The sequence below is a fragment of the Rhamphochromis sp. 'chilingali' genome, assembly GCF_963969265.1.
Source record: "Rhamphochromis sp. 'chilingali' genome assembly, chromosome: 7".
Taxonomy (NCBI): domain Eukaryota; kingdom Metazoa; phylum Chordata; class Actinopteri; order Cichliformes; family Cichlidae; genus Rhamphochromis; species Rhamphochromis sp. 'chilingali'.
Genome location: NC_137934.1, coordinates 9,677,237 through 9,738,184, shown reverse-complemented (window position 1 = coordinate 9,738,184; position 60,948 = coordinate 9,677,237). Strand labels below are relative to the sequence as shown.

Genomic DNA, 60,948 nt, shown 5'->3' with positions numbered 1-60,948 from the left:
CAAGAAATTAGCTAATGGTTTTAGCTTTTTCCACCAGATCTCAAACTTATGACATCACAAGAACGTGATTGGTCAGTGGCTTTTAATCTTTTAATCTGGCTTTCAATGCTGAACCAACATTATTATGATATAGAAACAACACCAATACGGGGATATCAGATACACCGCATTTAGCTGTGCTGTCACTGTGTACAACAATCTGTGGGTTGATGGATGGGAGTATCAAATTTAACCTTTGATCAAGGAATTATATTGGCATAAATATAATTGAGTAATTTATCCAGTTTGTCTCACTGGCCAATGAACTTGCCCAACATCCTTTTTGTTTTTTCAATAAACTGGCTCAGGGTCATTGAAATACTAGTTACAGTGAAAGTGGTAAGGACATATTTAGTGGTCCTCTGCATTCACTAACTGAAAAATTCCATATTCAAAGGAAGAAAATGACATAATATCTTTGAAAGCATTCCCATTAAACACACAAAAACTTCACAGAAGTGCTTCTGCTTATATAAAAGCTTTTTCTCTCTTTGTGTGTGCTGGTCTCTGTGGAAGTAGTCTATCAAAGTAGGAGCACACTGATGGAAAGTGCCATACCTGCCCTAATCCCTTTCATAAGCTCACCAGAAGACAGGGAAGATAACAGACCAGCTGATGTGGCTATTTACTAAAAATAAATGACCAAAGCACAGAGCTGTTGTGGTCAATACATGTCTATAAATAACATGGAAAGGCCAATTATTATTTCCTCAGTCTTTCTTTCTTGTGTTTGTGTCTGTCTTGTGCGTGTATATAGCTTTCTTCATTTACTTAGAGTATAATGCATTTTGATATTCATCAAGTGGCACCAAATACAAAGAAATGCATGCTTAGATTTACAGACTCCTGTCAAATAAGGTAACACAGCCTCAATGGACTGGACTACTATTATCTTGTTACCTCACATGAGCTCATTCTGATCACAAGGGGAAAAAAAAAAAAAGTCTTATTTTTTTTAATTTTAAGAATCAACAGCTGAAATTCACAGTCAGGACTGCAGCCATGTTTTGCCCTTTATTCTACCTGGGTCAGTAAAGGCTGTGATAATCCTCTGTCCAGCTGTTTCCAGATCTGTAGGTGATGGGACCTACATTCCTTGCTCACATTACATGCTGGACTGACATGATTGTGATCTCCTTTCATTTGACCTCTTCATTATAGAAAAGGAATGTTACCATGTCTTGTGAGACCTACAACAAAAGATTTACCAGTGGTTTTGTACGAAAGGCAAAGATTGGAGGAGACATCCATTGTGACAAGATGTGAAGGTTAAAACAAACAACAAACATAGCAACGAGTCCAAATAACAAAATACGTATATATCAACCTTTTATTGGAGTGTACATTGTAAGAGTCATTATTCGTCCAGCCTTTTTGGTAAGACTTGGCATTCACAACGTCTTATTAACCGAGTTACCTACAGAAGCTAACATCAGCAAAACATGGCTAGTTTTTCTCCCAAGAAGTATCTTAGTATTTGACAAAAAAAAGAAAAAAAAAAAGAAAAAAAGAAAAAAAAAAGAAAAAAAAGAGGTCAGTTAGAAAATCAAGCAAGTGGCAATTTGTCTCTCAAAGACATAATTTGAAGGAAATATTTGTTTTCTTAAACAGCAAACAGAAGGAAAGGAATTATAGTTTGAAAAGCTTTAAATGTTTTCAATCACAGTATTTTTCAAGAAACTTCACGCACTGCGAGTGTTGTATTGGCCTTTTTTTTTTTTTTTTTTAATTATCCAGAAACGTATTAGCAAAATTACCCAGACTGGAATGCTAATATGCTTTTTTAAGGTTTAATTACTAAACATGACAACTTATGACACAGCAACAGGTTTTAGATTTTTTCCCCCCTTTCTTGGCGAGCGGTACTCCTCACCCTTACTTAGTTCGGTTCACGGTTTTCTCTGCCACGTTTATTGTTCTGGCATAAGCAGCTAGCATATGGTTAGCTAAACCATACCAATCAGTCTTCATGATGCTTCACTGATTATGTACAGGTTGGAAGTCAGGTTACTTCTATTTTTGAGGCCAAGGGTTTAATGTGTGCTATAAACATATGCTAATGGTTAATGTTTGCCAACAATAACAGAAAATATATTACTTTATGATAAATGTTAACATTTTCCATTTATGGCTGCTGTTAGAGCTAATTTTATAATACAGGGTTTACCAATACCTGTCATTTGTCACCATTGCTCACTAGTAGAAGTGACTTGCCTTCTTTATTTTCCATTATCTGTCATAATTTTGTTTAGCTTCTAAAGCCATTTTCTGCCAATGCAAAAAAAAACAAACAAAAAAAACCTTGAAATTTTGAGATATATTTAAATCAAAATTTTGACAGACCCAACTTGAAATTTTAACTTGATTTGTAATTAAGATCTAAATTTGTAGGAAATAAGCAAGCTATTCCACACATTCAGGAAAAGATGGTTTGTGCTGACGGATAATTTTAACCATATCTTGCAGAACCTTTCAGACAGAAAGCACTAAAGGAAAACTTATCAACTGCTGTTTAGCAAAAGTTGTTATACAATATCACTTTACAGACAAACAGGTTAGAAGGAATTTGCACAACTGTGGAAATTACAGTTCTCTAACAATTAAGCAGATTTTTAACTAGTTGTGACTTAAGTATTTTGTCCTATTTAACATTAAATAAAAAATGTTAAACTTGCTGATAACCGTTTTCCTTTTTTTAGTTCAGATCAAATGACAGCTTGCATCTTTAGTCTTTGTAGAGAACTGTTAACCACAGAGTTCTTTATGGAAGTAATTCCTATGTTACACCTCATGATTTACAGTTAGCTAAAATAATGATACTTGTTAGAAGAATGCCATGAATGCATTTCTTCCTATAGCAGGAAGTACATGATGTTAGCCCTGGTGTTTCTGCACAGTAACTTTGCATATGGACCCATGATAAGCATCAGGTATGAAAACTAAAATGTCTTTATTCCACAAGTTTTACATGATGAATGACCTGATTTCAACAAACAGGCATTTATTAATACTCTGCTTGCTATTGTAAAAAAACAGAACACAGATTCAGCTGAATCTTTAGTGTTGTTGGAAAAAAAAAAAGAAAAAAAAAAAAAAAACACACCCCAAAACCCTAAAAATCACAACAGATAGCCTGCCATAACACTGTGGGCTACCTCCATTCATGTACTCTATGTAGTGTTGTGTGTTTAAAAACAAATGAAATAAAAAAAGCTTCATGTTCAGGTGTATTTCTGTCTCATTACCTAAAGCGTATGTAATTTCCATAATGAAGCAGACCTGAAAAATGTCCTGTATTCATGCAGCGAGTCTCCTCTTTTTAATCTGTGCAAAAATATAACAAGACTCAAACTCTGGAGAAAATTTACAGTCCACAACAAATGAAGCTAAATATTCCAAAAATCCTCTTTGTTTTAAGAAAATATGAGTGCTAAACTAGGATCATTTGAATACGTAAAAATAAACTACAGAGCAGTAGGGTATGAAAATAGTTAATTCTTTTCCCTCCTAATGAACAACGATGATACGACTAATCAAAAGATCTGTGGCGACCTGTTTTGTAAGTTACCACCCCAAAACTACATTTAACTCTGAAATTTGAAAGACAAATTGATATAAAATTGCACGTTAAACTGACGACTGGGAACGTGTGCAATGGGAGGCAGCAGATATGAAAGATGCCTGAGTGACAGATGAGGGAGTGATGTGGGGGGGCAAGGGACACTTAAAATGAGAGATGAGACATATTGCTATCAAGAGACAGATCCAGCCAATAAGGCGTAAAGGGAGAAGATGAAGGGCCGACGACCGAAGATGACAATGACAAACATTTACAGATTAAATGAGGTATTGCACAGATTAATAAAAAGGCATGAAGGCAACAAAAAATATACAGCAAATCAATAGAACATTTACATTAATAATTTTGAAATTAACGATTTCTTTTTCCAAATACAATTTTAGTGTTGTGATCATTTGGTTGGGGAATTGAGGAATGGGGGGTTTGGGAAGGGGAGAAAAAGAAAAAAAACAAACAAACAAACACTAGTCATCCCACTCATCCTCCTCCTCAAAGTCTTCATCATCTTCATCATCATCATCCTCATCTGTAGAAAGAAAAATCATGTTATCTAGGCTGAAAGAGATGAAAAGTGCTTAATGCAGGCAATAAAACAGCAATATTTACACAGAGGCTATGTATGATGAATTATACTGTTGTTCAAAATTCTCTGAGGGTGACTTTCATGTTTTGTTTTGTTTTTAAATGAGAAAGTGAAAAACAAAAAATCATGAGGATGTTCGACTGATGAGGAAGTTGTTCCACAATTTGGTTGTACGTGTACAATGACAATAAAGGGCTACTCTATTCCATTGTATTCTTTAAATGTCATCAGATTTAGAGTAAATGACGTTCAAATGACTGCAGTTGGTGTAAACTTGGTGGTGCTGACAAGCCTCTTCAGGGAAAACGCTCCGAGATCGACGACAAGCTTTTTTTCCCCTTGTTGTATTTCAGTTTATAAAACTGTCCGATGACTGCGTAGCACAAGAATAGCTTAAGAAAGTTTCATTACTTTGCATTGACTTCATGTGAAACCGTTTTCGATATATGGAGCTGAATTTGTGTGAATGCCAACTAAAAGTGGAAAAACACTAAGAGACTCAAGGCTGCCCTACCTTGTTCCATGTAAAACAGCCAATGAAATTAACTGATAAAGATCACTTCCATTCCTTTTTTGCAGGGTGATTTACATCAGTACTTATTATAGGCTGCTAACAGTGTGTCAGGTAAGCTTGAATTTAAATGCTTTACTAATAAAATCATGTTCAATACGGGTGGAAAACTTGACCTCTGACCTTCAGGTCAAGGCCACTGAGATAGAAACTCATCTGAGATTTTTAGTAGATGCATCTAAGGTATCAGTTTGAAAATCCTACACTGCCTCATAGTCAGTCAGACAGGTTTTTTTCAGTCATCGCATTCACAAATGCCGGGGTCATACCCCATCGGCCTTTTCTGGCTGAGAGGTAAAAATTGGTAGTCAACAGGAAACAAAGATAGTCCTAGTTTTAACTACAGATATATGTTGTAGCGATAGCTGAGTAGGTGATAAAGACTGATATATTTGAAAGTACCTGAAGAGTGAATAGCCCTTTTCCTTTTCTCCATCACCTCCATGAGGGCCCCAACAATGCCTGATGATGGGGCTGGTGAGGCAGGTGCTGAGTCATTATTATCGTCCCTCTGTAAAGACAATACATAAAACGTGGTGGTTAAAGCACGCAAAGAAAGCACAGCGGATGGAGAGATGCCGTGTGGGATGGATGAATACTCACAGTTTTAAGTTGGATTCCTTGTCGGATTTGGTCCAGAAGCGCGTCTCTGCCCACGTTGGATGCTGGCCTCTCTTTCTGCTCCACCTTTTTAAGCTGGGTTCCTTCTCTGATCTGACTCAGCAGCGCCGACTTGTTTCCAGATGTCGGCAGGCTGCTGTCCCCTCCGTTAGCTTCTGTGGCGAGTGGAGGAGCTGGGGGTGGAGGGCCAGGAGGAGGTGGCGGGGGAGGAGGAGGAGGTGGTGCGCCAGCGCCGGATGAGGGGGGAGGCGGGGGTGGTGGGGGAGGTGCAACGGGAAGGGATGCGTGGACCGGTGGAGGGGGTGGCGGGAGTGGGCCGCGGCTGGGAGGAGGCGGCGGTGGAGCAGATATGCCTGGCCGTGATGGAGGGGGAGGCGGGGGTGCAGAGACGGGAGCTCTGGAGGGGGGAGGAGGTGGAGGTGCACCTCGTCCCCGTGCGGGAGGTGGTGGTGGGGGAGGGGCGGAGCCGTGATGTGGGGGTGGGGGAGGAGGGCCGCCTCTGGATGGAGGTGGAGGTGGAGGTGCTGAAGAAAAGGAGGAGAAGAAAAAGGTTAAAGCAGAAACTTGTGATTGAACCATTTGTAGTTCACACTGTATCCCCTACAGGTTATTTTTCCTTTTTATTCTCTACATATAATTTTAATGAAGGGCAGAGGAAAATCTGGACAATTCCTAAAGATTTTAAGGAATCTCAGTCAAGAAGTGCTCGTCAGGTCCTCTTGCGCAAAGCCATGCAATTACAGAGTTGAGTGAAGGAGCAGCCTTCTTGCAAATAACTGGTGGGGTTTTTTTGTTCACAAAATCTGTATTGAGAAAAAAAAATGTCCACAAACTTTCAAAGAAAGATGTTAATACTCCCAAATTGGACTTCGTATCCCCATTCCAAGTATGTGAACACCATTTAAAAACATGCTTTCCAAAGCTCAAAAAGCTAGTTTGGCTCTGCTTCACTGACGACTAAAGCCTGGTTAAACAAACGTAAATTCACGTGCAAAGTGTTTAAAACATGACGGGCCAAACATTTACAAGTGTGGCTGAAGTTCATGTGAGAGGTTAGATAGAAACAAAGTATTTAAAGTAGTGTCATTGCAGGACAATGTTTCCGTGAAACAAAGGAAACCTGTCTAACGTGACAAACAGCTGGTATGTCTCCAGAGAGTCGACAGCACATCCAACTCGAGAACAATCAGGTGCAAAACAGCAAACATCTTACTAAAAAGACTGAAGACCTGAAACAGCTCGGATTCATAGTTTGACTCTACATGCACAGTCACAGCAGGTCATGCATAGAAACCTACCACTCCACCTGGGCGGACCTGGGGATAAAACCACCACACTAGTTAGATTGTCAATTAAAGACAATCAACCCATTAAACACATTTTCAGAGGGTGAGTGTCCTGCACAAACACGCACATACATCAAATTTAACAGTATAGTTAAATTCCTATTTCTTATATCAAGATATGAAAACCCGGGCTACATATTCGTTTCTGTGGCCGTACCTTGTTTCCGCAGCTCATCTTTGACAGCATCTACACCTCCGTTCTTCTCGATGAAATCATAGATGACCTTAGAGGTCTCTTTATCCTTTAGCTGAGCCTCAGAAATGCCACACATATCAAACAGGTTTTTCAGCTCTGGGTCCAAGTTATTCAGCTGAAGAATAAACAGAGATTTAAACATGACATTTAGCCTCTGCACCTACACTTTAGGTTCAGGTTATCCCACAGATAATCAGATTATGTGCAGCTGCAAATGTACAAACAGGAATTTCAGACAAACATCAACTAGAAAAATACCTTTATCGTTCACGGAAATAAGATTATAAGGAAATATTTTCAAGAAAATATCAAAGAATATTTTGAAGTTTTAGGAGATGCACTCTGAGCCAAATCAAAAGCTGAATGTGAGGAGTAACTTTCTGTCAATGTCATGTTGTTTTGGGGAGACATTTCTAAATAAAAAGCTGAAATAAGAGTGGGCTCGAGAAAAGGCCAGAATATCAGCCGTTATGGTGCCACCTGGTGGTTTCAGTTCTGAGCTACCAAAGGTCTGTGTAGGACTTGTTACAGGAGTGGACTCTGGAAGCAGAAAATGCTCTGTTGCAAGTCGAGATCAAGTTGCAAGAGATGAAGACCTCAATATGACATTTAATCTGGCTTTCTAATAATATGACAGGTTTGACAAATTGATTCAAGCAGACTATTAAAAAAAAGACCTTCTGTTTAAGGGGAAGTTCTTTACTTTGACTTTACTAAAAGTACCTGAAGAACAGATTATAAAATATATCCCTTACCCTTTTATGAATCCTCCAATTTGTGCCTAGGTTTTAAAAGCCTGAGGATTTAAGAGGTGAGCAGGTTTTGTTTGACTGACGTCACTCATTTAAAAAAAAAAAAAAAAAAATCTCCTTGAAAGCATTAACTTATGAAACCAAAATCATCTGAAATTCATTTTTTCATTTACAGGGAGACCAAGTCTCTTTGACCTGTATAATCTCAGAGCTATCATCCAGAGTCCAACAGAGTTACTGATGAAGCTTTTTGGGAACGAGTCCATGGATTATGCAGATGTGGGTTGATTCCCTACATCACCAAAAAAAATGAATAAATAAAAAAAATCTCCTTGTGTAACACTCCGGATGGCTCAGCCACACAGCTCAGATTAATATTTGGGAGCCAGTATTAAAATTTAAACTATCTGTCAAGAAGAGGGATGCCTACTTGACATATGGATGAGCTACACACAAATGTCTAGAGGTCACATAGCTGACATGTGCAGACACGCACAACAAACATGTACATATTAGTGTTAGGTTCTGTGGATGCTGCTTACATCAAAGCCTGTGTTTGGATCCCATCCTACATGTCCAATGTGCCTGTGAGAAAAGGAGAAGAGAGAGCATGTGAGACATGATGTGTTCAGGAAGGGGGCAGAATACATAGACAGTACATGATGTTTCCTATATTCAAATAAAAAGCAGACAAAGATCCATTAGCTATTAACTGCAAAGCCAATCTGTGTTTGTCAGGTAAAAGCAAAGATATGTGTTTATTTATTCTGTAGGATGGCACTAAATGGATTAGTGCTGCCACCCCCTCACCTCTTCTTCAGATGCAGAAGTTCATCAGTGCAAATGTGTCAAACTTTTATATCAAATTTTAAGACATCTGAAACTCATAGCATAGCTTTAAATGCTACTTTTGACTTTCTCAGAGGACTACCTTCAACGTTAGCGCTGCTTAAAATTCATTTAATTATTCCTGCTGTGTCTTAAAAACCACATTATAAAATACAACATGTGTAATTTCTCCAAGTGCTGCATAATTAACTAAATGTATTATTTATAAGGGTAAATGGGTGATTGACTAATGGCTATTAAAATTTTGGAAATGGAGTAATAGTGCAGCAGTTCATGCTGGCTGTGACGTGGGATTATTAGGCTTTGTAAAGAGCAAATTGTCAAAGCGGGAACCAGGATTACAGCTGACTTTTTAAGCTTTTTGTGCTGCTGTAGCGCCACCTAGTGCTGTCAAACTCTGCAGCGCTGCTCTGATTTAATTTATGCATGACAGTCCAATTTGTTGCACTTATGTGAACTCCAGGCATTTGTGTAGGAAAAGTATGGCATTCAATTTATATGAAATTCATGGTAAGTGGTAAAAACACGACCTACAAAAAAATACAATACTGGAAAAAGCACAAAGTCCAGGGAAAACAGTTTACCAAGGAGACCAAAGGTCAGCGTTTACCTCTGACCTTAAACAAACAACCCTGGGCTCACTCACTGGAAGTTGCTCGGTGTGCCAATGTCTGCCTTTGTCAACCTCTTCTTCTTCCCCCCTTTGACTTTTTTCTCCCTCTTAGGAAAGGAAGAGTGCACAATGTTGTTCATCTGAGAATTGTTGTGATAACGCTGAACGCTGTTGATCTCTGGGTTTTTGATATCGACAGTCGCCATGGGCAATGCGGGTCCTGGAAAATGAAGAAGACAGTACTAAAGTTACAGCTCATATAAAACAACAAAGGATTTTCCTCCTACATCTAAAGAAGTGTCTTTAAACGCCTAATGCACGAACTGTCTTCAGATTAAAATGCCATAAAAGTGTTTAACAAGCCATAAAACATGACCTGTGACCCTGGCTCTATATAGAAATAGAGTTTGTGCTTTTACTTTATGTGCTTAAATCATCCTTTAATGACTATTACAGACTGTGTGGAGATCTGCACATGTTATTTAAATCTGTTGGTGAGAAAACAATGTCAGAATATTCAGTATATGATAAATAATAGCATTTTTCATACTTCCCTGGGGTATTTAAACTAAATAATCACATTAGTTAAGACAGAGAGATGAAGCTAAACATCATTAAGACTAAAGACTTTGTACATTTTTGTCTAAAACGTGTTCAAAACCTTGTTCTCTTCAGTTTTGGTCCTCATCAATTGTCTAGACAATGGGTCTCAAACACAAGGCCCGGGGGCCAGAATAGGCCTGGGGAAGACCCCAATCTGGCCCACTGGATGACTTTGGAAAATGTGAAGGAGCACATAAATTCTAGACTTTTAACTGTATTTTCACAAGTGTTACACCTTTTCCTGCTAATAAAGACATCCCTAATAGCAATTCATACAACACTGAAATAATTAAAAAACTGAGACATACTGTTTTTTTAATACAGTAAGACATCTCATTGATTAAATGTGTGGCTAATTCTCTGTACACTCACAGAAATAGGAGTTTCACTGCTTCCGCCAACATAAGATTAAAGTAGCCTGTGTTTGACCTGTGAGGTAAAATGAGTTTGACATCCTTGGTCTAGACAGTTAATAGATTTGCTCTTATTATGGATTACATAACCAGGGAGGTCCAAGAGGAGAAGGCATACACAGAACAGAGAGCAGACTTTATTTGACCACAAACAACGAAAAATGTCTGTTTACATACTAAAGTAATGAACAAGTTCATTTGTTTTTTGTTTTCCAGCTATTAAAATGAAGGAGAATGGACACAGGCAATGCAAGATTACCAATATAGTCAATAAGTCACATGGTAATTTTATCTGCAAACCAGCAGTCACACAACAAGCAAGCACTACTACTGTCTCAACCACAGTGGTTCTCAGAATGGGGATTTGGGAACCCAAAGCTAAGGCGTGTAAAAATATTTACCGATTAATGCTAATATTGTGCTGTGTAACTGAAAGCTGCAAAAAACTGTTTCCATTACTCTCCCAGGTTAAAGTAGGGACAACACACTTTCTCTGATTTGATGACACATCATGTCATCAAATCACTCACTGCTCTTAGGCTGCAATAAAACACACTTGCTGCTGTGTAGCCTGGACTGTTAATAGCTAACCTTTTCAGGGGTTCCTTAGACATCGCCTCTCCTTTAAAGGATCCTCAACCAAAGAAACCTACAATCACTGTTCCTAGCCCAGCAGTGAGCATCTCTGATCCCATCGTGCGAAACAACTCCAGCCTTTACAATAGAATTGTACAACTTTCAATTGGCACCTCAAATGAAAGACATACCTCCGACAAGCTTGCTACAAGGACTGTTGGGCGTTTTGCTGGGTGAAGGCGATGCAGACCGACTGCGTCGCCTTCTCAGGTTATCCCAAATACACCTGCTGCTTCTTGCATTGCAGGTGGTCACACTGATGTCTACAAGCACTTTGTCCACCAAGTTGCAAGCTCGGTCTTCAGAGCAGATGGAAAGTCGAGCAGTGGGGTCAGAAAGAGATGGGTACAGTTCATCCTGGGGGAGAACCAGGCAATGTAAGGAAGACAGGCAGCTACCTGGGCTCAGCCCTCCACCTCCCATAGTTGCTCCTCTTCCAGAAGCTTCACAATTAAGTTCCTCAGAAGGAGCAGAAAGAAAGGTGGTGCAGAACATCATCGTAGTTGTTGGCTTGGCATGAAAGATAAGGCGGGAACGAGGTCGGATTTAAAGGCAGCAAAAAGATCTCAGGTCTTCTTTCTCAATTTAGAAAAGAAAAAAAAAAAAAGAGGTGCAGAAATGTCTGGTGAACAATACGTCTGAGCTATCAATCAAAGACTATCCACTTGTTGCGTTGTGTCAGATGTGAATCCAGTTCAGAAGGATGTTTCTGCTTCCAAAACGATACAAGAAGATGTGATGGATCCGAGTCTTCATTTACTGAATAGATTTCCTGCATCTGATGATTATTATATGGTTCCTTCCTCAGCTGAAAAAGCTAACATCCAACAATGCATTTGGAAAGGGGGAAAGAGCCAAAACTTTGCCAGCCAGCGGCTAAAGCTTATTCATCCCCTTCGACTCCCTACTGTCAAGATTGTAATGCCCGGATTGGCTGGCTGTGATCATTTCACCACCAGTCTGTCCACTACCTCCTCCCTTTTCCTGCAAAACATATCTAATCCCAGCAAGTTATTCTGGATTTTGTGCCTCTGTTTTACGTAACCATTAAAACCCATCCATGTCATAATCCCACAATAATCTCTGGGGTTTCTAAAACATGATGAATCAGTGGAGAGAAAGAAAGAGGGAGAAGGGCAGGGCGATAGATAAAAACATGAGAGAGAAAACAGACTGATTAAATGAAGAGAGAGGGAGGGCAGATGAGGATAATTGATGAGCAGGCAAGTGCTCAACCAGGCAGCAGGAGTAGTGGAGAGGACAGCAAAAACCAGACTAGAGATGACAGTAACAGAGTGATGATGCAGTGATGGGAAAGGAGAGAAAGACAGTTAGGAATGGAGAGGAAATTCCAAAGGGATTTCCTTTGGAAATTGACTAACTTACTTATGCAAAAAGTACCTTTCCACAAAAAGAGACCATGCACGGCAAATCCAAGATAGAAATGGGATTTGGATAGGTGGATAGGTGGCTGCTTTACTGGGCACAGGTATATAGAACAAGTTGCCTTTAGAAACCAGTTTTTGAATTGTCATTTCCAACTCTGACCTTGAAAAAGCTGCATATGAATACCAACTCAAAGTCCAAAATATGAATCCTGAGCTGATTTACATGATGTTTATGTATACAATCAGAATACCATCATGCCCAATTCCATTAACCTACCCCCAATCTAAGCATCAGCCAAATACTTGTCTAAGTTAATACCTCTTTATGCTGGCACACAAACAAATATATGGGCCAAATCTTCCAGTCTAAAACTACTTCATCACTGCTGTCTCAAACTAGGCTGTGTGTCTTGTGACACATGTCCAGAACACAAGCGTCTGCACATCCACAAATGTATTCCATCTGTTTACTCAGACCATACTAAGCGGCAGAATGACGCTACACCGAGGGCATGACTCCACTACGGGGCAATGTCGTGTCATATTATGGTTTTGCTCTACATTCCAACACCGACCAGGATTAAAAATACCAAATCAGACATTTCTTAGAAGTTCTCAAGCCGTCATTCAAAGAAAATATTTATGAAACTTCCTTGAATCGCCTCACAAAATGTTGATGTTTCTCAGGCGGTTTAAAGGTAATTTAAAAGGAGTAAGACAAATAATAGGAAACAGAGCATGTAGTTTCTTTGCTGTGTTTTTGATAACACCCTGCAATGTGTTGTGTACTGTTTATACAGTAAATCATTTATTATTCATTAAAAAAACAAAACAAAAAACAAACAAAAACACCCCCAAATCAAAACAAATAGCAGACAACCATTGTTTATGAGAGAAAAAAAAGACATCCCAAAAAAACAAAACAGGCAACATCAAAAACCTTGAGATGATTCATGTCAAACACATCACTTCTTCTTGAGCTGCTCCTGGAGCTGTTTCACAACTAGTCTTTCCAGCTATAAGCAGCTTCTCTATTTACTTTGTATTTCACAAAGGGGAACAGCTCTATGCTGGCAAAATGTTCTCAGGATGCATACTGGCTGTTTTGACTGTATATTATTATCACTGTCATAATACAGCCACTCAATCTTAAAAGTAAGTATTAAGGATTACAAATGTGTTTCAAGGAACTTAGGGGTTTCGTAGAGGAGCTTTGGGTTTCTGGAATTTGTGCTTGTTGGGACTTTTGATAAAATTCTAGTGACATTTCAAGTTTTTAGTTTTCAGGTATGTTTAGTTTTTTCCGTGCCATTTTCATTAAGTTAACTGTAGTCTTGCGCTTCTGTACATCCCCTTTTAGGAAGGTCATCTGTTTGGGTAACCAGTGCATGATAAAGGTTTATTGTTTTTGTGTGGGAAGTAAGCAACTCTCCCTCATTGTCACAAGTGTTTGAGAACTAACGTAGCAAAGTATGAATCCATAGTGTCACACATTCCTCTTCACCTCTTTTTATCACAACAGAATTGGTACCAAGTGAAATCTGGTTCCCAGCTATGAGCTGGGCTAATTAAAGACACTTAAACCAAACTAAAACCAGATATCGCCCAACTATGGTTAGAAGCCATAGATCAGGAAAGGGGGAAGCTTGTTGAAAGTTTTGCCCTATGACTTGTCAACTGGCAGGTCATTCCAGCTGATAGCTTAGACCTCAGTCACATAGGCCCAGAGACCAGTTGACAACCTTCCGGCAACCTCTGGTTGCTAGGGAAAAAACCCCAGTATATCCCCTGAGTGGTTGCTGTGTGACATCGGTCGCAAAGTGATCAGTTTTCACCTTGTGACTACTGGCAACTTCCAGTAGCCACTCATCAACTGGTAAGAGAATACACATTTTTCCCAAGCAACCACCAATTGCCAGAGGGTTGCCAATCAGTCTGTAGGCCTGACGTTTTCCTTGTCTGTTTCAGACCAAGTCACCTCTTTTTGCATTTCTTGTCAGCATGAATTTCAGTAAAATAGACAGATGCTATGCTTAAGTCTTTCTATGTGACATATCCCACAGCTTATGTCTTAATAAACTATACAGGTGTATGTAGTTTGCATATGTAGTTAGCATTTTACATTTCATGTAGGCATTATCAGTTAAACTGCAATGTAGCTATGTAGTTTCCTCCACAGTATAAGAAGAAATGAACTATCGTTGAAACCATGAGCTACGCAGAAACCCTGCCAGTATGACACAGTGAGCAGAGTGTCACAAATGTTTGCCAACACCATCAGACACAAGTCTGACTCTGGCTTTACACTTCTTTTCTGATCATTTCAGAAAGAAACAGTGGAAAACATACCATTTGCAGGGTCGCGTCTCTTCTCTGTGAACACACAGACAAATTAAGTCATTACACTCCTGTGCTAAGTAGTGGGCTGTGTTAATGTGAAGCGGATGAGTGTGAGCGCGTCAGAGTACAGACGTTAAAAAGAGAAGAGAGCCGATTTGTAGGTTTCGGCGGGATTGTGCGTGTATTGCACTGAATGGAGGGTTATTCAGAAAAAAATAAATTGCCAAGCAGAGTTCAGTTAGTGTGTTTAGAAGGAGTAAATCACACATTCTTACACACACACACACACACACACGCACACCAGCTAGAGTCCACACTTAAACTATCAACAACTCAAGAGGGCTTTACAAGAGATGTTGCATCTCATATTAACAATAATACATTTAGTTTCTAGAAGTTCAAAGGTTGTTAATTAACATGGGACACACACACACACACACACACACACACACACACACACACTAATGGCTTGAGTTTTCCTGAGGTGGAAGATCAAAAAGAGGAAGCCTTGTTGATACGATTAAGCACCGAATGCAGCGGGCTGAGGGGGAAATATGAAAGAGAACGATCGATTCAAAGGTCAGGAAATGACCCGCAGAACAAGCAGAGTGGAGACGGCTCGGTTTTAATCAAGCACAAGATAATCAAAGTTAAGAACTGAGTGCCAAGTCTGAGAAGGCATCTGGATGGCTGTGGATAAGAATCTCTTCAGTTTCATGTTCAGTATGAGAGTCTGTGTGGATGACTTTGTCTTTAGGTGGAGAGTTTTAGAGTTGTTGGTGCATGAAGAAATGAACTGAAGGAAAAACTGCCTGACCCTGTTTTGTTTTAATCTGGAGCTATTCAAGTGTTACTGTAAATACTGACACAATAGTTTAGGGGTGCAATATTTAAAAACTGGTTTCTCAAACCAATCGCCATGTTCAGTAAATTACAAGAAAGCACTGGAAATGCTCTACTCCTGAGAGATGAAGCAGGAATCATTGATTGGTTCTGCACATTTCATTCTGAAACTGCAGTGCCCCCCTTGGGACAGTCAGCATATTTCTTCCCCAAAAGCCTGGGTGCAGTATTATGATGCATTTGTTTTGGTTGAAAAGTCATGTGATGGTATTTGTGTCAAAAGAAACATTTGGAAGAACCATTTGGAAGTACGTGGGGAAAACCCCTAAAAGCTTTCAATTTCTGTTAACATGTTTGAAAGTTTTTTGGCAGCACCAACTTTATGAGGTTTCTGTTAAGATGACTCTGAAGATCTGTTTTTTTTTTTTTTTTTTAAATAAGACTACGTCACAGTAGGGCAGTATTCGGATCGTACTCTCACTGAACGTGTTACCAACAGCTCTGAAAACTTTATAAGATGAGGAGAAGAGCAGATGATAACAGCAGACAGACCCAGGCAAAAAAAGACAAAGGAAAAAATTAAAAACATAAGGAACAGCTAAATGTGGCCCCAAGGCACATCTTCCATTAATTGACTACCTCTGATTAAGATTGCTTATGTATTGAAATTTAGACCTTTTTTTGCCCAGTTCTGTCATCCAACAGTTTCAAAAATGACAAGTTTAGAAATGTATTTGATCTTGTGCTCCCACTTAATGATGAATGGTGATGATTTGGCTTGAAATATAATCAGACAAACCAGATTGTTGAGCATAAGACAAAACTTTGCTAATTATGTCATTTTTCTCTCCCCCCAGCAAGTTAGATCAGTAGTTAGGACCTAAGGTGAAGCAGTGATAGCAATAAGTGGGTACCGGTTTTCCTCAGTTTTCTCCCCATTAGCTCTCCCGCAGTGTTCCGGAAACGCTTGCACTCATCTTCATTGGAAAAGTTCAGACCCACTTGGCATGTCTGTGAACACACAAAACAGAAAAGAAATTAAAAAACTGTTATGAATAGAATTTTGGTACTTCTGTATATCTATGGATAGTCTCTGGCAGCAGTCCCCAACCTTTTTTGCGCCACGGACCGGTTTATGCCCCGACAATATTTTCACGGACCGGCCTTTAAGGTGTCTCGGAAAAATACAACAAAAACTAGTACCGGTACTGAAAAAAGGAAGATTTATTCATAACACACGTGAAAAGACCCAGGAAAACCGAGTTAACGATAAAAACGATAACAAAATAACGCTGAAAAACCGATAAAAACCCTGAAAACCACACCTGAGCCTCAACTCTCGCGTCCGGTACCAAATGACTCACGGACCGCTACCGGTCCGAGGCACGGGGGTTGGGGACCGCTGATCTATGGGTTTCCAAATACACTTCCATTATGCGTATACTGCAACTGAACAACAGTGCCGTAAAGCTTACGGTCAGCTCAAGTCTAATCCACCGTGCTAACAGTTTGTATTCTCTTTAAATAAAGATGTCTTGTGACATGAAAAGCTTTAGAAGTGACACAAAGCTCAAATTTCTAGTTCCGTAACTTTAATGGTGGTGCCTTTTGGTAAGCACACCTGGAAGTTTGGTCACACATGCTTTCCATGGCAGGTTTCCATCAGAATTTCTGGACTGAATGAAGATTATGATGAAGGAAATATGCTCTGTGGTAAACTTTAACTGATGTAGACATGCTTTCAGGAACATTTGAACAAAAAATAAGGAACCAAAACATAGGCTTATGGTTTTCAATGCCACATACTGGCTACAGAAAGTACAACTTGTACCTACTAATTCCATTAAAATGTGAGACTGCATGGGTGTAATGTTTACTCAGCAGTACACAAAAACAGAGCCACACACAGCTGAACAATCCCCCCCAAAAAACAAACAAAAAACCAAAAACCCACATTAGTACATTACTGTGTTAAAGTCTTGAGCCACCCCCCTACTCTAGGTATCGCTAAAACCTTATCGATATCCTTTCTTGGTCACACACTGCAGAACAATCTAAATGCTGACTTTCTTTCAAGAGAATATTTTTCAGCAACACTAACAGTTAACACAAAAGAAATTTAAAGCAGGGGTCTAAATATTATCAACTAACCTGAGGTTGAGAAAGATAAGTAAAAAGACAAATGTAACTGCTGAGGGAAAAAACTTACATCTCCAGCAAATGTGATGAAGTATGGTTTGGGGCCACTAATGCTAAAGTTGTTGTACAGCTCCTGTTCATACATCACCTTCCCATCCTGTGGAGAAACAGAAGCACGGCTGAATACAAAATAAATAAACAAACAACTAATAAGGCAAGTAGAAAGCTGAAATTTATTATCACGATAACTCAATAAGAAGCCATCTTTTACACACGGAATTGCCCCTTGCTTCCCATATACCTACCCTGATGTCAAAGACCCTGATGAAGTAGGATCGTTGGGGGTTGTCTTTAACCAAACAGGCCACCCCGCAGCATTTCTTGTTCCAGCTGGAGCTCCTATCTGCTGTGAATACCTGGACCACACCTGAAGACAATGTCTGGAAAAAAGGACAGAGGGAGGAGGAGAGTGAGAATCGCAAATATCTGTGTTAATGTTCTATACAAAGCATGTTTTATACAGCCATGTGCCAGAGATTTACAAGCTGGATCCTAAAGGAATAAAGCAATATTAGAAATGAAATACAGATAGAGAACAGAAATACCCCACTTGCCTTAAAATAAGTAAAAAAAACAACAACAAAAAACCCTGATAGTTTCACTAGTTTTTAATGACATGTACAATATAGACTCGATGCATAATTACTCCAATTATGTATTATGAATATTGCATGCATTTCAGCATCTCCTTAATTTAAATATTCCAAAGAAATTCCAGTTATATTTACGCATAACCCATATACACGCCCAATAAAAGGCATAGAAAAAGGCAAAGAAGCCAACATTTGTTTAAGACAAAAAGGCATCATATTATGTGCAAACACACTAAAAACACACCTGTAGTGCACACAGAGACATGATCATAAGGCAGGGTTAGACACCTGCAGTTTTTACAGGTTGCTGCAGGGAGTTTCTAACACTGAGGGGGTCCACGTTCACAGCCATTAACACATACATGAAAGCAATACCATCACGACAAGAAATGCCTCATCTAAAGTGAGTTCCAGGATGTACTGGAGGTATTAAGACAACATATGGAGGAGCCCTTAGATTATTCTTTGTAATTTAGTGGGAATGAGAGGTTTTGTTAAAAAACAAACAAAAAAACCCCAAAACAGGGCAAGTAAATCACCCTTTTCTAATATACAAACATTTGTTGTGGGGATTTTTTGGGAGGGGGGCATTTTTCTGGCTTTTGTGGTTTTGTCCATATCTTCTTTCTTTTTTTTTTTTGGACAGATCCTCAAAAGTCAGTCACAGTACAAGATCAGTATCATCAGAAAAAATCCTATTCTACATGTAATACTGAAACTGGTAACAACCACACCACAAGGCTCGTCTTTGCAGTACAGCAGACGTCATCATGATGATTCTTGGAATATCTGGATGGACACCTCATTAGCTTCCACTTCCTTCTACCATTGAACTGAAACTAAAAGTTTGATTTTGCAGTCAAAATGCAAATAAATTTTCTTCTGCATATGAAAAAAAAAGCCCACTGTGCTGGGTTTAACTGCTAAAATAAAACACAGGGTACCATTGAGCATTGTTTATTGCCCTCATAATGCCAATTCTGATATCTCTGCAAGAAAAATGCTTCCAGTCAGTGACTCCACACTCTTCCTACAAGCTGAGTTTAGCTAAACAAATGGCAGTCCTGGCCTTTCAGAGGAACTGCTGCGATACTGGGACAAACTGATCTCCTATTAGGATCTGATACTGATCCCATCCTGGTTTAAAAAAAAAAAAAAAAAAATACAGATATCTGACAATCTATTCAATTCAATTCTATATTGGTCTGTCTTTCTCATGTCACAGATCGGGAGCAGTGACTGGGTCAATAGCGGGAGAGACAACTCAACATTACAATAAAGCATCAACTTAAGTGCAATTTGTGTTGGAGCCTCTCTTTCTTGCTTATTCACTCTCACTCTGGTCACTCTTAGACACTTTCAAAATCTGTTGGAAACCCCACTTTAGTATGAGAATGAGTTTGTACTACTTTTGTCTTACTTCTTACTGAAATCTCTTTTTATGCTTCTTTTCTTAATTTTGTCATGCACCAAGAAATACTTGTCAGCAAACATTTACTGTACTATCATGGCAACATAATGTGATGTCAATATGATTGACATCATTTCCCTTCACCTGTCTCCCATTAGCTCAACTAATAGACTAACAGCAGGGAAAGGTAAGGCTTTTGTTACACTCAGTTGCAACCGTATCACAGCAGTATGCAGTATTGTAGTATGACTCAATCTTAGCTGAAATGAGCAAAGTGTAAATTATGAGATGCAACATTAAATTAGGTAAATAAATTCTTAATTTATCATAGCACTTGTTTTGAGCCTGTTGTAATTTATTGTTTTAGTGATGAATGCCAATTTAGTACATTTGTATTGCTGATTGCATTCATTTGATACAGTTTAACTTAAAAAAAAATTACACATAAAAGATGATTCAAAGTTTCTTACTCAGAGTGAAGAAGACAGCTTATTATATTAAAGCTCCTCTCTAACTGGATACCTCTAGCTTAGCTTAGAAGTCTGTATTGTTCAAACTGGAAAAAGCTGCATCAGCCCATTCCTGAAGTGGCCATGATAGCCACACTAACTGCATGACTAAAACACAGCATTAAATGAGACAACAGAAAACAGGCAGTTTTTTTTTCAGCTCGTCTGCAAAAGATATTTTTATCTGCATTTATGTAATCATTACATTTCTTAACACTACAACTCTTGGTGGTTTAGATTTTGATCAGAAATAGCCAGGATTGAAAGAATCATTTAAATTCTGTTTTGTAATGCATTTTCACAGTAACAGGGCCTGTGTGGTATCCAAGGTTTGAGGCTCTATGGATTCATCCTCCCATAGAGTGCTGATTGCTCCTGACAGGGCCAAAGGCTGCAGGAAGTGGGGCTCTGAGTATGGCGTCATTAAACCCCGGCCAAAAGGACCCTACACACCAAACCATTCTCTAGTGAATTAATTCCCTCTTCTTCTCTCTTATGCACTTATCCTCAAACACTTAGTTTCTACATGTGTACTGACCTCACCATGCAATTGCCCAGGCAGCACACAATCTAATGCAATATAACTATAAACATGGGGTCGATTAAAAGGAAGAAACGAAAGCTAGTATAAGCAAGTAATGACAACAAGTAAAAGATCAAGTAACATAGTTCACTATCTGTATTAGTAACACATTACAATTTTTCTTTCTATTTTCAATTCCTCAGGAAGCAATTTATGGTTAAAGAGCACTTCCACCCTTGGTGATTGCAGGAATCAAATGCAAAAATTTAACAGAAATTTAATAGAAAAATCAGACCACTGCTGAGATGAATCAACAGGAAAAGAGAAAGCATGTGTAATGTTTCAGAATTTGGTAGTCAGCTATAGTGATAATTAGAGAGACCATGTCACAAACTATCCATATTAGTAAGATACCAACAGTGTATCAACTGTAACTGTATGACAGGTCACCTGTCGAAAGTAAATGCAGCGTATTCCTTTTAGACTGATCCGCCCTCAAAAGTGTGGAGTAATAATTACTTTGTTTTTGTGCCATGTGTGTAACACATGTACAACTACTACAAATTGATTCTGCTGCTGTGTGAGTCTGTACTAATGTAGACTAATAAAAACAACAGAAAGACTTCTAAAAAACAGCAGGAAGCAACAACACTGAGAATCTGCTCCTGTAATTATTTTGTTAAAGCTTTTTCATTATTGTCATTACTAGATCTTCTTCCAGCTGGTAAAGATATGAAGGTAAAGTACAAAAAACCCCAAACAAACAAAAAAAAAAATCAACATGGAGAGGCCTGTGTCCACACCTCAGACCACTAGGCTCATGTTTATCTGTTAAACTCTGGACATTCAATGCTATGTTTAACGGGGAGTAGGAAGAATACAAGAAATACAAAAGACAGCCAAGGAAAAGGGAAAGAAACAGATGACATAAGACGTAAAGTGAGACTAAAAAGAAGGAAAGAAGGAAAGAAGAAAAAAAAAAAATCACAAAAGGGGAAAGGTGGAGTGAAAAAGGAGTCACGTTCCCCTTCTCCAGCACAAATCACCAGAGGAGGCCGACCACGGGACTTCCTGTAGGACAGGACTGCTGATCAAGCAGTCTGTGCATGTGCACATGCACGCGCACACACACACACACACACACACACACACAGCGTGAATTGGACGCCTTCCACCTTTTGCCAAGTCAGTGTTGCTGATGGTAAAACAGCACAAGGAATACCAATGAGTAAAACTAATGAGTGAGACCACTGTGCGTGAACCTGTAGGTGTCTCTTTTTCTCAATGCATGATTTTGGAGGATGAAATGTGTTTAATACACAAGGTTATGCTTCAGGTGGTTTCACAGTTTTAAATCAGGGATTTCTACAGTTGATAATCCATATGTATGTGCACCACTTCCATTCTTATTTTGCAAGATTAACCCACTTAACACATATGGCATATTAGGGCTGGGCGATATGACCCAAAATTCATATCTCGATATTTTTTAGCTGGATGGCGATATATGATATATATCTCGATATTTTTTTAAAGCCATAAAGTAAGAACAAAAAGAGAGTTCTTAGTCAAAGCTGCGTCCCAGATGTCACACAGGCACTTTTATTAACATACAGCATGTTAATATAGAGCTAACCACGTTAGCTTGTTAGCGTGGTTAGCTTGTTAGCGTGGTTAGCTCGTTAACACGTTGACGCTGTCCAGCCCCACGCATGGGGCGATGCGCAGTAACTCGTTAACGGAGATTTGCCATGTCCATCTTGTCTCTGCCTGCAGGTGAAGCGATGGGGGAGGAGGGGGAGTTGTGTTTAGTGAAGGAAAGAGGTGAGGCCGAGTAAGGTTGCGTAAAGACAAAAGTGGACGAAAGAGAGGCAAACTTGTGGCTCCACAACTATAATTATAAGAGAACAGACTATATCGATATAAAGGATATTGTCACATCTTATATCTCGTATAAAAATATTGATTTTTAAAAAAAACAAAACTCAATATATCGTCCAGCCCTATGGCATATTACAGCTGGGCGATATAAGATTTTTTCATATCACGATATGTTTTTTTCATTTCAGGCGATAACGATATCTATCACGATATAAGCCAAATAACTATATTTGTAAGATTTAAATGTGCCGTTGCTCACAAGTAAAATGTGAAATAATCAGCAGCTTGTTTTGATTTAAATATTTATTTCCCATAATAAATTCAACAGGGTAGATGTACTTAAGGAACATGAGACTTTTTCAGATAAATAAAGGCAAATATTGCAAACTACACAAAAGGCAGCCGCTAAAGCGTTTAAGTTTCAAAATAGAACAAACAAAAAAGACTACTAAATTTTCAATTCCACTTAGAAACAAAATATTAATTCTAAAAATAAATCTTAGTTTGTTTTACAGAAGATCAAAAATGGTAAATGGCCTGTATTTATATAGCGCTTTACTAGTCCCTAAGGACCCCAAAGCTCTTTACATATCCAGTCATCCACCCATTCACACACACATTCACACACTGGTGATGGCAAGCTACATTGTAGCCACAGCCACCCTGGGGCGCACTGACAGAGGCGAGGCTGCCGGACACTGGCGCCACCAGGCCCTCTGACCACCACCAGTAGGCAACAGGTGAAGTGTCTTGCCCAAGGACACAACGACCGAGACTGTCCAAGCCGGGGCTCGAACCGGCAACCTTCCGTTTACAAGGCGAACTCCCAACTCTTGAGCCATGATCGCCCCACAAGATCAGACAAAATTGACTAACTTTTGTCAATATCAAATAAACTGAGAACTAAAAGGAAATTCTCAATCTCTCCTTGTTGTATAGCTGAGCTTTTCAAACAGTTTTAACAGTTACTTTAGTCTGACAAAAGCCGAATGACGAATTAGCGCTTCCAGTCAGAGATTGAGCATGCACCGCTTTATTGTATTTCCAGACTTGCTTTCGGCACAATTTACAGTGCGCGCTACTCTGTTTTTTGTCAGATTTGAAATAGCCGAAATACCTTCACACTACGGAACTTCTATGGCTCTTCCTTTCGACAATCTCTCCGGCATCGGAACCATCATCTGTTTTCTCTTCGGTAACCTTCGGTCATGCTCTCGGTTGACTTTTCTCTAGTCGGCACACTCATTTCCTCCATTACCCGGGCGGCACGGCGGCTGGCTGCTTCCCAAACAAATACACATGTGCGGCTTGGCACTTGTGCTGTACGTAACAAGTCACGTGACGTGACGCTGCGGCTGTGATTGGTTCGGCTCTGCGCTACTTAATTTGGATTGGCTGTTCTTTTTTTAAGAGGACAAGAGCGGTGAGGTCTATCGCAGTAGATTAATTTTTCTATCGAGAAAAAGTTATTTCGCAATACATATCGTTCTATCGCCCAGCTCTATGGCATATATTACATTTTAAACGTTCATAGAAGCAGGTAAATTCATATTTTAAAAAGGTGTTATAAGGGAAACAATCTGAGGGAAACTTTCATGCTTTAGATATATTTTATATATAAAAAGGTCTGTTAGTTTGTAACAAGGAATAGTATACAAACAAGGCTGTTACAGATACAGCAACTCTGGTAGGTAAGAGCTGTCTCGATTAGAAAGATGATGGTGCTGAAAAAGGTTAAACAACAGTTATTGTGGTTTTTACATTTTCTGATTAACAATTGTGTTGCATGAGCGCCAACCATTCGGTCAGCCACTACATCACTTGGTGGATATTCTAATTAGATTGAGACACACACAATGTCTGTCTCTTCCAGCCTCCCTCTCCCCCGAGCCTCTCTAACACACACACACACACACACACACACACACACACACACACACACACACACACACACACACACACACACACACACACACACACACACACACACACACACACACACACACTTTGTCTCTTCCAAACTCACTCTTCAATGAAAAGACGTGTAGAAACACACAAGAGCGTAGGACTGTGAGGAATGTTCCTCAGTGCACGTCTCAGTCACATGCTGTATGACACAACTGCCAGAAAGCCAGATGAAGCCTGTTACTGGGGTTTAAAACTGGTTGCATAGTTGTCAGGCACACCTTAGAAACCTGTGTCTAAGGAGGAGGCGGGACATCCAACCGTGTGACCTCATACAGGCTTGATATACTGTGTCATGGGACAGGAAGTATGGCCTTTCCAAAGCAAACATGTGTGCATACGCACACACAAGCATCTCAAACAGCATGGTTGGTTTAGTGCAGCAAAGAGGAAGACACAGTTGTATGTCAATCAAGCGCAACACCTTTACTATGCACAATTACAGGAAACAATGATTACTATGAGGAAGTAACCCAGGAACAGATTACATGCAAGTCACTAAGAAAGGGCAGTGGAGAATTTAATATCCCTGTTGTTGACCTCGCCTCCCGTAGAGCGCACAAAAACAGACCACTTTATTGAACTGGAAAACCTGGACTTTAAAACCAGCCTCCTCTGCAACGGTAATCAATAACAGGTGAAGGTGTGCCATTCTTTCATGATGAAACCACAGGGTAACATTTGCAACATAGTGGGACCAAACTGCTCCACAGCAATACAAAAAAAAAGTATAAATCAAACAGTAAAACTGAAACTCAAAATAACCTGTCATACGCTTAATTTTCAACAATTTTGTTGACCTTAATTAGGAAGTAAACTAAATACTCTTTGCCAAGATTACCCAACTCTGGAGTGTGATAAGTGGTCTAATAGATTAATTTAACAGATAGCAATATGGGTGTGACACTATCGAACATTAACTAAATGTGGGCTGTGGTAAGCCACAGACTCTTTGGAAGGCAAATATCTACTGATCTAAGCCCCCAGTTTCTTTTATGGTCAGCTGATGGCCATTCTGTTGTGTCAGCCCACAAAGAAATGAGGAATCATAATGTCAATAGAATGAGACATGCAACTTTTAGAAGACATGCAGACATTGCTGTGGAGAAGTGAAGGTGCAGCTGCATATCTGTTACTTGAGATAACACTATGATCTACTGGATGTGGGTCGCTCCAAGACATGGTGCTTAATGAGGACATAAAAATGAATCAGCTGAATGCTAAACATGTTACGTAACATTAGGCTATTTTACAACATTGAGTCGTGACACTGCACTAGTGGTCTTGACTGCAGTCCCACCGGTACATCGGGCTACTCCCACAGATTCTCGTCAGATTTTTTGTGACTGACAAGTCCTGCATTACCAGAGGGCTTCTCGGCTCGTCAGCTTTGTCAAGAGCTCAGCCAAGCCTGCTCGGCACATTCTTTTCGGGGGACACACTTCCCGAAAACAACCTAGGTTCAGCCACGTTATGTAATGCCAGTGCAAAAAAAAGAAAAATCATTCCTTTGCCCCGTTTTCCGCTGATGGGTTTAACAGCTCCAATACCCCGACTATTAACTGCACTCTGCCAGTGCTAGGCTCGATGCGGTTAGGCTAATGACAGCGGAATTTCAGGATTTCCTGAGTGATTTCAGGTGTGTCCAGCCTTCAAGATAAAAATCATACCGGCTCAGGCCAGAGGGTAAAATCAAACTTGTCGTTTCCCAAATGTCACCGTCGCAAACGGGACATTTGACACAATCGCTACACCTACTTGCCCTCTCCGGCCGCCTGGACTGTCAAAACAAACCTTACAAGTTAGAAATCCCAAATGTTTCTCAGTCAACACAAACCCTAAAATCAAAACAAAAAACTGTAGGCCATAAACGCACTGTTACACCTAACAGCTAATCTTTATTTTCCTTCTCGGGACGGGATACACGGTGCAAGTTAGCTGCATTAGCCTTTTTTTCTTAGCCCGCTATCACAGAACAAATTAATGGGAAAACTTACGATGCATTTCCTGCCGAGGTGGTTGAAAAGACATTCATTTTCCTGCGAAGTCAGTAGTGTCGAGCCGACATTTGTTTGCCGCCGTGGCGGCGGATGTCCACTCATTATTGAGGATCAGTTTATAAAGTATATACGGACTCTAACTCGTTAAGAGATCCAAAAAGATACATAAACAATCCCTCGGTCATCCGTGGCCTGGCTCCGACCCCGCACACCGGTTCACTTTATCCCAGGGGTCGGCAAGACTGCAGAAACAAAAAAATATGCCGCTCAGGAATGTATTGCGAGGTCCCCCTCCTCCACAAAATAAGGTCAAAACTAGAGCAACCGAGCGAACACGGAAAACGGCAAAAACTTTCCTGGGAAGTCCGGCCGCCAGAGAGCCCAGCGCCAGTTCCATCCAACATGGCAGTGTTAAGACTAGTCCACTATCCGGGAATGGGGTGCAGACGTATCCCAACTGTGTGCTGCATAACCACTAAAAGAAAACTTTAGAACAACAAACAGGTAAAAGTTTATTTATACATATCCAATTTTTTTTATCATTCACATTTTGGTGAGAGCCCGGTTATCAAATTCTATTTAATGAAATCACAAGTCCAAGCCGTCTACATAGAGATGGTTTAGTCCAGTCCGCCCCTGGGTTTCATGACAGGAATGCGAGTGCAGAATGGGAGGAGATAAGAAACAAGGTACAAGTTTCACAAATACAATGACATAATGCTGTTTACCAGAGGAATTATTTAGTTCAGAATTAATACAAAGGTTTACCCTACTCGTTAAACCGATACTGATAAGGATAAATAGGTTTTTATTTTTTAAAAATACATTCCGTCTAATGTATGTTTCTAAATTCTTGAAGTCAGAGAAGTAATGCATCCAGTTATTCTGGCCTTATGATGTTAAACATCCAATGGGAGATGATGACCCCCCCTTGAACGGAAACTTTTTAAAGGCAATGCACGCTGGTTTCATCACACTACAAATGACCTATAAATAACACAGGGTAAAATTAAGACTGCTCCAGTTACTATATATACCCTCAGGGGTAATGCCCAAATTGTGCTTACATATGCTGTAAACTCAAAGTCTGTTCTCTCTCTTCATCCCATGCCAAGTGACTGCCATATGGCCCTTAATGTATGGCAGAGTATGGCACAATAAAAGAAGTCACACTCCCAATAAGCAGGCGGTTTGAAACCACGGTAACTAGCTCTGAACATTGACAGCATGCATGACTTGTTCATATTTTAATAATGCACCTAAGGGGATTTGTTATACTCGTGTTCAGCCAGGCTCATAAACAGGTCTGTCTGCAGTATGGCAGTCCTAGCGAGTGGATAAAAAAAGGGGGAACTACACTGTCATGCAGGAATGCACCCCTGACGCTACTTTGCATTTCTGACGCTTGTGCGAACATCATGTATTTACTTAAACAATTCACGACAGACCTGTAGTTGTGGTCAGACGTTTTCATACACTCATTGTGGGCATGAATATCATGGTCATTTTGACCTTTTAATGATTTCTTTGAATTTTTTTCAGGGTGGAATAAATGTACAGCTTTAATTACTGATTTTCTCTGGGTCACAATTATATATACAGGCCCAAATATGTATGCTCACTTTAATCTTTTAATAATTGGTGCTGGTTCTATAATGGCTTTTAGCTTGACAAGACCAAGGACTATTAACTTCTCATTAGTGATCATGATTGTTCTACAACTTCTTTTTGAGACCCAAACTCTCATATGAGAGTAAACTGGTTAGGAAGTTCAGGAACAACCCAAGAACCATGAAATGGAAATGGCTGGAACACCAGCGTCTCTATCCACAGTAAAGCCAGTTTTACACCGTCCCATCATGCAGACCAAGAAAGAAGCTGCTCTAATACTGACATCTTCAAGCTTGACTGAAATTTGCATGCGCCCACATGGGCAAGCTAACTGCTTTCTAGAGTAAAGTTTTATGGTCACATGAGACAAATATGGAACTACTTGCTACAATGACAAGGTGTGTGTTATTGTGATATTGATACATTGCACAAAGTGGATGGAATAAAGAAGAAGGAGGACTTCTCCTTCATATCTACAGCTAGATGTTTGAAACTTGGATGCACTTAGGTATTCCAACAGGAAAATGATCTCAAACACACATCAAAACTGCTTTTGGAATGTATAAAGCAGGCTAACATTAATATTCTGGAATGGCGTTCAAAAGCTCCAACCTCAACCCTATTTAAAATTTCTCAGTTATGCTTAAAAGCCAGGTCCATATGAGAACACCAACCAATTTCAATTAACTTCCCCAGTGCTGCCAAGAAGATTGGTCAATTATCCAGCAGGAATTATCCCAGAAGCTTGGTCTAAGGAACTCGGAAAGAATAAAGTGTCTGGGATTCTTAAAGTTGCTTGAAAACGTTTCACCTCTCATCCGAGAAGCTTCTTCACTTCTAAGGTCAAATGGGGGGACAATCCCATAGGGTTTAAATCTGGGAGTCTCCACCATTTGACCTTAGAACTGAAGAAGCTTCTCGGATGAGAGGTGAAATGTCTTCAAGCAACTTAAAGAAGTCCAGTTCAGTTCCAGCTTGTTCATGGTTACCAAATCATCTGGCCAAGGTGCAACTTGTTAAGGTGCATATAAACAAAGAGTAGTGTGGGTGTATGTTTATCTTTGAGCCTGTATGTAAACCTTTATGTAAACTGTGTCAATGAGAGAAAAAAACAACCCAAAATCCAAACTTGTACACCCTATTCTCGTTCTTCTATGTAATTATTCCACCCAGGGAAAAGCCCCAAATTACTATGACATTCACGGCCATGATGAGGCAAGATTTAGGCAAGCTTCTGACTAGAGCTGTGTATATAAAACAATAGTTACATCACCACTACTGGTGATGTACACCACAAAGCCTACACTTTGAAAAGATTTTGGTTAAAATTTTCTCTGGTGTTTTCCATATAACTAATAAATAAAGTTGTTCCAATTTGCATTTTGATTCATATGCAAGTACTTCATATTCACTGGAAATAAAGATCATCCATAATCTCGCTGACTCGGATTAGAAACCCTGTTTGACTCTGATATATGCGTAGGTGGCACAGAACTTTAACTCCTATCATCTTCATACTCGTGTCCTTGTCTAATTGTTGCATTTATTTAAATCACTGCAGATGCCTTCAGCTGTAGAATAACTTAAGCAGTCTGCCTGAGTGGCATGAAATGTAACCTCACACTAAGTTCCTTAAGCATAAACCTTGACAAAACTGTATCTAACCTGGTACTCAGTTTGCAAAAGCGGCTTTTTCGTTTGGACACATTCTGCATGCCTATTCTTGTCATCAACATTACACAACACTTAGTTTTGTTCTTCTCTTCAAAGAAGAACGTTCTGGTTTTGCTCAGAGATTCCTGAACAGGAGCGTGTGTGTATGTTATTGGTTTGTGTCTGCTTGTTTTACTGCATACAAGAACATGTGATTCTTTGTGCGTACGTGTGACTGTGTGTGTGTGTGCACAGGTGAACGAGTATGCCTTTCAGATCAATCATCCTCTGCCTGGGTCAATGACAGGCTCAATTATCACTGTTGACATCTGCAGTGTAAAGCAAAAAACATAAAATCTGCCTTTGGCTTGCTGTCTGAGTTATGACAATATATTATAGAGTTAAAATAATATGTTTGGTCAATTATTTCACTTTGTAAATAAAGCAGAAGTGATAGCGTTCCAGTAAACTGCGGTAATATAGTGCCACATAGATAAGAACAGTGAAGGAGCTGTTTCTCAGCATAAAACACACCCTCAGGTATAACTGCTTTTCCTGTTTTCCCACTCTCTGGTTTCTATTTCCCACCCTTCTTTCTCAATCACTGCTCCAAAATCCTTTTTCCCCCTCTATTTTTTAAAAACGTGTCTGCAAAAGTGGCCTATCAACTGAGGGTGAGTCACATATAACACCTCTATTGCGCATTAACCAGAGACAAAGTGGGGCAGTGCTGAGTTTCCTTAGGTGTTTCTGTGGCTGTCAGTCAGGTTTTTCAAGTTAAACAAGAGACTGGTGGAAAGCAAGGAGTTTGTTTTACCCATGTAGAAGCAAATGCAGGTCAGAGCCCATGCAGGACAGGTTGAGTGTGCTCAAGCTGAGGTTTTGAGAATGAATTCATACATTGAGTAAGAGATATGTTATCTATGTGGCCACGCAGCGGACTTAAACAACCACCTTGTGTCTAGGTGTTTCGAGATGAATGATTACATTGCTATCTGGAATCACTCTGAAGATGTGTGTGATGCTTTTGCCAATATGCCAATATGGTAATCTTCAATAGTATAAAAAGCAACCACAGTCTTGCTTACTTTATTGTTAATAAAAGAGAACTCAGAGTTCTTCGGTTCCTTTTGGTTTGTGAGACTTCTGCTTTTAAACTCGTGCTTTACACGTTCAGTCAAGTGCAAAAAAATAATCTAAAATCTAAAATCTAAAGACTGAGTAAGAGATAACATAAGTCAGTATAGTCAAACATAAGGAAGTGCATTCTGCATCTATGAACACGTCAGAATGAATAGACATGCACTATCCAGTTAATTTTACAGAAACTGACAGCTAATATTGGTTGGTATGAACTTGCTCAATAAGACAATTGAATTGGGCAGATCCTGCTGCTGCTTGTGTGAGACACCTTTGGGACATTTCTGAGCAATGCAAACAGGAATGTGTGAAACACAAGCATGAGCAATGCACAAGAAATCAGGTTTATATGCGGGTTTCACGTGGACTTATATTTAAATGTGTATTTTCTCCCATCACCCCCAACCGATTGTAGCAGATGGCTCCCTTTCCTGAGCCCGGTTCTGCCAAAGGTTCCTTCCTGTTTAAAGGGAGTTTTTCCTTCCCAGTGTTGCCAAGTGCTTGCTCAAAGGGGATGGTTTGATTATTGGGCTTTCACTTTATCATTTTAATGCGACTATTGTTGTGATTTGGCGCTATTTAAATTGAATTGAATTTAAAGAGAGAAACCCTTCATTACGTAGGTGCAGTTCTACTTTATTATGCTGAAAGTGCTCTATTTTGTTTATTTTGCTTTGGGGTTTTTTTGTTGAGGGGTATTTCTAGTACTGCTAGTAAACCTTCTAGGGCTGCCCTCCCAACATTTTTTTTGACCCACTTTTTCCAGTAAGCTGGGAATCGAGGTTATGAGAGAAAGAGGGGGAGAGGACGGCATCAATATTATATTTTGGATTCTGGAGGAAGGCGTTCCCCACAGGCCTTTTTATGAATATTTAACAGAGATGGCCTTTCAACATCCCTACAGAATCTTTAAAATGCAGTTTTAGTTTGGAAATATCACAACGGGGTCAGCTAAACAAAAATATTTATTCAAACTGGCAGGTGTGTTCCGCCAAGGGCTCCGCAAATTAGGCATGGCAGCACACACAAACTCATGCATGCACACACACATATATACACACACTCTTAGAGCAGAGTTTTATGGGTCTGATATGACTCCAGGCCTATAAAAACTATTTAAATAAAACAATTATGTTAAAATGCTCACAGTTAATTGGCAGGCAGAGCTGTTATTCATCAGTACTCTGTGCTCAAAGTTAAGTGAGAACTCATATGCAAACCAAGCACTCATCATACCCATGTTTGTAGGTCCTGCAGTGACCTAATAAATGAATTATTTTCATATAAAATGTTAGAAAACTCTCAGAATTTCTTGTTTTGTCTGCAGCTAAATTGTTGTTTTTTTAACTTATTAAAAAACAACAATTTGACAATTTAATTATTACTAGATTAACAATTAAAAAAAACCCCAAAACAACAATTTTGTGTTTGGAAAATTGTTGTGGCATCTCTAGTTACCAGCCCTAACCATTAGTAAGGCCCATCTATTTTCTTCTACTTCTCCAATTCAGGGTAACGAGGGTGCCAGAGCCTATCCCTGCTGAAACAGGGCGTTAGGCAGCGTACACCCTGGATGTGTCACCAATCTATGTCAAGCATGAGTACTCGGAGAGCGTGCAGACTCCACACAGAAAGGCCCAGCCTGGCCAGTGAGTTCACACCCAAGACCTCCTTCGAGGCAACACTGTTAACCACTGCACCACCTTTTTAGTAAATATTAGAATCATTAAGAATCAGACATTTATAGTTTATTAACCAGGTGCACTGTGAGAGTTTGGGAAAACAAGCACTTTTATTACAAAATACAACTGCACAAAACATGACCAATCAAAAGAATTTACTGTGTCAGTACTTTGTGTACATACATTTCTTATACTGGGCCAAACTCTGCCCAAGAAATCCTTTAAAAACAAGCATCAAAGGAAACGCCATTCCATTCACACAGGTCTGGATGTGGGAATTAGGAAGTAATGAGTGCGTCATCTGCTGGAAGAATTTGGTAAATGCTGGTGTGGTGCCAAGCAAACAGACTAATGAGTCACTCAGAATCCAAACAATCCATTGAAGGAGAAACTTGTATGTCAGACCACAGGCAGCTTTGTTGGACTGTGTGAAAGTGATATAGAGGTGGAGCTTCTTGCAAAGCCAAAGAATCTTTAAGCAGTAGCAGCAATGTTCTAAAAAAACACTACCAAATAGTTGCTGCCATCAGGATGCTCAAGATGATGCAAACAAGCTCTCAAACTGCTTTCATCTTTAAGTAATCATAAGAAGAACTCATGCAGCTATACATTACTGGTGGACCTTGAAATTTTGGATTGCCCTTTGGTGTTCCATAGACACTGATTTAAAAGAATGACGTCATAAAGCCAGCCTGCTTTTAACAAAACGAAATCCACGTCAATGTAAAAGCAAAGACTCTTTCGCATGGCAACTTAATTGAGTAGGAAATTTAATTAAAGAATAGAAATAAATGGAAGATTGTTTATTTTGCAGCCTGCATGGACCCCACTGTCCAGAGTTCTGGCATGAAATTGGATGCACATGAGAATAAATTTTGCCTTTACAGCTTCATCACTTACAGACTGGGCAAGAAGAATGTAAACTGTTGTGTGTAAAGCCCATGTTACCTGTCTGAGACTCCATGTCTCTTCTGCTATGTATGCAAAAATCAATATGAAAAATGAAAACAAATGCGCACTTGGTAAAGCTGTAGTCTCTTCAATGTCCCACCTCTACCGTGTCTGTTTTAATCCATATAGTGAGGACTGGTGCTCATCGATAATTACTGTTAACACTGTAAGAGACAGATGAGAGCTTTTACAGCTACGCCACAAGATGGCAGCACTCAACTAGCAATTATGTTACTTAAGCTGCACATTGGTTATTGAATCATGACACAGTACATTAACCAAACATGCATGTCAGGATGCATTCCATGCTATTCTGCGTACATGCATCGTCATGGGAGGCTAACAAGTGGATGAGATACAGTGATGCAGTTGCTTTGTCTGGAAGGAAACAATGCAGCTTATGCAACTGCTCAAAGCCTTTGGTAGACATGGATCTTACGGTTTGGAGCTCCTTTAAACTGGTGGGCTGTTCTTGACAATGACCAGCTGCACATACCTTGGAATAAGGAGCTCTCCTGTAGCTGCCATTGTGTAAACCTACTGCCCACAGCATCCACTTCAAGGATGACAGTGTGAAATAAAAATAGTGGTAAGCATGTACTCTGTTGAATGCTGTTGAACCTTTCTATAGAGCAGCTGGTTTCTTATCGTGAAGAAATTCATGTAATACCATTTTCCTTGATATAATTTATCAAGGAAATTTTTATGATGTAATGGGGATGTGAAAGTGGCCTGTGGGACATAAAATAGCTTTCCTAAAAATCCTTTCTGGCCCACAGGATGGGTTTAAAGAGAGTAGAAATCACAGAAAACGAAAGTATGATATTTGACAATTTCACTGTAGGAAGCATTGTGCTGCAAGTTATTAATGGATCACTGCCTTTTACAGCCTCCTTTTCACTCCTGGCTTTTCACACCACACCAGGGGCGATATTAGCCCCTTTTTCGGGGTGCTTTAGCACCCCTAGATACCCCCCCCCCTCCCAAAATGGTTTATTCCAGCTCGCCTCTCCCCTGCTCTGGCTCTAGCGCCCTTTCTGCCAGAGCGATGGTGGCTGAGCGGTGGTATGAGTGCCTGGCTTAAAACAGGACATAGTAGCTGCATTTAACCTTCAGTTACTCTTTATATAGTTAGGTAGGAGTCAGACCATGTTTCTTTTTAGCTGAAAAACATTACACCCAGGTAACCTGCAGTGTGGGAAACGTGTTTTCCGACAATGTTTGTTACCTGCAATTCGTCCTTGTGTAGTAAAATCAGCGACATTTGACCGTCCTGTTGCTCCTATTGACATTTATAAAGCCTATTTAAAATCTAAAACTTAAAATTGTCCGTAGCCTGCTGTTGTTACCACTGTCCTGTTTGAAATGGAATGAGAGAAGCCGGTTATTTTGTCATATGTTCCGATATTAAACCCAGGAGCCACATTCAGGTAAAAGTGTAAGAAATGATCCGTCAATAAAGGATAATGTTGGATCAGTGTTTCAATATTTATATCTTTTATTTGATGTACATGTGGTTTGGTTATTTGCCTTTTGTTTGAAAGTACACTGAGAGAGGACTTATTAGTGGTCTTAATAGTATTTTTTTTTCATATTAATGTAATTTTTTCATCCAATTGAATACAATCTATTTTTGTATGATTGTTAGTCCAAAGAGAGAGAGAGGAGGAAAGAGGGGAACATGAGGAGAAAATACAAGGTCATGAAGAACCAGGTAAGGAAACAGACAGGGAATAGTGACAGGCAAAACCGAAACCGTTAAACTGCTTGAGAGAGTTGACCAGCAAAAGTGATTTGCCAATCTCAAGGTGAGGTGACATAGGTTAAAATAAAAGAAAAAAATCTGCAGAGCCATAGTAGTATCTTTAGTAAAGATCTTTTCATACATTGTATACATTGTACCATAGGCAAAGTTGCCTCCATTTTATAGTGTTTTTATCAATATTTTGTACATTTGTACATTTCAAGGACTCTGTTTTTGGAGTGTATTTTTATGTATCTGTATTATATTATGCATACATATTAAAAGTGAATCTCTGTCGAGTAAATGCACTCAGTTTACTTCTTACTCACTATGATCATCATTCATCATGCCCCCCAGTAATTAAGGTTACCATATGTATTTTTTTTATTCCAATCCATTCTTCTTTTGCAGCATTTAAATAACCTTTATCAGATTTGATGGTTTTGTTACAGACTTTAAAAAAAGTGCTTTTCTTTTCTTTCACAAATGTGGGGATTGTGTTAAAATGTACAAAACAATGCTGTCATGTTTTGAGACGAGGACCCAGGCACAGAGAGACTTGATAAATTTAAGAATCTTATGATCTAATAAAGAAATTTGCAGTTTTGCACAGAGATGGTAAAATTATGATGACTGATAATGGAGATGAAGACAACAGACGATGAGGACAGGGAGGAACAGGGGTTTAAATGCACCAAGGAGACAGTCAGAGGGAACTCGGGACAACTGGAGGCATTTAAGGATCCAGGGACTCACAGAGACAGGGAAGAAGTCTCATCGTGACGAGTAAAGTTTATCTTGCCTGGCTGGGCAGCTCTCTGGGTGCTAAGCACCCCCAAAGCTCTGATCCTAGACTCACCCCTGCACCACACCAAAGCAAGATGGTCAGGCCAAGAAGGCAACAGCTTCCCTTGATTTACAGCAGCAGTGTTTCTTTGTGATGACAGAGAACTGACTCTGGAAAGTTGAAGACGTATTGTTAAAACTGTGCTTACGTTTCATGCTTTTCATGATCTGTAAATGTTTTGAGAATGTGATTTTCGATCTTTTCTTTATATATAGGGGTGCAACGATACACAAAATTCACGGTTCGGTTTGATACTTTGGTGTCACGGTTCGATATATTGCCTTTTTAATTTGTTATTCATTAAAATTATAAATATATATTTTAACTCAGAAGTACAGTTTTTAAATTTAATGTTGCTGAAACAACAAAACAATAATAAAAAAAATCTGATCGAGAAATCACTCATCTTTGGAAAAGAGAGTTTATTACAGAGAAATGGCTCTTTCCGAAATAAAAGCTATACTATACGCTTCTTCTGGGGTATACTCTCAGCAGCATATTAAACATATCAGGTCCCCATAAGGAGAATCATGTGCTAACGCAGACCTTCCCAAAGTGTGGGGCCTGCCCCCTAGGGGGGGCGCAGAGCCATTGCGGGGTGCGGTATGCCAAGGGGAAGAAAAAAAAAAACAATGCTTGGACACTGCTAGCACGGGGCGCCCACACAAACGCAAAGCAGGAGATGAAGCATATAGTGATGGGTCGTTCGCGAACGAAATGGCTCTTAGAGCCGGCTCTTTGACGTGAACGACGCGAGCCGGCTCCTTATCGCGAGCCGTCACGTGGGTTTTTTTTTTTCTCTTTCTCTCAGCCTCTCTCTCGCACTTTTTTTCCGCTTCACTCTGCACGCGAGCCTTGTGCTTTACGCTGGGCAGAGGGGGGAGGGGCGGTAGTTACACTCAGTAGCACAGGAACAGAGCCAGAGAGAGAGAAAGAGAGGCAGGGACAACAACATTAGAAAGGTATAGTAATCATCCACAACTATTTTCAGTTGCAGATGATAAAGGATTGAGAAAGTTTATTCATGCAGGTCCATATGACAGAGAATATGCATGTTCTTTTAGTTTTCATATTATAATTTATATTTAATTGTGTTGTGGTTTGCAGTGTTTTGTGTTCTTTTCACTTTAAATTTGTGAAAGGAAAAAGCTGAAAATTTAAATAGTTAAAACTTGAAATGTGAATAGTTGATTTTTGTATTATATGATTTATTTATTACATTTTATGTGGAGTGAATAAATAAAAGTATATTTACAGTGGCCCCTAGAGACAAAGCACATACAAACTTCAAATCACGTACGAACTCTGAAGCATGTACAAACTCCAAAACACGTAAAAACACGTACAAACTCCAAAACACGTAAAAACTCCAAAACACGTAAAAACACGTACAAACTCCGAAGCACATAAAAACTCAGAAGCATATAAAAACTCAAAACACGTACAAAAGACAACAGAAGTGCTCCAGGATGCTGGGCGCAGTGTTGAGCCTTTGTTATCTTGTGGCTACACAAGCCAGCAAGTACCAACGACCGGATTTGGTGTGTGGTAATAACAGGTAAATGAACTTTTTTTTTAAATTATTTGAATATATATATGAGTGCCTGTGTATAAATACACAAACAATACACACATGCTTTCAATTGTGTAATTTAAGTGATTGGGGCAGGGATAGCTCAGTAGGTAAAGTGGTCGCCCCATGATCGGAAGGTCGGCGGTTCGAATCCACTTAACGGCTACCCTGAGGTACCCCTGAGCAAGGTACCGTCCCTACACACTGCTCCCCGGGCGCCTGCTTAGTGGGCTGCCCACTGCTTCACTGAGTGAATGGGTCAAATGCAGAGAAAAACAAGTAATTTCCCCATGGGGATCAATAAAGTATCCATTATTATTATTATTATCTAGTAGCTCTGCTTTGGAAGTTCAGTTCATGCTAGAAATGTGTTTTGGAGTTTGTACGTGTTTTGTCTCTAGGGGCCACCGCATATATTTATATATAAACATATATAAATAAAACCACTTGTTTTTATGTTAGTAATTCCTTTTGTGCATAATTTTATATTATTGTTAATAATAAATTAATTAAAGCAACAAAACAACCTGAAGAGCCGGTTCGGAGCCGAAAGAGCCGGCTCTTTTTAGTGAGCCGAACCGAAAGAGCCGGATCTCTAAAAAGAGCCGGAAATCCCATCACTAGAAGCATAGCTGAATATGTTTCCAAACCAACTTCATTCTAAGCCAAAGACTAGAAGATATGGTGAAGCATATTTTCCCTTTGGTTTCACCTGCACAAGTGCCAAGGTAGGTCTCTCCTGCATAATTGGTTTTCCCTTAGTCAGGAACATGCACTGGGGGACAAACAGTATCCCACATTCTTGATTTTTAGTTCACAAACACTTGTTGTAATGACTAATTACTCCTGACATTTTGGAGATGTTAGCTCTTTATACAGTAAAGTTACAGTGGGATACAAATAATATTAGGCTGATCCTGCCACAATTTGTTCCCCCTGTCAAAATCACAGACTAACAGTATCCCACAGTTGTTTAAGTTTTTAAACCCCTTTTGCACAGAGAGGCTGTTAGATTTGTGTTCTCACGAGTAAATATATTAATTTATCTTATGTTGTAAAAACTGTTTTCTGATTGTCATTTTATTTTGGAAATGATTTTATTTTGGTGATTATAGGTGACTTCACTTCCTGTTCCGTATGTTGTGAAGCGCGAACTGCTAAAAATGAATGTATGGTTTTCCCTCCGGTGTTGCTGTCAATAAAAGAACGGGAAAAGTAAACAACAAACCAAAGGGTGTGCATTATTGAGAGAACATGGCCGAAGAAGAAGAAGAAAACTCTTCGAGCTCAACAGAGGCATTTTTTGAAAAATGTATTGATAGCAATGTTGAATATTATTACACAGGAAAAAAACAACTACATATATTTACACCATGATGCCTCTGCCTTTCTAAATAGAGGGACAGTAACTGCGTGTGTATAAGTAAGCGTGTATAACCTGAAGATAGAGACAAAATACTGTTAATCTGTCATTCTGCAATTCATCTTATGTAAACAATAACATGGTGCACAGCGTGACGTTGCCTGACCAACTCTGTATTCCTCGTCCACATGTAAACGCAAAAAAGGAGTTTTAAAAAAATCTCCGTTTTCGGTGATTCGAAACGCCGTTTACGTGTGGACGAAACAGCTGCGTTTTAAAAAATACCCGTGTAGGTGTGGACCTAGCGTAAAAGAGTTAGTGGTGTATTTCTTTACTACCTGTAATTTATTGCAGATTACTTGTATTTGCTTAATTGTTTACCAAATGTTTGAGGTGTGAAATAAACCGCAATGGAGCAAAATATGGGTGTGTGTGGTTGGAGGATGTGTTTGTGCTGTGTGTGGGTGGGCAACATTTTTTTTTGTAAAACAAATAGTAATGGGATTTCCGGCTCTTTTTAGAGAACCGGCTCTTGTACGAGTTTTTACATGTTTTGGAGTTTTCATGTGTTTTTACTAGGGGTGCAAAGATATTCGTATCGATATTGAACCGTTCGATACAGTGCTTTCGGTTCGGTACGCATATGTATCGAACAATACAAAATTTGTAATTTATTTTATCAACTTTCCTTCTGACGATGCTGTCTGTGTTGAGCGCTAGTCGAACGCAGATTCACTGAGCGCTCAACACAGACAGCATCGTCAGAAGGAAGAGCGCAGGGCAAGCTAGTGAGACAGAAGTTAAGCTCTCCTTGCAACATGGACCTCCCCCACCCTCATTCAGATCTGGCGTTTGGAACTATTTTGGTTTTCATGTGACGTATGACCCTGAAGGTAAGCGAGTCATGGACTAAAGTAAAACAGTATGTTGGATGTGCCATGCAATGCTCAATTACATGGGTGGGAGCTAGTGTGTTAGCGCAGTTAGCTCGTTAACGTGTTGGCCGTCTAGCCCCATGCACGGGCGATCGGCGGTAGCTCGTTAACGGAGATTTGCCGTGTTGTGGCGTTAAGGTCATTTCAACGAGATTAACCTGAAAGCAATAGTGGGAACACAACGAATATGACTGCACATTTACGCAGTCATGCTACTAACTTTAGCCGAGTCATTTAGACAGCTGTTAGCACATGATTCTCCTTATATGTTTAATATGCTGCTGAGAATATAGCCCAGAAGAAGCGGATAGTATAGCTTTTATTTTGGAAAGAGACATTTCTCTGTAATAAACTCTCTTTTCCAAAGATGAGTGATTCCTCAATCAGATACAGGGCTCGCAATATCGCTAGCAACGTCCCGGGGCTAGTGATTTTTTTCAGTCCGGCTACCAAAATCTATCTCTGCCCTGCCCGTCGGGCTATTGTAGGAAGGAAAAATATATGTCAATGCTTTTGCATTCTTTCAGAAATGTAGCTGGGTAATTATGTCATTGGCATCGGTGAGCCACTGTCAATATGTGACATATTGCAATCGCGTTTGAATTTGCGCTTGTTTTTTTGCTTTCACTTTGCAATCGCGCAAACTGTGTATAGAGAGCGACAGCACTGATCTGTGAGTGATGATAATTTGTGCACCAATTCCTCTGACATCGTCTTATTAATTGTTAGCTTACTATGCAAACATGACAAGTGAAATCTCACGCAGCAAGCTTAAACATGTGAGAGGTTGATCGCGCAGAGAATCGCTGAGCTTATGTGAGTGCGTGTGTAAAAGCAGCAGGATATATATTTGACTACGATGACCTGGATGACTGAGAACCTTCACAGACAGATATATATTTTAGTTCTGCTGAGCCAAATAAGACAGGTCAGGGTGAAGAAGTGACAGCCAAAGAAAAGCTTACCACAAAACGGAGAAGTTATGACAAATCAGACTATAAGGCAAAAAGAAAGTGCAGCTTTATGGTTTCATGGACAAAAGAATTTCTGTGGCTGCAATATGACGAGCTAAATAACCAGGGCTGCACATAAGTGGTCCGCAGGTGCGCATTCGCTGTCAAAATAAAAAACACGCACAAGGGTTAGGGTTAAATTTAAAAACTCTACTTTTGAGTTAAAATATATATTTATAATTTTAATAAATGACAAATTAAAAAGGCATGAACATTTTTTTTGTATCGAAAAAATATCAAACCGTGACACCAAAGTATCGAACCGAACCGTGAATTTTGTGTATCGTTGCACCCCTAGTTTTTACGTGTTTTGGAGTTTGTACGTGTTTTGGAGTTTGTACGAGTTTTTACGTGTTTTGGAGTTTTCATGTGTTTTTACGTGTTTTGGAGTTTGTACGTGCTTCAGGGTTTGTACGTGCTTCAGAGTTCGTACGTGATTTGAAGTTTGTATGTGCTTTGTCTGTTGGGGCCACCGTAAATATACTTTTATTTATTCACTCCACATAAAATGTAATAAATAAATCATATAATACAAAAATTAACTATTCACATTTCAACTTTTAACTATTTAAATTTTCAGCTTTTTCCTTTTTGCTCTTTCTCTGTCTCTCCCTCCTGCTCTGTTCCTGTGCTACTGAGTGTAACTACCGCCCCTCCCCCCTCTTCCCAGCGTAAAGCACAAGGCTGCATGCTGAGTGAAGCGGAAAAAAAGTGCGAGAGAGAGAGAGGGTGAGAGAAAAAAAAAAAAAAAACCCACGGCTCGCGATAAGGAGCCGGCTCGCGTCGTTCACGTCAAAGATCCGGCTCTAAGAGCCATTTTGTTCGTACGGAGCCCCGCAGGGGACATGGGAGAAAAAAAAATTAAGACGGACTTTTGCGAGATCTCGCAAAAGTTTTAGCCGCATTCTTTGGCCTTCGACCTGCCGTTAGCTCGAAGCTAACGGCAGGTCGAGACCTACTACAGCCGGGAGGAACACCGCTTTCCCGGCACATCGTGCCTCGACCTCCCGGTCGGCTTCGAGCTGGCGTCCGAAGAATGCGGCTAAAACTTTTGCGAGATCTCGAGTTTGTTTTGCGAAGTCTCGCAAAACTTTTCTTTTTACATAAAAAAGAAAAAAAATGTTTGATGATCTGAAATGTTTAAGTGTGACAAACATACAAATAAATAGGAAAACGCTTTTTCACACCATTGTCATATAAAAGACTTCCTTCCTTCATTCTGTTCATTGACCCCATTGTTGACCACTAAAATTTTGTATACTATGTAGTATATACCTTATTTACTTTTTGTTTTGTTTTGTTTTTTTGCACTACATTAAACAACATCAAAATAGCGTTGTCAAAAATGACAATATCGTTGGAATTTTTGTTATTTGTGTTTTGTAATCTTTATAAAAACCTAGAAAAAAAACACCTCTTAATCTTTGGTATATGGCGAGGCGCTGTGGACATCCAAGTTTGTGATTGTGTAGATTTTTCAAATCAATACCATGGTTGCATCTACTGAAAATCTCTGTGAAGCTTAAATCTCAGTGACCTTGACTTCAAGGTCAGAGGTCAACTTTTCTGAAAATCGTAGGAGTTTCACATTTATAACACAGGTATGTCTACTAGGAGGCTGAAGGGTAGCACTATATATTTATAAACAATCAAAAACAACAATTTATTTCCAATTTGTATGGAATTTATTTCTGTAAACATGGTGTTTTAGGTCGGATTAAAGGACTGATGTGATGGTAAGGTGTCCGCTGCTCTGCTTTGAATATTGGTAGGCTTTTTTTTTTTAAAATTTTCACAAGAATTGCTACTTCCCCTAGAGTTTTGGCCACCCCAGCAATCAGAAGATTCCCTATGAGCAAGCATTTAGCGACAGTGGGAAGGAAAAACTCCCTTTAAAAAGGAAGAAACCTTCGACAGAACCAGGCTCAGGAAGGGACAGTCATCTGCCGCGACTGGTTGGGGTGGGGGGAGTGAAAATTTAAAAAAAAAAAAAAGCCAAAGTGATAATTATTGGAGCAGCTTAATTAATATTTCCAGTGTAATTTGCTGTTAATATCCTTTTCCAACCCCAGTTTGTGTTTTTATCACTTTTGTCCAGGGTGGAAGATGCCATGCTGGAGATTGACTCTGTGTGGTTTTTCAATGTTGATACTTGGGAACCTGTTGGAGAGGCCAGGGTTGAAAAAGGGATGCCGGAGAACCTGAGAGGGTGTTATCCGCTGGTGTGCATCCAAGGCCAACATCTCTTTAATTAGGCTGACAAATAAGCGTTGGCCATCTTCTGGTCCTCGTCTAAACATCATTATTTGTTCGAGGTCATCCAGACGTGTCAGTTTTATGTATCTTGTCTCCAAAGATTCATATCCTGTCTCGTATTTAAATTGTTGGTCAGTCTTAAATGTCCAGCGTTGTTGGTTGTAGTAGTAGTTGTCTTTTGTGAAATAGTCTTCAGTGTACACGCCAGGATCGAGAACATGATCTGGTGGCAGACCCTGAGTCTCTATGATGAATTTCAAAACATCATAATATTTTTTTCCAGGGTAGAGTGGCACCCCTGTAACAAGCTCCACAGCCACCAGCCCCAGAGACCACATGTCACATGCTTCGTTATAAGGAAGGCCAAGCATAACCTCAGGTGCACTATAACCAACTGTCCCCACACGTTCACCAGGCATCACTGCAGACGCAGGACATGCGAGGCCAAAGTCTATAAGTCTGACTTTGACTGGAGACTCATAGCGATTTACAACCATGATGTTTCCAGGTTTGAGGTTAGCGTGCACTATTCCCAAAGAACCCAGGTGGGACAGAGCATTTGTGAGCTGACCTAAAATTGGCCTGACTTCGCTTATGGGGAGACCCTGGTTTTTCCGGTCCCCTATATAGTCCCACAGGCATTGATCAAGGAGTTCGAACTTTAAGCAAACCCGCTCTCCGTCGTGGAAAAAGCCGTTCCATTTAACAATGTTGGCGGCATCTGGATCCAACCTTCGCAGCTGCTTCAGGATGAAAATTTCCATGTTTTGCCTGTTGTAGAATATCAGTGCGGTTCTTGTTCACCTTAATAGCCACAGCTTGGTTGGTCTTGGTATCATGGCATTTGGCTACAATACCAAAACCCCCTTCTCCGAGGAAAGCCTCTACCTTGTAGTGGTTTCCCAAAATACTCCCTTCAACTATTTCAAGCTCATCTCAGCGGAAGGATGGGCTGGCTGACGTGTGGACAAATACTTGCTGAGAAAATTCAACTGAGTTTTGAAAACTGCAGTTGATTTTCTCTGATCTCTTGCATTTCAAGTTTGAAGGGTGCTGAAAGACCACAGGGTTTTGTGGTCTTTCAGCACTCATGTCAATGTAAGGGGAACTCTTAGGGTTGAAAAAGGGATGCCGGAGAACCTCCGACGGTGTAATGCGCTGGTTTGCATCCAAGGCCAACATCTGTTTAATTAAGCTTACAAACAAACGTTGGCCATTTTCAGGTCCTCTTCTAAACATCATTACTTGTTAGAGGTCATCGAGACGCATCGGTTTTATGTATCTTGTCTCCAGGGACTCATATCCTGTCTCGTACTGAAATTGTTGGTCAGTCTTAAATGTCCAGCGCTGTTGGTTGCCGTTGTCTTTAATGAAATAGTCTTCAGTGTACACGCCAGAGTCTAGAACATGATCTGGTGGCTGACCCTGAGTCTCTATGATGAATTTCAAAACATCATAGTCTTCATTTCCAGGGTAGAGTGGCACCCCTGTACCAAGCTCCACAGCTACTAGCCCCAGAAACCACATGTCACTTGCTTCATTGTAAGGAAGGCCAAGCATAACTTCAGGTGCACTATAACCAATTGTCCCCACACGGTCACCAGGCATCACTGCAGACGCCGGACATGCAAGGCCAAAGTCTATAAGTTTGACTTTGATGGGAGACTCATGGCGGTTTACAACCATGATGTTTCCAGGTTTGAGGTCAGCGTGCACTATTCCCAAAGAACCCAGGTGGGACAGAGCATTTGTGAGCTGACCTAAAATTGGCCTGACTTCGCTTATGGGGAGACCCTGGTTTTTCCGGTCCCCTATATAGTCCCACGGGCATTGATCAAGGAGTTCGAACTTTAAGCAAACCCGCTCTCCGTCGTGGAAAAAGCCGTTCCATTTAACAATGTTGGCGGCATCTGGATCCAACCTTTGCAGCTGCTCCAGGATGAAAATTTCCAGTTTTGCCTGTTGCAGAATATCAGGGCGGCTCTTGTTGACTTTAATAGCCACAGCTTGGTTGGTCATGGTATCACGACATTTGGCTACAATACCAAAGCCCCCTTCTCCGAGGAAAGCCTCTACCTTGTAGTGGTTTCCCAAAACGCTCCCTTTAACTATTCCAAGCTCATTTGAGCGGAAGGATGGGTTAGCTGACATGGTGAAATGTGTCGGCTTGGTCAGTGAATTGCTAGGTAACGCGAAATTCTCTCAAAACTCTCCAAAAGGGTTTGCTTACTGTCAGGTCAAGGTCCGTTGAGCAGCAAAGTTTAACAGAGCAAAGCTCCTACTTAAGGGTTTTTTTTTCCTCAGCAAGATGATGACATCACAAAGGATCAAAGGCATTCTACTTTGGATCAAAGGCATTCTAGTTTTGATCAATGGCATTCTATTTTTTCCAGTTGAAACACTCAAAAAAAATAGTGTTTCAACAGTGCAGGCTGGCGCCCTGTGGGAGGCAGAGGTGATAGGGTAAGGATGCAGAGGATAATATCCAAGAAAAGATTTACTTATCTGTCAGCTCATCAGCGAGCAGCTGCAGAATCACAGGTGCAGCTTGGCAGAGGATGGACTCAAGGTGAAGAAACAAAATCAATAATGACTTAAGGCAAAGTTACAGTCTCAATGTTATTCTTTATTTTTTCTCAGTGTCTTCTTGAGGGACATTATGTGTATATGTGTACGTGATATTAAAATGACATTAACGCCATAACGTGGCAAATCTCCGTTAACGAGTTACCGCAGATCGCCCGTGCGTGGGGCTGTACGGCGTCAACACGTTAACAAGCTAACTGCGCTAACGCACTAGTTCCCACCAATTGAGCATTGCGTGGCACATCCGACATACTGTTTTACTTTTGTCCATGACACGCTTACCATCAGGGTCATACTTCACATGAAAACCAAAATAGTTCCAAACACCAGATCTGAATGAGGGTGGGGGAGGTTCATTTTCAGGTAGCGTTGAGGCAGTTGCCATGTTGCAATGAGCTTAGCTTCTGTCTTGCTAGCTTGCACTGCGCTCAGTGGATCTGCACTCGACAGTGCAGCCTAGGTGGAGTAGTCAAATGCAGATCCACTGAGCACTCAACACAGACAGCATCGTCAGAAGAAAAGTTGATAAAATAAATAAAAAAATTTGTATTGTTCGATACATATGTGTACCGAACCAAAAGCACTGTATCGAACGGTTCAATATCGATACGAGTATTGTTGCACTCCTAATATATATATAACATGACCAGGCCCACGTCATATCAAATTCAGCTCTATGTGGCTCTAAAGAAGTCACAACTTTAACAAAAACACACGTTGTGCGTGTATAGCATCTGTATGTGTGTCAAAGAAGTACCTGTGTTTACACTGTGCCACTAACGTGTGAAATAACTACCACCAAATGGTGTATTACACATGTCTGTCTAGACACATAAACATTTGCAACATGGAGGCAAAACAGTGTAGCCGTCAGTTACATTTTTCGTTATTTGTTCCTGTAAACTTCAATGATTGTGCCCATATATATATATATATTTTTTTTTTTTGCCTGTGTTTCCTATTAGGAGAAATGTGTCCTAATATTTATTTATTACTCTTCTCTTGGCACTTGGGTGTCAAACTTTTGTGTCTCCTCACTGCAGGGACAGAATGAGCTGCTGGTCATGATAGCATTAGTGTGTTATGCTTTTTTAGTTTTTTTTTAAACTAGCTTGCTTATATATTTACAAGTAAAAATAAAAGTAAAGCCAGTAAACACTTTTTTACTTTGCCTCAATTCTGTTCTCAGCATTGGATCAGTTTTTTACTGTATCTTTACAGTATGCAACCAACAAAGCTCACACTGAAAAACACATGACGAAACCCCCAAATCAAACGAGATGACAGCGTATTTTCATTTTTTTTGTTTTAAATGTATATTTGAGTTATGTACCTTTGTTTCTGTTGTTTTAATTGTTTCATTATAACTAACTCAAGGTCATAAGCAGCCTAAGCTGTGCATTGAAACACTATGCGTGCACTATGAAACATGGCACGCTCCTTAACCTCACACCCAGGTGTTCCCCCTTTCTGCTCCAGGTCAAACTTGGCACTGGGCGGTCAACACATTTTCTTGTCTTTCCTGAGTCTATCCCGGTACACAGCGATACTCATCATGTTACGCCGCCTCCTTCATACTTCTGTATATGTCTTCCACCTTCATAACATCGGTGCCCTTCTTGTAAGGACGTTCTCACTCTGTGAGACACATGCAAAGCTGGGACATTTGGATAAAGGCATGTCCAGGTACTGTGCTTCTTTTCTTTACATAGTCTAAGTCAGCCTTGAGCTTGTATTTTGTGATTACTAGTCTATTTATATATGTAACAGAAATCATCATGCATAGAAGTAACATGCTTTGCAGCTTGAGGTTATTTTTAGCAAAGTAAGGGGATTAAAATCAGGCCAGGTTTGTCAGGTTGGATTAACATTTGGGAGACTTCTATGCTGGAGTTATTAGAGAAAAAATTTGATCCATGCTAGTACTGACACTGATAGATGTGCAGAATTAAAAACAGCCTTGACATATTCATGAATACAGTACAGTAACTAAAGAAAGTGTAGTAGCCACTCAGAAAAAAGTAGACATTATGCACAGAACTGTGCTCTGAGCATCTTAGTGAAATATGCACTATACTGATTATATATTAATATTGTGGGGTATGAGTGTTTCTTTTGTTTATGTTCTGTTTTTAAGGCAGGTTAAAGGATGGTTTCAGTTGCACAAAGCAGCAGAAGATGTGTGCTGTTGCTTCTCTTTCGTACCCGGTCAATCTTTCCCATCTCTTTCTTCACATTAGCGTTAGCAGCCCTGACGGCGCCAAAAACCGTGGCACTTCCTGCTGCTGACATTAACAAATCAATCTTAATCCTGCCTGCTACCATTTCCACTCTTTCAGTGGAAAAATCTTACAGCGTATCACAGTCCTACTCAACCTTCTCTTCTCCTGCACGTACCCCACAAACTTTGTCAAAACTCCCAATCAAGACTGACTCAAATGCCAAGTCCTCTACCTCTGAAACATCAGTTCAACTCATCAACCCAGCACCCCACAGAGATGTTGCAAACTCACCTATAACTTCTAAAAATATCCATCCGTTTGGCAAAGAGGTCTCTCCTAGTCCTTATTCAGGCCATTGTCGCCACACATTTTTCTATCCTGTTCAACCCCTAAAACAAATTTCATGGTTGCCATCTAACCCCTGCAAACATCTGAATTTGTCCCACAAAGCTACAGCACCTTTTTCGCACAAACACTCTCAATCACCTCACACCAAGAGCTGCCTGTATCCTCTTTCTACTGGAAAAGTTCATCTTCAACTTGCGAAAACTTCTAAAACTCAATCTCCTTTGCCACCAGCCTCACTGTCTCCCCTTTCCAACTCAACCTCACCTCAAAGTGCTTTAAAAAAGCGTCTGGCCCCTCTTCCAGTGTCACCCCTTTCCGCAGCTTTAACCTTCAAAACAACACTGCCTGCCCTTTCTAAAACATCACCCCTCCTTCCCTACAACACCACTTCATCTCCTCCGGAAGCAACAACCCCTCGCCTTGCACCTGCCCATCTTCCCCACACCGTAGGCCCGCTGTTTGAACACCAGCCATTCATTGTTACTTGGAATATCCCTGATCTAGTGTGTAAAAGGTATAACATCTCACTGGACACCTCAGCCTTTAAAGGAGTGGCCACACCTGCCAAGGTAAGAGTGAAAAGATGATGGATAATCAGCAGCTGTTGTGTTTTTATACAACCTTTAGGAGGTTATAAAACTGTCTTAAAAGGCAAACTTATTTATGAGTAGTGGAGATAAGTTTATTGGGTCTTGTTCCTGCTGCAGGTTCCAGGGCAGTTTCTGTCTCTGTTCTACACAGATCGACTGGGTCTTTATCCACACATAGACCTCAAAAGTAGGGAAGAATTCTACGGCGGGATCCCTCAGAGAGCTAACCTGAAAGCCAGCTTGGAAAAGGCCAGAGCAGATATTAACTACTACATCCCATCCATGTAAGTAGGCCAGAGTATACTGTCTTTGCCCCTAGTGACACATTAAATGCTGATATTGACCTCCATCACCCTCCTCATTCCTTCCAGGACAAACCGAGGCCTGGCTGTGATAGACTGGGAGGAATGGCGCCCCCTATGGGACAGAAATTGGGGAACCAAAAGAATCTACCAGACTTTGTCAGTGGCCCATGTAATGCAGGCTAATCTCTCCCTCTCAGTACAGCAGGCCACAGTAAAAGCCAAACAGCAGTTTCAGGTCAGAGCGCTTTGCTTGAGGCTTAATGATAAATTATATACAATACAGAGCTCAGAGCACCTATTAATTATTCATGCCATCATTCCTTCACTCCTGGCTTCCTTCCTCTTAGGAGGCAGCAAGGAATCTTATGTCAGGGATGTTGGCCTTGGGCAGAGCTATGAGACCCAACTATCTTTGGGGCTTCTACTTGTTCCCCAACTGCTATAATTATGGCTGGAAGGACCAGCACTACACAGGCCAGTGCTCCAAGGAGGTGAGGAGGCAAAATGATGAGCTGCTCTGGCTATGGGAGTCAAGCACAGCCCTTTACCCCTCTGTTTACTTGCAGGTTGGTGATTCTCCTATATGGATGACATACTTCTAATATTATTATTTTAAGTATTTATTTATTTAGTATTTATTTATTTATTGTCATTGTCAAGAACAATGAAATTGCGTTTGGGGCTTCCATACAACCTAAAAAAAAGAAGAAAATAATAAATACCCCTTAAAACCCAAGTGTACATATTTAACCCAGTGTGACTCCAATGCAATAAGACAATCCTTAGCAATAATGTTCGTAGAAATTCAGACAAAGACCTGAGAAACATGACAAAATACAACAATGCAACCCATTCAATATTATTGTACTGTGAGATATGATATCAGATATGATAGTTATCTATTTAAGAAAGAGGGGGGGGCAGGAGGGGGAAGAGAATAAAGATATGATGCACCAATGCAGACCAGTTCATTGCTATTAAGAAGTTGGATATGGTTATTGTCCGTGAGAGGGGGGCAGAGAGTTCAGGAGCCTCACAGCCTGTGGATACAGGCTGTTGGCCAGTCTGGATGTTCTGGCCTGTATAGACCTGTACCTTCTCCCTGAGGGCAGCAGATGGAAAAGGTGGCGCGCAGGGTTAAGCGGTAATTTTCCCTGAATCTGTTTCAGACCTCTCTAGCAGACAATCCAAAAGCCGCTCTGATGGTGAGAAACCGCGTCCAGGAGGCTTTGAGGGTGTCTGCCCTTCCTGGATGGAGTGCTACTGCACCCGTGTTCGTTTACATGCGTCCTGTTTTTGTTGATGACAACAAACGCTTCCTCAGCCAGGTAACAAAGACTATTTAAATGTGGATTTGTTTAACACTTTATTCATAGGCACATTACGTAATAGTCTGCAGCATGACTTTCTGACCTGGTTGGGATGTTCTTGGGAGGCATTTGCAAATGACAAGCACTAAGCATACAAATTAAATGACTTTGCAGCTTAAACAGATTGCATCTTTTCCAGTAACTCATTAGAGAGTAAATGCAAGCACACTTGACTAGATTACATCTTACATCTTAGGTTACTTTATACATCCCTAGAGTGGAGTGTTTCCAGCCAGGAGGTCCAGTTTTAAGGGGAGTTCAGTTTCTTTGGTGTAACAACATCCTTCTCAGGTGGTAACCACCACACGATGTTGTAATCCTTATCTTCTGTTCTCATTTGTGTGAGCATGCTGCAAAAAACCTCAACTCAAAACCATGATGCAATTCTTTGCAAACCTTTTTAGTTTAAAAAGTGCAGAGAAAGCAAAAATTCTCCAGCATTTTTCACCAACACTGGGGCGCTCAACAGTTTGGGCATCATTTGCCATATTTTTAATTTCATAATGTCCGAAATGCTTTCAATGATGGCAGGTATAGGCCAGTTTAGCACCTGGACTGCTTTGCTAACAATCAAGTACTATATAGAACACTAATTTGATAATGGTAATTTTCATACCAGTAAAATCTTTTTTAGGGAGGTTTAAGGACATCTCTGTAAACGGTAAACAGTAAAATTCAATGTGTTTTAAAACCTCTTTAAAAACTGAAAATTGCTTAACTTTGAAACAGCTCAACATTCATCAAATCTAATCTTACATTTTTAAATATTGGCTCAGTCTTTTTACATGTGTAACGAACAATTAGTGAAGATGATTAACTATTTGCGTCCAGGGGGATCTGATCAGCACCGTCGGGGAGAGTGTGGCAGTGGGGGCATCTGGCGCTGTGCTATGGGGAGCCAGCGGTGACTATGATGACCAGGTAACATCACACCACAGGCCTCCATTGGACTGCTGAAAGATATAACAATGTATTGATGTCAGTCAGACGGAACAAGACAAAGACTTTAATTAGACGATACAGGAAGCGGTTTATCTCTTCAGCAACTGACAATATCTGCTGAGTGATTGTGGCGGCTGGTTTAGCAACCACAATAGTTAATCCACAACAGCAAAGCCTAAATTAAGCAATGATGGTACATTTAACTGGATGTTTAAATTGCTCTGACAGAGACCTCAGCATGTAATTAATATTCTTGTAGTTGCATATCTTAATTGCCTTTTATTACATATTACATGCTGTTAAATAACTTTATTACACGTCCTTAGTGTCTGCTATTCAGTGCATTAGGCTTTTTATAGCTGCAAGATATTTTTTGTTAATTCTGCCTGTTCTGCAGTTAATGAACTTCTTACTCCACACATTACAAACCTATCAAAACAATACTCTCAGTCAGGAATAGCTGGTTTTCTAATATGTAAATATGCTAGTTTGTTTTCTGTTGATTATATCAAAAGGTAATACCACTGATACAGTTAGCAGCTGCTTAGCTTATCACAAATATTAGATTTGTAACTGTACTGGAACTGTTTGTATGTTATTTCTCCAGGCCTATAGGGGGCGCAGGTTTGCACAGTTTGCTATGTTGAGCCAATTAGTCACTAAAAGAAGTGTGATAGGAAGTGTTTGCTCATGAGTGAAGCAAGACATGGCGTGTTTTCCTCTGATCCAAAGCCATCCACTCCGTTAAATCCCTTTGAGTGGCAATATGAGTAAGTTTCTTAATTGTGTTTACCTTTAAGAGAGGGTATATGACATTATTGAAGTGATTTGGAAACTTTTGATGTGTTTTATATGTCCACTTAAGTTCAACCCAAGCTAATGTTTATGTGACATTTCTGTATTCTGTATCATTTCAGTTTCACACTTTTTTGCATTAAATCCTGTCCAAATACAACACGTGCCTGTTCCTTGGAGGAAGTGATGCAAGAGAGAGTTTAGCTGGCTGTGAATCTCAATATAGGACACTGGGTCACATTGGGTGCAACAGTACAGTAACATTACAGATCTATCAAAATAGTGCTCTCACACAGGAACAACTGTACAGTACATTTTATAATATGTATGCTAGTTCAGCCCGTTCTCACTCCCGAGGCGTAACATGCCGACGTTTTGTCGGCGATTTGAAGAAAAAGAGCGAACATGTGTAGATTGAGTCCATACGGTTGTCATATTTCCTCATTTTTCTGAAGTCGTCATTTAGGAACGTGGTGGGTAGCCGAAAACGTAATATGTTGACGATTTGGCACCTAGCGTAAAATGTTATGCTTTGGGAGTGAGAACGTGTTGGCTAGTTTGCTTGCTCTTGAATGTATAATGAGCCCTTAGTGCGCAGGGTGCCACCAGCCACCCGCACAGTGCAGAGATGGTCAGAGGAGAGCGAGGAGGCTCTTAAGGACTGTTTTGAGTCGACTGTGTGGGAGGTGATCTGTGACGACCATTGAGGAGAGGACATCGACAGCCTTACTACATGCATTACTGACTATATTAATTTCTGTGTGGATAACACCGTACCTACCAGGACTGTACGGTGTTTCTCCAACAACAAACCTTGGATTACCCCAGAAATTAAAGCTGTCCTCAAGCAGAAGAGGAGGGCCTTCAAATCCAAAGACAAAGAGGAGTTGAAAAGGGTGCAGAGAGAGTTGAGGGGACTGATAAGGAATGGGAAGGACAGCTACAGGCAGAAGATGGAGAACCAGCTTCAGCAAAACAACGTTGGTGAAGTCTGGAGAGGCCTCAGAACCATCTCAGGCCACAAACAGCAGAACTCTCTGCCTGGGAGGGATGTGAGATGGGCAAATGAACTGAATCATTTCTTCAACAGATTTGATTCAACCATGAGACAGTCTACAACATCGGCTGCAGACTCACCCACCCCCACTGCTGCTGTTCCACCTCTGACACCTCAGACACTTCACACCTCCTCTATTCACCCTGCTCACTCCTCCCCACCCCCAACAACAGCATCCAATACACACTCAACACAAGGCTCCAGCCTGTCTCTCTCAACCACCCAGGTTAGGAGGGAACTGAGGAGGATTAATGGCAAGAAGGCAGCGGGCCCAGATGGCATCAGCTCGAGGGTCGTCAGGTCCTGTGCGGACCAACTGTGTGGGGTGATGGAGCACCTCTTCAACCTGAGCCTGAGGTTGGGAAGAGTCCCACAGCTCTGGAAAACCTCCTGTGTTGTACCAGTGCCAAAGACTTCACGCCCCAAGGACCTCAACAGCTACAGGCCGGTGGCTCTGACATCCCACCTGATGAAGACCCTGGAGCGGTTGGTCCTGGCTCAGCTTCGGCGCCTAACAAGCTCATCACTGGACCCACTTCAGTTTGCCTACCAGCCTGGCATTGGCGCGGATGATGCCGTCATTCACCTCCTACATCGTTCCCTCGCTCACCTGGAGACCGCTGGAAGCACTGTGAGAATCATGTTCTTTGATTTCTCCAGTGCCTTCAACACTATTCTTCCCTCGGTTCTGAAGGACAAGCTGGAGAACTCTGGAGTGGACCATCACCTCACTACCTGGATTTTGGACTACCTCACCGACCGACCACAATATGTGAGGACTCAGGGCTGTGTGTCGGACAGGGTCGTCTGCAGTACGGGGGCCCCACAGGGAACGGTTCTGGCTCCGTTCCTCTTCACCATCTACACTGCAGACTTCTCCCACAATTCCACCCAGTGCTTCCTGCAGAAGTTCTCTGATGACTCTGCAATAGTCGGCCTCATCACTGATGGGGACGACAAGGAGTACAGAGGACTGACTCAAGACTTTGTGGACTGGTGCCAGCTGAACTACCTCCAGATCAACGCCAGTAAAACCAAGGAGCTGGTGGTAGACTTCCGCAGGCACAAGCATTCCCCACTGCAACCACTGAACATCCAGGGTATGGACATTGAGGCTGTGGACAGCTACAGGTACCTTGGTGTTCATCTGAACAACAGACTGGACTGGACTCATAACTCAGACGCCCTCTACAGGAAAGGGCAGAGCAGGCTGTACCTGCTGCGGAGACTCAGGTCGTTTGGGGTGGAGGGCCCACTCCTGAAGACCTTCTATGACTCTGTGGTGGCTTCTGCTATCTTTTATGGTGTGGTCTGCTGGGGCGGCAGCATCTCTGCTGGGGACAGGAAGAGACTGAACAGGGTGATCCGAAGGGCCAGCTCTGTTCTAGGATGCCCTCTGGACCCAGTGGAGGTGGTGAGTGACAGGAGAATGGCGGCTAAGCTGTCATCCCTGTTGGACAACGTCTCCCACCCCATGCAGCAGACTGTGACAGCACTGAGCAGCTCCTTCAGTGGGAGACTGCGGCACCCACGGTGTGGGACGGAGAGATTTCGCAGGTCTTTCCTCCCCACTGCTGTCAGACTCCACAACAAAGACTTTAACTGAACAAACACACTCATCCACACATGTGCAATAACACTAAGTGCAATAATCTTTTCTGGCATCGTTGTATTTTTACTCAGTTGTATATAGCATTCGTATTCTATTTTTATCTTATTGTATATTTTTATTCTATTTTATTCTACTGTATATAGTATATTATTTTATTCTATTCTGTACAGCTGTGTACTGTATTTATTCTTATTGTATTCTAATTTTTGCGTCATAACTTTTGCACTGTCCATTTCCTGCTGTGACAAAACAAATTTCCCACGTGTGGGACTAATAAAGGTTATCTTATCTTATCTTATAAAACAGTGACACTGCTGCTACAGTTAGCAGCTGCTTAGCTTAATTCTCTGCAGAAACAAACTTGCCAGATCTAGCCTTGTGAAATTTTTGCATTAAGTCAACATAAAGTAAGAAAATCAATAACATCCTATGCCTCATTAGAATTAATCTGTCCATGTTATTGAACCACTCCAATAAACGTCAACCGATATAGTGTCTTCAGTCTGGTCTTAACAAAACTGACCTAACACCACCGCCACCGTAGCCCACTAATGTCATTTAGTAATCATTAAGGCTAGCTAAGCAAAGCTAAGCTAGCTTTAGTCTTGTTTTTAAGGAATAGGTATGCAAGTGGTATTGATCAGTTTTTTTTTTCACGTGGACATGTTAATACAATTCACGGTCACTGAATTATTGTGATGCTGTCCTCTGTTTTAGGCGACACAATTGTGGTCAGAAGTTTAAGGTACATGCACACATCACGGGCATGAATATCATTGTAATTTTGAACTTTTAATGGTCTCTCTGAACTGTTCTTTTTCCACGGTGGAAAGGGAGAACAGCATACATGTTCAGTGACGTTAAAAAACAAGAATTTGCGTACACAAGTTTACATTTATTTTGCCTAAAAGCTGGACCAGGAAACCATCTAATTTAAATAAATTCTACCAATAATGCCAAGAAGAGTGGTCAAATAACCAGCAAGAATTATACCAGAAGCTTGTTGATCGCTACTGAAAGGATCTGGTTGAGGTGCAACTTGCTAAGGAATATTTTACCAAATATTACTGGGGATGTATCTATTGTAGTCTGGAAAAAGAACAGTTGAAAGAAGTCATAAAAAGCCTGAACTTACCGTGACATTCATGCCCACGATGAGTGCATGTAAATTTGTGTCCACAACTATAGTGATCTTATTTATTCCTCTCTCTATTTCTCCTCTCCAGCTTTCTTGTGAAGCCCTCTCCTTCTACCTCACCTCCACCCTGAATCCTTACATCACCAATGTCACGACAGCTGCCCAGCTGTGCAGCGACTTCCTGTGCCGAGGAAATGGCCGCTGTGTCAGAAAAAACTACAAGTCCAGCCATTACCTCCACCTAAACCCTGAAAGTTTCAGGGTTGTGAATACTCAGAAACGCTACTTTGTTCTAGGAAGTCCAAGCTTGGCAGACCTGAAGTCTTTAAGCAGGAGATTTAACTGTCAGTGCTACAAAGGACTGAAATGCACTCCTAGGACATACAAAGAGCTTGCCAAGGCCCTGATGTTCAGTGTTAAGCGAGGGCAGTACCAGAACTCCCCCACTCTGAGAAAAGTTGGATTAGATGACACCGAGCAGGCCAGCACCGCTAAAGATAAAGTTAATAAGAACTTTAATGCAGCTGACAATTAAATTTGGTGGTTACAAACTAAATTGTTAGTCTGGTCTAGAACCCAGAATCAAACTTCTACTCACATAGAAGATGAGCTTATAGTCAACGATTAACTCAATATATATATATATATATATATATATATATATATATATATATATATACTGCTACCTTTTGCTGTGTCAGTAAAAAACAACTCAGTAAGCATAGGGCTACTTCATGTACTATGAATAAAACCACTGACAGAATCTATAAACTACAAGCACAATACCAAATCACAGATGTGTCACCTGTGCCTGACAATATTACAGCCAGTTGGTATTTGAATATGATTTGACTGCATATGCAAATGGAAAAAAAAGAAAAACTGCAGCAGTTTTTTATTTCTTTCTCTGCAATGACAAAGTACTGAATGAATGAAAACATTTTTCATTTTAAATTCTCAGTAATTTATTTAATTTATCTCGGCTCTTTTAAAAATATGTCTGTGTATGCAAATGTATAGCGAATATAATTTGTGTGAGAAAAATAAACATGAATCACCAGACGCACTGACCTTTATTCCAGTTTAGATCGTTGTCAGTGGCTTTTGATTGCTTGAGAGAAAAGGTCTGACAAGCAGTGGATTATTTAAGTCTATAAATGACAAATGAGGAAAGTGCTGGAAACATTCCTCAGAGAAAGTTGCCTGTACTTCTATGACAGCATTACACATAGCACCACAGAGTTGCTGTAGATTTATCATTCGATCGCATTCCAGAGGTGCTGTTGGATTGAAATACGGTGGCTGTGAAAGCCATTTCAGTTCAACAGAGCACCTGTCATGTTCAAGAAAACATTTTGAGATGATTTGAGCTTTGCGAAATAGCATGTTGTCCGGCTGGAAGAAGCCATCAAAAGATTGGTGGTCATAAAGGGTCTTTCTCGGATCAAAAAAGCAGCAAGTACTTGGATCAGGATGCTTTTATATTGATTATGCCAGATTCTGAACTTACAATCAAATGTTGAAGCAGAATTCGAAGCTCATCAGAACAAGTAATGTTTTTCCAACCTTCTACTGTCTAATTTTGGCGAGTCCATGCAAAATGTAGCCTCAATTTCCTGTTCTTAGCTGAGGAGCGGTACAAAATGTGGTCAATCAAGTGGTTATTTGAATTATTGTTGCCTTCCTATGAGCTCAAACCAGCCTTGCCATTTCCTCTGACCTCTGACATCAACAAGTCATTTTCACCCAGAGAATTGCCGCTAACGGGTACCAACAAACAACTTACATTCAAAGAGTCACTTAAATCATCTTTCTTCCCCATTCTAACGGTCAGTTTAAACTCTCTGTCACCATGTCTACTTGTCTGAATGTACTGAGCTGCTGCCATGTGATTGTCGGATTAGACATTTGGATTAATGAGGACATAAACAGATATGTAATGTGGCGACTATTAGAGAAATATCAATTAATGGAATTTCCCGCTGGTCTAGTAAAGTTTTAAGGACCATATTATAATGTTTTATTATTCAGGTGTTGGAAAGGAAGTTGCCATAATAATCAAGCCAACTGTTCAGTTTCACTTCCTAGTATTAGATACCAAAAGATATGTTGAAAATGCATGTTCATTTTTATAAACAGCAGTCACAGATTACTTCTGATTGAACGTGTTAATGAGGCTTGGTGTATGTTGCTCCCATTGTGATTTACAGTAAATATTGTAGGTCACTGGTGTATTCACTCAGAGTCCTCTGGGTGGTGTGTGTGATGTCTAAATGTTCGTATTTGCTTATGTCACAATGATCTCCATGGTGTCGCGGGGAGAAAGAGAGGGAGTGAGAAAGTGAACACAACTATACAAAAAACCCCAGCATCACATAACTAAAAATTTAAATGAATTACATTGCTTTTTTGCAATTTTCTCTGTCTTATTTGATTTATATCAGTGCTAACTCAACCAGAAAGCAGTAATTACAGATAACACACATATTATCAGGTTGTGCCAGGAACTATTATCTTATGCACTAAAGAAAATGATTTGCAGCCATAAAACCAAGATTGTCTTGATTCTGTTGCTTGTGTGCCTGGATCTGCTGAGATTTGTTCAAGCTTGTGGTATGGAAAACTACAAGTATTTCCTATAGTTACCAGTGTCTGGCAGACCTTTTTTGTTCCTAGCCTTTTAGCAGAATGCAAACACCAAGTCAGTAAATAAAAAGAAACCGCACCCTCCACAGGGCAAAACCTCTGTATAAGGGTTTGATTTACCCTTTCACTTTACGCCTGGACTGCTTTTAACTTTTAACCTTGACTCTTCAACAGGAAGTAAATATTTCCATAGATATGGTGTAATTGCGCCTCTGCTGAATAATGCAAATGTTAAAGAAATGAAGGAATACCAGCTGCGTCACAGGAAAATTGTATTTTTATTTAAAATTCTAAGTCATACAGTACATGCCATTGCAAGTTAGATATTTTTTTTTAGTTATTGTGCAATTTCTTTCAAACGTTCTTTTTTTTTTATAGCTTTTTAAAAGTAGTTTGGTCATTTTTTTTAAAATCTTCAAAAAGTGCACAGCCAAACACGAAAGTTAAGTATGATTAAAATACAGTTATTCTGTCATGGAAAAAAACTAAGTTGTACAAAGTTATTCATGTGGGACAGAGTGTAAATGTTTAAGAACACCAGTGTAGCTGCCAGGTTAAACAAGGAAAAAAAATCAGTAGCCAAAGTATTAGGCTGAGTAGGGTTCAGTTCAGCTCTCAGTGCTAATCATATCAGTAGAATTTCAAAGGGCTTTAAAACTAAAAAAAACAATTAATATGAATATTTGTTAATAAACAAAATAATAAAATAAAGCACCTGTGCAAAGTATGCTTCTAAATTTGTATAGACAAAAAATAATTTGTCACCTAAATAATCAATCAATCCCAGAGAAGATCATCGTGTTTCTAATTCTAAGTGCAAAGTGACTGATTCTAATATTTTAATGGTGTTCAAAAAGGTCACAGAGCAGAATCATTTCTTTGCAGTTCATTGAAGCATATTACTTCTAATGAGGCAGCATAGGAGGTTAATATCTAGAGAATATAGATGATACAGGTGATACATATAGGTGACTGGCTGCTACAGTATGTTGGTGAACCGGTATGGCCTATATTATATCAATATTATATTAACCCATATATCACTAAGTCACATATTTTGTATATCAATAAAAAAATCAATATTGACATTGGCCCCCAAAATCCATTTTCAGTCAGGCACTTCCTTTCGACCCACAATTGTAGCACTTGCAGATAAAAAGCTGAGTTTTTTTTGTGTCGCTTGGACTCAGTTTGCGCAGGAAGGCACTCGAGCAAATCAGTGTTTGGGTCATGAAAAAGAAACTGCAACATCATGTCTCCTCATAATCATTTAGCTACGGATTCCTTTGCTACATATACCACTGGGTTTATATCAACTCTAAGAATTGCCATGCATTGCTCTGTGATCATGTTAACAAGCTGAGTGGATGCAGTTTGTTTTGAAATGTTAACGAGTCGAATAAAAAGGTGAAAAATTAACAGATGACTCTGTCTTAAAAATACTGACTTTGGAATATTAGTTGATACATGTGAGTTAATGAATAAAAGAAAGCTTTACTGGTATTTTAGCATGCAGATAGGACACTTAAAGCATGCTGATGTATAGGTGAATAACGTAAGCGATCAAATCCAAAACACATCTGCCATATGTGAAGAACGGGAAATCAGTCACTGCAATCCATACAAAACGGAATCTTCACACTTTCAAAGTCATGAGGACATGTAAAAGTTGTTCATGTTACAACTGTATTTTCCACTAAATGGGTAAAAACGGCAGTAATTGAATTTAAACAGTTAGGGTCCAAAGTTTTGAATTCCTTGCTATACCCTAAAATATCAGGCAGAGCAGAATAAAAGCACAGGTAACGAGGGTTAGGGTCGACTCGTAACTTCCAGAAGTTATTACCTCCACAGAAAATCTTGCTGAACACACCAATCTTCACCAGCCTGAAGAAAATGAAACGTATTAAAAAATCTGATAGTATTTTATAATACAGAGCGCAGCTAAGAGAGCAATAACTCTAGAATTAGAATTGGTATGCCAATGTATTTTATCTGAAATGACAATGTTATTATATTAATCTAGATATAATTAGTAGTAGACTCATTAGAATTAGGGGTAATAATTCAAGCTTTTACAGGGAAGAAGAAATAATTATACTGTATATAATTTTA

General features: G+C 40.1%; 3 protein-coding genes across 5 annotated transcripts in view; 1 reads left to right on the top strand and 2 right to left on the bottom strand.

Moving 5' to 3' along the window:
- Positions 1 to 1,522: 1,522 nt before the first annotated feature.
- LOC308399347 (actin nucleation-promoting factor WASL-like) lies at positions 1,523 to 26,962 on the bottom strand. 3 transcript variants are annotated; one of them, XM_080886567.1, is made up of 12 exons: positions 26,452 to 26,961; positions 17,818 to 17,952; positions 17,583 to 17,669; positions 16,288 to 16,384; positions 14,540 to 14,563; positions 9,184 to 9,370; positions 8,231 to 8,273; positions 6,898 to 7,051; positions 6,693 to 6,710; positions 5,377 to 5,918; positions 5,176 to 5,284; positions 1,523 to 4,145 (listed from the first exon to the last, which is right to left on the bottom strand). In XM_080886567.1, the coding sequence occupies exons 1-12, from the start codon at positions 26,554 to 26,556 to the stop codon at positions 4,084 to 4,086; spliced, it is 1,563 nt and encodes a 520-aa protein (XP_080742693.1). In that variant the 5' UTR covers positions 26,557 to 26,961; the 3' UTR covers positions 1,523 to 4,083. The 3 variants fall into 3 exon arrangements, with proteins under 3 accessions (XP_080742693.1, XP_080742695.1, XP_080742694.1); XM_080886569.1 differs by lacking the exon at positions 14,540 to 14,563 and having other exon boundaries at positions 26,452 to 26,962; XM_080886568.1 differs by lacking the exon at positions 6,693 to 6,710 and having other exon boundaries at positions 26,452 to 26,950.
- An 18,409-nt stretch (positions 26,963 to 45,371) lies between these two features.
- LOC308399803 (hyaluronidase PH-20-like) lies at positions 45,372 to 57,249 on the top strand (the record flags this gene model as incomplete). The annotated part of the gene is made up of 8 exons (XM_080887235.1): positions 45,372 to 45,408; positions 48,700 to 48,947; positions 49,086 to 49,252; positions 49,340 to 49,508; positions 49,621 to 49,839; positions 50,443 to 50,601; positions 51,475 to 51,564; positions 56,276 to 57,249. The coding sequence occupies 8 exons, from the start codon at positions 45,372 to 45,374 to the stop codon at positions 56,720 to 56,722; spliced, it is 1,536 nt and encodes a 511-aa protein (XP_080743361.1). The 3' UTR covers positions 56,723 to 57,249.
- A 149-nt stretch (positions 57,250 to 57,398) lies between these two features.
- Positions 57,399 to 60,948, bottom strand: part of tmem229a (transmembrane protein 229A) — a gene marked incomplete at its 5' end in the record, with an annotated part of 5,775 nt that continues 2,225 nt past the window's right edge. The window contains one exon of the mRNA XM_080886068.1: positions 57,399 to 60,948. This exon is cut by the window's right edge and continues 2,225 nt beyond it.

Coding starts and splice junctions, on each gene's coding strand:
- LOC308399347 (XM_080886567.1), bottom strand. CDS start 26,556: ATGAGTGGACATCCGCCGCCACGGCGGCAAACAAATGTCGGCTCGACA. Junction 14,564..16,287: donor GAGAAAACTGAGGAAAACCG/GTACCCACTTAT, acceptor GTGTGTTCACAG/AGAAGAGACGCGACCCTGCA. Junction 9,371..14,539: donor GAGACGCGACCCTGCAAATG/GTATGTTTTCCA, acceptor TTCATTTTCCAG/GACCCGCATTGCCCATGGCG.